The sequence below is a fragment of the Drosophila willistoni genome, unplaced genomic scaffold, assembly GCF_018902025.1.
Source record: "Drosophila willistoni isolate 14030-0811.24 unplaced genomic scaffold, UCI_dwil_1.1 Seg711, whole genome shotgun sequence".
Taxonomy (NCBI): Eukaryota; Metazoa; Arthropoda; class Insecta; order Diptera; family Drosophilidae; genus Drosophila; species Drosophila willistoni.
Window position 1 is genome coordinate 61,478 of NW_025814620.1, and position 72,089 is coordinate 133,566.

General features: G+C 39.8%; 3 protein-coding genes and 1 long non-coding RNA gene across 8 annotated transcripts; 1 reads left to right on the top strand and 3 right to left on the bottom strand.

Moving 5' to 3' along the window:
- Window positions 1–6,329: 6,329 nt before the first annotated feature.
- On the bottom strand, window positions 6,330–55,172 carry LOC124461886. Its single transcript, XM_047013314.1, has 6 exons — window positions 55,103–55,172; window positions 54,904–54,926; window positions 7,521–7,563; window positions 6,702–6,769; window positions 6,616–6,643; window positions 6,330–6,546 (listed from the first exon to the last, which is right to left on the bottom strand). Exons 1-6 carry the CDS (start codon window positions 55,170–55,172, stop codon window positions 6,404–6,406), a joined length of 375 nt encoding a protein of 124 aa, XP_046869270.1. The 3' UTR covers window positions 6,330–6,403.
- Window positions 25,391–27,224, bottom strand: LOC111519032. Of its 5 annotated transcripts, none has more exons than XR_006955288.1 (7): window positions 27,094–27,224; window positions 26,837–26,972; window positions 26,679–26,751; window positions 26,342–26,616; window positions 26,088–26,271; window positions 25,719–26,009; window positions 25,391–25,654 (listed from the first exon to the last, which is right to left on the bottom strand). It is a non-coding gene; the product is annotated as an uncharacterized LOC111519032 (long non-coding RNA). The 5 variants fall into 5 exon arrangements; XR_006955290.1 differs by having other exon boundaries at window positions 25,719–25,988; window positions 26,342–26,608; window positions 27,094–27,222; XR_006955287.1 differs by having other exon boundaries at window positions 25,719–25,988; window positions 27,094–27,220.
- Window positions 32,088–32,479, top strand: LOC124461882 (RING-box protein 1A-like). The gene has a single exon (XM_047013312.1). It carries the CDS (start codon window positions 32,103–32,105, stop codon window positions 32,439–32,441), a length of 339 nt encoding a protein of 112 aa, XP_046869268.1. The 5' UTR covers window positions 32,088–32,102; the 3' UTR covers window positions 32,442–32,479.
- Window positions 55,169–56,170, bottom strand: LOC124461887 (suppressor of Mek1-like). The gene has a single exon (XM_047013315.1). It carries the CDS (start codon window positions 56,168–56,170, stop codon window positions 55,169–55,171), a length of 1,002 nt encoding a protein of 333 aa, XP_046869271.1.
- Window positions 56,171–72,089: the final 15,919 nt, after the last annotated feature.

The following is a 72,089-nucleotide window of genomic DNA, read 5'->3' on the forward strand; positions in this document are numbered from 1 at the left end:
GAGAACCATTAGTAGCCCAACCAGATGCAGAGCCAATAACACAGCGATCGATTCCAGAGCAATGGGAATTAGTGCAACGGCTTAAGCATACATTCTGGACACAATGGTCTCAAGAGTACCTACAAGAACTGCAGGGTACATCCAAGTGGAAAAAACCATATAACAATGTCAAAGAAGGCATGATGGTAATTCTAAAGGAGGATAATGTGCCAATTTTGCAGTGGCCAATTGGACGAATTGTTAAACTATATCCAGGCCTGGATGGATACGTCCGCGTGGTAGACGTTAAAACAGCCAGAGGCACCTACAAGCGGGCTATCCATAAATTGGCCCCCTTGCTTAGAGAGACGGCGACAAAACGTAAAATCGAGGCAGATGACACAGAATCGAATTCCCAAAAAGACCCTGGTATCGAGGACAACGCAGAACCAAAAACAAAAAGACGCTTATCGATCGGTCTGCCACCGTTGGCAATGACGATCTGCCTAATGCTGTTATTATTGCCTATAGCATTTGCTCAAAGAACTAATATAACTCGATTCAACCCCAAACCAGGCATATACTATGAAAGTATTGGCACAGGAAGGATGGCAACGTCTGACTGGACTATTGTGGCATTCTACGATCTCGAACCATATTGGGCCGACCTGAAGACATTTTCAGACGGAGTAGTAAAGGTTGGAGAAATATGCGTGTTAATGAAGGTTCCAGAGGCATGCACCGCAATGCAGAGGCACTTCGAGCATGTCAACTCAGAGCTACGGACAGGAAATGATCTCCTTCACATAGAACGCCAACGACGATCGCCCTTAGATATAATTGGGAACATTGCGAACGGCTTATTTGGTGTGCTGGACTCAAAGTATGCAACAGAGATGTCAGGCACCATACGAAAGGTTAAATCAAATGAAGATTACTTATTGAACTTGCTGCAAAATCAGACATCTGTAATTGATTCAACGATAAATATCATTAAGCGAGATGAAGCCACAATTGAAAATCAGATGAAACTAATGGAACAACAAATGAACGACATGACCAAGGTCCAGGACAATGCAGTAAAGGCATTGCAATGGTATATCACGCTAACTACTCAGATGACAGTTATTGCAGGGAATTTGCAACGAATTCAAACCGAAATTTCCCGAGTATTTACAGATGCCCATCATAGCAAAATAAGCCCGTTACTACTATCACCAGGCCAGCTTCGGGAACATCTGAACCAACTGAAGAGACATCTTCCGTTTGGTTTGGATTTGCCAGTTCCAGATAACGACGTCTTGCAATTATATGGCTTAATGAAGGCACAAGGCACAATCGCAAACAATCATGTGATATTTAAGGTCACATTTCCATTAGTGGCAACGCAGGCAGTGCAACTGTATAACCTGGTACCCATTCCAGCAATTGGAACTCATGGGATTGTAATCATGAACATTAAAATTCCCATCATTGCTGTCAACAAGGAACAGAATCAATACATTGGGCTCTCAAGAGCCGATTTGGAACAATGCCATCAGCTCAACAACGAGCAATATATTTGTTTTGATAAACAAACGACGTTTTCGGCTAATAGCAACTGTGAGTTCCAGCTATTCAAAAACACAAAATCATCAACTTGCCAAATACAACACACAAACAGATCATTCGTGTGGTACGACATGTATCACAAAAATCAGTGGATTTTTGCCACCACTAGACCAATTGAACTCGCAGTGACCTGTGACGATAATATACAAGATGTCACTATTAAGAAGACTGGATTGTTAACTCTAGACCCGACGTGTACAGCTAGGAGTTCTGCTATACGAATAACAGGTCACCGTATAACTACGACAGACACAATGAAATTGTCATATGTCCGATTTGGCAACTTCAGCATTGGCCCAACAAAAGTAGCGCCAACAACAACACAATTCACAAAGATGCAGCTAAGCTACGACGAACTAAGCAACATTCAAGGAAAACTGGAAACTAAGCAAAACTGGAAATTGCCAGAAGACCCCAGCCAGCCGGCTCACCATGTTATAGTCTCCTACGTAGCGCTAACAATACCATCGGTTCTTGTGATGGTATATGGAATAAAAAGATGCTCACAACCCCCAAGACACAATGGTCCAGAGCAGACAACCGTGAGGATCGTCAATCCCATACCGACTCCTGCTGCAGTAAGCCCAGCCCCCAGCAATTTTGCGGTCAACGTTGGATAACGTTGAACAGGTGTTCAACGGCCGGGAGTATGTTGGTGTTTAGATTATATAAAATAAGCTAACATTAAGCCAATTATAATATAGAACGAATGGAAATGTATGTCAATATTAAGTATGTAACCCGATTATAGATATCGATGGCTCATCAGTCATAAGTAGATCTGATATGGTCAGCAGTAAACAATAAAGACCTAGTTAATCAATAAAAACGTACTTTGCTGACCTAACACTATGCACTGGTGAGCTCGCTATTTTGTACTATAAAAGAAATGCATTATTCTTAGTAAGATCAGATACCAATTGTAGCTACATCGGGTGTGCATCGCTGTGTCTTTGGCCCCCATCTCTACCTTTGTAATCTCACTCCGAGGTCCACCCAATTTATGTGTTGGTTGCGACAACCTTTAGTCACTGGTTTATGTGCTAGTGCCTAGATATATATATAAATAAATAAACATTTAATAACTTCAAGAAACACTAACGTCTTTCATTGAACAGTGCCCTTGACCATCGCATAACTTCTCTCCGGTGAGAACTAACCAAATGCAATCATTGCCCAGCAAAATATCGATTGAAGCGTTAGTTCTGAAGTCAGGGTCTGCCATTTGGTATCCATTAAATACCGATAGTGATGAACCATCAATGTTTTCACGAGCCAATGATGAGGTGATCTTTGCTAAAATGTGAGCTTTAATATCGATGGAATGACTCGACACACGAGACATCATCTGGAGAGAGCAGAAACCTCTGGTTATTCCTGCCTTGACGTCTGAGATGCCCGATGTGGCAACTCGAAATGGCGAACGTGCAAGCCCCAACGTCTGTACGCACCGTTCCGAAATGAATGACAAGTCTGAGGCGCTATCCAATAAAATACGGCACGTCAGCAAGGCTCCTTGAGAATTTCGGACGTGTACCAATGCAGTAGGTAGAGTGCTTCTTCGTTGGCCATTTGGCTTAGGCTAGGTCTGGCAACATTCATCATTGCTATCGCTGATGCCGCTGGTGACTCCTCAGAAGCCTGGCCTGAGTTGCCTTGGTGCTGCTCTGCGCTATTATGCTGTGTAGAATGGCCTTCAGAATGCAGCATAGAATGATGGCGGCGCTTGCAATACTTGCAAGAAGACTTCGAGCCACAAGCGCTTACTCCATGTCCAGTTCTCAAACAATTAAAACACATATGTTTCTCCTTCGCAAAGGTGTAACGTTGCTTGATACTCAAGCTCTGGAATTGAGGACAAGCCGACAGTATGTGCTCAGTACTATGCAATTTAATACAATTACCTGTAATGGCAAGCATGGTGCGTGCTTGCCTTTTTCCTTTTTCATCCCTCGGTTTGCTCACTACATGATCGACAACTTGACTGAGCTCAAGGCGATCGCATCGTGAGTCCAAAAACTTGAGCAACTCTTCAATGGTAGGATTTTCGATATCCTAGCTTTTGTCGATCCATTCACGTCGGGTAGCCTCATCAACCTTGTTGATGAGCAAGTATATGAGCCAACAGTCACGGCCCGTTTGTCCAGAAGCGTCTAAAGCCCGAATAACATCACTGGCTCCGCAAGTCAGAGCGCGTAGCGATGATGAGTTTTGCCCAACAGCTTTTGGCAATGCGGTGAATGTGTCCATCAGTAAATACACCAAGTAACGGGGCTTTTCATATCGATCACTCAATGATTTCCATGCAGTGTCGTAATTTGCACCACTACGGGCAAATGCTGGATGAGTATCGCTGCTTCTCCTATGACGCATGACTTCATGTGATGAAACTTTTGGATATTCGTCAAAGTTGTCTTTCCGTCAATGGTACTCTCAAACAGGTCTTTAAAGGCATGCCACTCCTTGTAATCTCCACCGAAGGGCTTGATGTTGATTTCCGGTAACTCACAATCTCTTGGTGCCGGTGTTGCAACCGACTGTGAGCCTGACGAAGACGAAGTTTGCTGTGGCGAGAGCAATCTCTCAACCAATAGTTGCTGCTGCTCCATTTGCCGTTGCTGGTGTTCCATTTGACTCTGCATCTGGAGTTCCATTTGACGCTGTACCTGGAGTTGTAGTTGTTGCTGTTGATTTTGCAATTGTTGCAGAATTCCTTGGAAGACCGAACCATCGTTGCCAGCCGCGACGATTTCTTCCAACTTCCAGACGTAGCCAAGGTAGCTCGTAAAGCCTTAAGGCGGGCATTTGCTCTTTCATATTTCTCCTCGTATATCTCGAAGTTTTCGGTAGGGTCCACATAACCCTCTGTGTCAATTGTGAAGACGTCGGCATCCTGTGCAGGATTCTCTGCATATCCATATATGCGGGTAATGGTTGTCTTCAATCTTCCTCTGGCCTTTATGAATATTTTCATTTCCTCCATGATGAAATGCCAAGAAATTTCCACTGCTTGTGTGGACCAAAAATTTCAAGACGCGTGTTTTTCCCAGAGATGTGTTCCTCACGATCTCGTCGATTATATCGATAACAGATACCGATAGGCGAGTGGCGCCACCGTTTATCCGGCTCGAAGGACCAAATTATGATGAACAATAAACCACTGTGTTTAATATCTCATAAGAACTTACTTTATTTTTACTTCAATGTTACTGAACTGTGTCTGCCACTGCCAGAACACGTCTTGATCGTTCGTTTGTTTGCTTATTACTAAATTTTCAATTCTTACGTAACTACGTAGGTCATATAGGGTTATAAAGAGTGACAGAGACAGAGCATACCAGACTGGCGCCAGTATATTCTAGAAAACTTAAGAGAAAAAAAAAAAAATGTATGCCTTTTTTGAATCTGTGTTTTTTTGTACAACTAGTGAAACCTACACGAACTGAATCCTATTGAAAAAGAAAAATATGAAATTTAAAAATAAAGTAAAAGGGTGTTTGCCTTTAAAAATTTACAACAAAATGTATTAATATATCAATTTGAAAAGTTCTTTTGGTAAGCAATATATATATTTGTTCACTTTCATCCATTTTGCATGAATTATGTAAACTTTCCTTTAGATAAATTGACTATATTTTCTCTGTACTTAAAAACTAAAAAACAACAAAAACAAAAATCCTCTCTTATTTGCCATTTTGCGCTTTAGTGCCTACTTATGCAAGTTCGCTTTAGCGCAAAGTGGAAAAGTTGAGAGGAAAATTAATTCATAATTTTTGTGCATTTTCCCTGTAATCAGCAAAGTTTTCAGTATAAAATGAGCTGAATATAAATAATCGATAAGGTTAATAATTTCATAAGTAGAGATAAGACTGCTTGCAAAAAGCATCAGAAAATTTAACAAAAGGAATCACTTTCAGAACAAAACAGTAATTGTATGGAGTAATCACAAAAGTTGGTTATATATATCGAATTTAAGTCATTTTTATATAATTTACAATAAAAGTGAATGTATGGAAGTAATTTAACTCAGCTTCTTTCTTTAGTCCCTAAAATAATGAAATTTTTGAAAAAGCTTTTTTAAGTGATTAAACAAAATTGTGAGGGTTTTACTTAGATTCATTCAACACTCTGTAAATAAGAGCTGTCAGCATATTTCTCTTTTTATTTATCAGTTGTGGCAGACAGAATCGCAATCCGTTGCCATTTTCAATAGAGGGAAATTGTGGCAGGTTGTTTACTACTGCCACGAAATTGATACGATATCAACATGGTAGCCAATTGGAAGGTATACTGTCTCTCTCATCACCTACTTCAACTTGATTCCTTTATTCGATGGATGTGCTCTACTGGAGGAAATACAAAACCGTTGTAAGCTTCTCAATATCAAATACATATTGTAGTTGTGGAAAGGGGCGGAGGGATTGCTCTGTGTGTGTGCCACAATGCGATACAATTTAGATTTAGATGCTTTGCCTGATTTATTCGTATTGAACGTGTGGGCGTGTTGCCGACGTCTAAGTCGTGATTGTCAACGTGTCTGAATATGAGTCCTAATGCTGTCTGCCAAAAGGTGCTTCAAAATTCGATAATCTCTTTGGCAGCAGCAGCGTCTTTAAGTTGTCGTTGCCTTTAATAAGCATTAGTTTCCATCAAATAAACTTAAATTGTATATACATATATGCAGTTAAACCAAATGATATACAAAGGAAAAAGTTTCACTCACTTTTGCAATTGTCAAGTGGACCATCATCTAAATTTCCAATATAAAAATCAATTAGAAGCTGTGGTGCATATTTTTTCATATCAGGTTGGGTCACAACTTCCTCGATTTCGCCAAATTGAACATGAAATACCAATTGTCGATTACGTGGAAAACCACATATAATCCTATCCGCCTTAAGGTTGCGAGTAAATCCATTTTATCGACTATTGGACCAAATACGTCAAAATTCTTTTCTACAAAACATATTTATATTGGATTATTTTGTGTACAACAAATTTATTTTAAGATTAAGAAACATTTACCCCAAGCACTGCGAGCCGTTGAAGAAATCTGAAAAAACAATTTAAAGAATTTGAAGTCTTTTAATTGGACCATTTTAGTTACATACATTTTTTTCTTGTGGTGTCAAGTTTGGAGTTGATTCAGACGTTTGTGGTGGTTGGGGAACTAAATCTGCTAAAATAAATAAAGGAATAAATACATTTATTTAAGGGGTTACGCCACCCCTGAGGTCCAAAAAACAGGTGAAAAAATGAATTATTGCTGTGCGGCCAGTATACAATTTAGTTTTAAAAATTTTTTTTAAAACAAAATGGCAGAGATATGGGCCGTCAAGTGCCACCATGATTTCTAAATCCTTGCAGGTTGGGTGTCAAATTTCTCGGCTAAACATCACCCGAAAAATCCAAAAAAAAATCTTGTTATTCAGGAAGGCTATGGCTATCCGCCCACGTAGGATTTTTTTTTTTTAATTTTTTTTGGCAAAATGGCGACTGTTTGAACAGAAAACGCTTTTTTCGGAGAACATTTTTGGCTAAAAAAATTCATAACTTCCAAACAGGACCTTAAATCAAAATCTTACGTGGGCGGATACCCAACACTTTAAAGAATATGTGGTAAAAATTTAAGCCAAATCGGTCCAGTAGATTCGGAGATATTTGACACCCCGGTTCAAAAAAAGTAGTTTCGAGAAAAACGCATAAGAAAAAATGTACCGCGTCGGGGCCGACTCGGCCGCGCTCACTTCTAAACGCTGTAACTTCGGAACTAATTCGAATACCGATATGATGTAAAGTGTAAAAGATTCTTAAAACTATAGAGAATTTTTAGAGCCAAAAAAAATGGTTATTTTTTTTCAAAAAAATGTTTTGTTTTTTTTCAGGCGTGGCGTAACCCCTTAAGACACCTCAAGGTAAGTTTTACTTACCGGCAGCTTTTCCATTCTGAAGTGTCCCAGTTGGACGTCTTTGCTGTAAGAAGTTAATGTATGAATTTTAAATGTGGCTAAATACTTACATACATATTTCAGATTACCTTGGGTTGTGAGCTGTAATAAAAAAAAAAAGAAGAAATCGCAAAACATGTGTTAAATTGCTGAGCGACGCCACGCTGTCGGCCACGCCAGACAAATACATTCACATACATACATACATATGTATACATACATAATATGTATTCACTTAAATGTTAAAAAAGTTTATTAAATAAAGGACATACCACCTGTTTTATTCATTTCAATTAGGAAATATATACAAATTAGTTATTAGATACTGTAAATTTATAAAAACAAAAATTAAACTTGTAAAAAAAAAAAACTTATTTAATTCCTTAAACATGTGCAAAGTGCAAGTCTGAAGTGTAAGTGCTGCCCATCAGTGGCAGCTTATGAGAAATTATGGGCAACGCTGAAAATTTGCGGTACGGCAACCCCCGGTAAATAAAGAAGCGTCATTAGCGCTATTAGAGCGGAGAAGAAGATTATAAAATTGTTCTAATAGTTTGCTTAAATATCAGATTTTGGGTTTAGGTCACATATATACATTTATTTGTTTTTTCTTTAATATTAAGCGATAATTCGGGTATATCAACTTTAATGAGCTGAAACGATCCAACATAAAAACCAGAGGGCCGGGGCTAACTTCGACCGCGTCAAAGTTTGTATACCCTTGCAACTTTTATGGTAACTCTTTCCTTACCTATAGCCATCAAAATGGAAAAACGCTCAAGCTAAAAAGGTTAATGTTTGCGAAAGAACGGCCTACAATCTTAGCATAGGAAAAAACTAAGATATTGATCAAAGTCACTGTTTTCCACCGATCGTTCGTATGGGAGCTATATGATATAGTAACCCGATATTTATCAAATTCAGCACAGTCATTAACAGATATATTAAACTAACAAATGTTTAATTTGAAAACAATCGCGTCAAAAGTAACGAAGTTATTGACAAAAGTCACTGTTTTCGAAAGATCGTTCCTATGGGAGCTATATGATATAGTCACCCGATCTCGATCAAATTTGGCACAGTCGTTTATATGTGTAATTAACTCAACAATATTAATTTATGACATAGCTCAGAAAATAACGAAGTTATTAAGAAAAGTCACTGTTCGTGACTTTGCCATTTGTATGGGAGCTATATGATATAGTGATCCGATCCGGCTAAATCCGAGATATACAATGCCTGCAGTATATACAAGCCTACATGCAAAATTTCAGCTCTGTAGCTCTTACGGTCTAGGAGGAGTTTGCGTTGATCCAGACGGACGGACAGACGGACAGACGGACGGACGGACGGACGGACGGACTGACATGGCTATTTGAACTCGTCTCGTCGTGCTGATCAAGAATATATATACTTTATATGGTCAGAAATGCTTCCTTCTATGCGTTGCACACTTCTGACCAAAATTAATATACCCTTTTTGCAAGGGTATAATAATACGATTCTTGAGGTTATTCTTCAAGTCTCCAAGTAAATAGTGAAAGGTGAGTGGAAATGGCCAACTACTAAAAAGGTAAGCACATACATAATTACATATATTCAAAATGAAAATTATAGAAGGAATTTTTTAAGGTTGGGGAAAAAAGTGTTTGGAAAATGACAATAGTACCAATATGACTAAAAACATTTGAAAAGTTACTAACTATATTTCAAGAAGCAAATATCTGAATTACAGCCAATTCGATCAAAGCATTTGAAAAATGAGAGAAAGGAGACATTTTTACTCCCTTTAAACAAATTATAAAAACCAAAAAAATAAAAAACCAAAATAACATATTTCATTTTAGTAGTTGGCTGTCATAATTTTGTCGTCTCAGCTTCTTACGCTGATCAGGAATATATAATTAAATATCCAATTTTCCCAATAAGGAAAAAAAAGATATTTTTTGGAGTTAAAAGCAACGTACTTTATTATTTGAATGAAAACTTAGAACTGATTACAAAAATGTCTTATGGTTATATTTATAAGCTAAATTTGGGAGCCCTTTGGTGGCGTGATTGATATTTCGATGATTTGATTGGTCCGATTTTAATTGCTGAGTTAGCGTTCTCACGCTTTTGGTTGTTAGGGGGACAATTATTATTTCAAGTGTTCAATTGTTTATGTTAATTTTATGGATTAGCGTTCATACGCTTTGGTTTTGAGGGGGACAATTGTTTATAAAAACGGATGTTTACTTTAACGTTATGAATTTTAGGGGGCGAAATATTTATATGTTATTGGGTATTGGAGTCGGATATATGACTCCCCCATCCTAAAGAAAATAGCCTGTCCTCAGGCGGATACATTGGGATATAGCGAGGGGTTTTTCTCAGCTGTAAATATTGGAGTATCAATTTTGTTTATAATTTGGGACTCGATTTTTTCAACAATTGGGGTTTCGATTATGTCTGTGGGACCACGATTGTTATTTGATCGAAAATGCTTAATTATTAATTTTTGTGGCATTGCCTTAAACTTATAGATTAAGTATGTAATCAAACTTATTATAGTAAGTATAAAAGTGGTTAATGTAATAGTTTGAAATGATTTGATTTAAAATGCCTATTATATATTCGTTAGTTTCTATTTGTTTTGTGTTTTTATTGAACAAAGTGTTGTTATTAAAATAGTATTTATCGTATGAATTTTCAGTCAAAATATTTTTATTCTCGTCTGGATAAGGAAGTATCTCAAAGATAGGGGTTTTTATTATTTCTTGGGGAATGTTTGAAATGATAAATATCTCGTTTGAACTTGGTTTAAGCCAGGTGGAAGTTTTTGTATTCAATAGTAATTAATTAATTGTCGTATTTGCTTTTATTAACTTTCTTTTTCTTCTTGAATTTTGATTTGTAGTGTGTAACTTTTTGTCCTCTATTTCTTTCTTCAAAATGTTTCTCGTCTAACTGATTTATTTCTCCTGTCTTTTTGAATGGGTTTGTCGTTTTTGTCTTTACTAATGGTGCTTGTTTAAATCTAGTGTCGATTTCGAAGTCGTGTCTATCTTCATTTAAATAGTTTATTTGATGTATTTTTTTTGTTTGGGTATTATAGTCGGGGGATCCTGCATAGATAAAAATGTCCGCTGGTGTTCGGTTAGTTGTTTTATGTCTCGTCTTATGGTTGTATACGTAGAGAATTTTTTCAAATTTAAGTAATTTATCTTCGATGTCATTTTCACTATTTATAATTCTGAGTTTTTCATTTACTGTTTTATGGAATCTTTCTACATCTGAGAGCCGTTTTTACTTGATGTGATTTCTAACTTTACATTTTCTTCTTGTAGCCAATTTTTTAGTGCTATACACAGAAATGCTGAATCTTTGCCTGATTTTATTTCTATTGGTTTGCCCATTTCAGTGAATACTTTCATAATTGCTCTCTTGGCTTCTAACCAATCTCTAGACTTTACTTCTACAAGTGTTGCAAATTTTGAGTAAATGTCAATGCATGAAAGGAATTGTAAATTGTCGATCATGTAAAAGTCCATGACGTATTTTTCTCTGATATTAAAAAGTTCTGGTGTTATTTCAAAAGTTAGTTTTGTATTTCTATTTTCTGTCTTTGCGATATTGCATACTGAGCATTCATTAATAATGTTTTGAATTAGGTTTTGAAAATCGGGAAAATAATATTTTTCTTTAAACAAATTAATCGTTTTTTCAATTCCTGGATGTAATAATTCTTTATGTTGTTTTAGGATTATTTCTTTAAATTGTGCAAACGTTTGAAGGTCCTCTAACTTAATGCTAGATTTCGAGGTTTTTGTATTTGCGTTTGGTTGTATTATTTCGATAAAAGCTTGTTGAAATATGGGAAAATCTTGTTCATTATGAAAATATAGTACAGTGTTCTTACTGCAAAGATATCTTATGATTATATCCCTTGCGTAAGCATTGGTCATTTCTTTGTATGTTATTTTTATGTTTGTTTTGTAAAAGTAAGTTGTTGTTTCTGCTTTGTCTTCTGAACCTCTAATGAATTCTATTTGTCTGTTGTAATAATTAATGGGTCTTTCTACTATTGGAATGTAGTTTTCATTATCCTCGTGAGCACTATGTATTGTAGCTGCTGTGCTTTCTGTTGATCCTAAAAAGTTTTCATCTATTTTAACTCTGGAAAGGGCATCTGCTACATGATTTTCTTTGCCAGGTAAATATTTAATTTTGTAATCAAACTCATTTAGTCTTACTTTCCATCTTTGAAGTTTCATATTTGGTTCTTTTATATTGTTGAGCCATACTAAAGGCTTATGGTCGCTTAGAATCTCGAACTTTCTACCGAAAAGGTATGGCCTAAAATATTTGGTTGCCCATACAATAGATAGTAATTCCTTTTCTATGGCTGAATAATTAAGTTCGTGTTCGTTAAGTGTTCTACTACCATAAGAAATAGGTCTATGGTCCTGTGAGAGGAACGCACCTAAAGCTATGTTGCTAGCATCTGTGGTTAGGAAAAATGGTTTTTTGAAATCGGGATATGCAAGTATAGGATCATTCATAAGGAGATATTTTAATTTTTCGAAGGATGAAATATAATTTGGGTCGTTTATATTTATTTTAGCTCCTTTCTTTAATCCTAGAGTTAAAGGTTTTGCAATATGTGCAAAGTTGGGTATAAATTTCCTGAAGAATCCGCATAATCCTAAGAATGATTTAATTTCTTTTGGAGTTTTGGGTATCGGAAATTTTTGAATTGCTTTGACTTTATCTGGGTTAGGTTTTATACCTTCTGTTGTTATTATATGACCAAGGAATGCTGTTTCCTTTTCCATAAATTCGCATTTGTCGAGTTGGAGTTTAAGATTAGCTTCTCTTAGTTTGTTAAATACCTTTCTGAGTGATAGTATGTGTTCCTCCAATGAAGTGGAGTACACAATGATGTCATCCAGATAAACAAGGCAATCCTTATAAATAAGGTCTTCCAAAAGATTATTCATGCATCTTTGGAATGTTGCCGGGGCATTTTTAAGACCAAATGGCATACGTGTGTATTCGTAATGGCCATGTTTAGTTGAGAAAGCTGTTTTTGCAATAGATTCAGGATCCATTTGAATTTGATGAAATCCCTTAGCTAAATCAATGGTGGTAAAGTATTGGCATTTTCCCAGTTTGTCGAGAATTTCGTCCATGACTGGAATTGGAAATTTGTTATCTATTGTGACTTCATTTAGATTTCGATAGTCAATGACTAATCTGAATTTTTGTTTCTTGGAAGCATCTCCTTTTTTTGGAACGATCCAAATGGGTGAACAGTAGGGGGAATTCGATTTTCGAATGATACCCTGTTCAATCATTTCATTTATTTGTTTGTTGACTTCCATATCAAATGTTTGGGGATATTTGTATGGTCGTTTATAGATTGGGTCCTCATGTTTTGTATGAATAGAGTGCTTTATTGTACTCGTGAAAGTCAAATTTTCACTTTCGCGGTACTGAATGTCACTGAATTCGTACAGACCTTTTTTAGTTTTTGAGTTTCCTCGTTGTTTAAATGGTCGAGTCTATACTCATTGCTTTCTATTATTTCGTTTTCAATCGCAAATTTGTTTCCGGGTCCCTTTCTGTGGGTGGGTCCAAAACTTCTATGTTTTGTTCTTCTTCTATTTCTTCAACATCTCTAAATAAAATGTATAGTTTCCTAATTTTGCGTATTCTTCTTCATAATTTATTTGTGCTTTGCAGGCTTTTAGGAAAGTTCTGCCTATCAACATGTCGTATTTATTTGAAAATTTATGGATATAAAATTTTTGTTCTGTCGGACAAAGTTTGCTGGGTGCAAGGAAAATAATTTCTTTTAGTTCTACTGCTCCTTCAATCATGTGAATTTTGGAATCTCCTAAATAGGTTTTGAAATTAAAAAAGTTTTCGGACATTATATTAATTGAAGAGCCTGAGTCGACTACACATCTCAAAGGTTTATTGTTCATCATTATTCTGATGAAGGACTTGTCTCTATCTCTTCTTCCGATTGATCCGAGGCATTCTGATGAAAATTTTCGGATGTGTCCATTTTGCTAATTCCACTATTACTTTTCTTTGCCTTTTTGTAGGCTGGTTTGCTACATTATTCTTTGAATAGTTGTTTTGCTGTTGACTATTCATTGGATTTTGAGCCCTGTCAATATTTAATTTTTGTTGAAATTCTTGGAATAGTTTTTGGTTTTGTATTGTATCTGATTGTTTTGTTTGAGACGGAGTTGTACTATTGGGTACAAAAGTTTTTCCACCTTTTTGATTCTGATTTTGGCTTTGATTTGATTTTCTTTTTTTTTTTTTTTGATATTAAGTTACTTCTGAACAGAAGATTTCTTTGGCCTCCCTGTGTATAACAGGTTAACGCCACAGCGTATTCGTGATGATGAGTTTCGTATTTTGGTTTTTGTTATAAATAAATTAGCTATTTAATTTAATTTATTTATGTGTGGATTAGATTGTTAGAGTTCTATGTTGGCAGCCTTAGTAAATTGTGTTATCGATTTGTAGTTGGCGATAGGCTCTTGCGCGAGTAATTGATATATATCGTTATACTTTGTTAGTGTTGGGAAGTTCATTCGGGTGTTTGTGTATTTTGAACAATTTAAAATAATATGTGAGATATTTTCTGTAATGTTACAGGTGTCGCATAAGTTGTTGTCAACGACTTTCATTTTAAATAGAGTGTTTTTATCAGCTAAATCGTTTTCTTTTATGTTTGAGTGACTAGGTATGTGGTGTATTTCGACTGAGATGATATTATAACTATTTTCTATATTTTTAAGGATTCTTTGAGCAATGCAATTATTGTTCTTTGGGTTTCTAATTGTTTGGATTGCTCCAAGACTGTCTGTTAGGAACGCTACTTTGAAGAGGTGATTCGAATCAGCAAACTCCACTGCTTTTTCCAAAGCTGTGAGTTCCGCAGTCAATGATGACAGTTTTTTATTGCTGTAATAGCTTTTTGTGATGTTGGAGCCCAAGTGAAAAAAAGCACTTCCAGTAAAATCTTCAGAAACTGAACCATCTGTGTAAATCAGGTCAAAATTTTTTGAATTTAAGTTCTTAATTTTTTCTTTATACAGGGAGAGTATCATTGTTTCATTTGCATGTCTTATGTTTTTAAAGGCACCTTTGGAAAAATTGGCATCTATGAAGATTTTTCGTGTGCGTATAGGAGTTGGCTCTATGGGTGTAATGTTGTCCAGGACATCTTTAAATTCAGCATACACTTTGGCATAACTTGTTTTATTAGCATGAAAGACACTGAACAGAAGCGACGCTGCTGGCAGGCCATAAGCGAAGACCCTGATCAGTTCTTTTGCTGTGTTAAATTTGATTCTATACTCTGGTGGAAGTTCGGCCGCTAGGTGGTATATTATATAAGTTGGAGTTGATCTAATAAGCCCCAATGCCTTCCTTGAATGTAAGTTAGCATGAGTATTTATGATGCCCATTACTGTCTTAGTTGTATTTGCAAATGAAGAGCTTGCATATTCATACCTGTTCTTGTAAAGGCCTTATAGAAAAGAATTGCATTTTTGGGATGGGTGCCAAAACGACAGCCATTAATCATATGAAGAAACATATTTGTTTTGTTTGACTTAGCAATTGTTTCCTTTATGTGTTGGGTCATGGAATTATTGGTGCTAATCAGTCTTCCTAAGTAGTTAATTTTATCTACGTCCCTTATAGCTACGTTATTGCATATTATTTGTAGGGGTTTACGTCTTAAATTAAAATGTAAAGCAGCAGATTTGTTCGGGTTGAATGACAGGTTGATTTTATTACACATTTTACTAAATTCTGTAACTTGTCTTTCTAATATGTTTTTAGCGTCTGAAAAGTTTTTATGGTAACATACCAGGAAAAAGTCATCAGCATATTGAAATAGTATGCTGTTAATTTGGTTGCTTATCTTGTGCAGCTCAGCTGTGTATAAATTGAAAAGTATTGGACTAAGGCAGCTACCCTGACTTACTCCTTTTCTTATTTTTATTTCTGTTCTTCCCATAGTCAAAACTCTTTCTTTAAGGTAGTTGTAAATGAATTGTATGTGTCTGTGATCGAAACCTAAATCTATTAGCTTGTTGCCTAGAATGGGAATATTAACAGAGTCGAAGGCTTTGCTTAGATCTAATACAGATGCACAAACGTGCATGCCCCTAGCTTTAAGATTTGCTATATTGTTTAAAACGTCATTGATGCAGTTCGATGTGGAGTGGTGTTTACGGAAGCCGTAAGATCTCGGGGGCAATATATTGTTGTTGTTTATATGGTTTTCCATCCTTGTTTTTACCAAACCTTCTAAGCATTTGAAAACTACGCTTAGTAGGCAAATAGGTCTATTGTTTGTTATTATAGCTGAGTCTAGATTCTTTTTAGGGACAGGTACTACTTTTATTTTTCTCCAACTAGCTGGTATGTCACCGTTGTCTAGAGTCTCATTTAGCAGGGATACCAAAATTTGAATTTCTGAGGGTTGTAAGGCTAGAAGCATTCTATATGAGATATTGTCTGGACCTTTTGCTGAGTCCGGGTTGCGGGAATTTAAAAAGTCAAGTAAATCGTTGTCAGTAAAGTTTGAGTTGCTAGCGGGTAGTAGCCAGGTGTTAGGTGGTTTCATTCTAATGCAGTCTGAAGTGTCAGGTACCGTCGCCATTTGTTTAAGAAATTTTTCATGATCCTCATCAGTTTTTTCGTTTTTTGTCGGTTTAAGTTTTTTATATTGTTTAAGGGCTGTAATTTTTTGGCACATTTCTTTTGCTGAATTAGTTTTTGAAATTTCGTCCATTAGCTTGTCTATATTGTTTTTTCTAACTTTATGTAGTTGTAGTTGTTCAATGTTCTATTGCTTTTTAAATAAATTAAAGCGTCCGTGTGAAGTTTTGTTTTATAATATTTCTGTCTGCACGCGTTTCTAAGTCTAAAAAGTCTGTCACAATGTTCATCCAATATTTTTTTGGTTTGTATCTATTTTTTGGGTCTATTGAAATTGTATTCTGTCTAGTTATATTTTGTGAAGTTGATGTCAGGTTGTCCAGTGAAGAAATGTGAATTTTTGAGAAGGCTTGAAGTATTTTCTTGTGATTTATCCTTTTTTGATTCTGTACTTCGTTTGTTTCGTCTAGTTCTAGTATAACTGGTAAATGGTTGCTGTTTGATATTTTTGCGTTTGTCACTGTCCACTTTGGGTTGAGGTTGTAGTTGTTAATTAATGTGATGTCTAAGGTAAAAAAGTACGATGCGTTGTGTGAATATGTGGGGTTGCCATTGTTAAGACAATAAAAGTTGTTGTTTATTAGTAATTGTTCTAGGATGTTTCCTCTGTTGTTTCGAATCGTGTTTCCCCATATTTGTGATTTGGCGTTAAGATCTCCTCCTATGATTGTTGAACCATTAGTCTGGTTTGCCCTCGTTAGAATTTCTTTGCATCCTTTCTCAAAAAGATCATCACTTAAACTTTGCGCTGCATAGACGCTAAATAAATTGATGTTATGTTTCAGGTTCATAGTGGACACTGAAATCACTTCTACTTCACTAATGCAATTTAATTGTGTGAATTTTATATATTTTTTTAGGTATATGCCTACTCCGCCATATCCATCTGCTCTGGGGTGGCAAATAAAGTTGTAATTCGCTAAACTACAATTAGCATTATTTGTGACCCAGATTTCAGATATAATTGCTATATCAATGTCGTTGTTTATTAAAAATATTTCTAGTAGATGTTTATTATTGTTATGCGTTAGGCTCTGTATATTGTACTGTAGAATCTTCATATGTCTATTATAATAAGATGTTGAGTGTAAGGTACTAAGTAAGGATTAAGATTTGAATTTAATTAAGTTGGTTTATTTTTATAATATCTATTTTTGTGTTAGTTTGTGCGATTCTATCTCTTAGTGTCTCTAAAAATTTATAGTGGACTGAATTTAGTTGAATGTTTGGATTAGTTATAAATGAGGATATGTCTATAGCCAGCTGTGATAAGCCCTTTTGGTCTAACTGTTTGCAGTGTTGCGCAAAGTGATTAAATCTGAAGCATCTGTAGCATTGATTAAAAGGTACAAAAGGACTTACTGGAACTTTTTCTTATTTCTGTTATACTATTCTCGTATAACCCTTCTCTTTGAGCTACTTGCTTCAATTTGCTGACTGTGGTTATATCGTATCTAGCTAACGTCATAAATAATCTATCGGGTAATTTTTTGTTTATTACGTCTTTTATAGTGTTATTTAACGCATTTGTATAAAGAGCGGTGTTATTTGCATCGTTTTCTAGACTTAATTTGTTTGTTATAATATAGGACTTATCTTCTAATTCTGTTACAAACTTACGAAGATTTCCTGCATAGTTGGTGTTGTAGAGGCGTCGAAGAAGTTCCTCACAGGGGGTCTGCGTTTTTAATTCATTGATGAGGAGTGTCCTTAGTTCCGGCCAGGTGTTGGCTTGTCCAATTTGTGAGAGCCGTTGTGCTTCTCCAGTGAGCTGCATCTCGATTGCACTGAACAATATGTTATGTTGCCTTATATCATGGGTTGGATATAGGTGCATAATAAAATCTATCCTCCTTATGAATGACGTCAGATTCTCTGGAGCTCCATCATAATTTGCCACCTGTCTTAACGAAGACAGTGCTTGATTGAGGTGGGCTTCGGTGAGTTCTACAGCCATTTTATTTCTTCTTTTTTTTGTTTTAGTGGTGTTTTATTTTTTTTGATTTTCTGGGTTTTAGTGATGTTTTGTTTTGTTTTTTTTTCAGGGTTTTAGTGATGTGTTGTTTTGTTGATCTTCTGGGTTTTTTGTGGTGTTTTGTTTTGTTAATTTTCTGGGTTTTGGTTATGTTTTATTTTGGATTTTGGTTTTTGTTCGCACACAAGTTGGCGTTTTTGTTCCTCAATTGGATTTAATGGTTGTAACACACAGTTAATATTTTGCGCAAAGTTGGCGTAAATATTTTTTTTTTTTTTGGTTGCAACACACAGTTGATATTTCCGCGCACAGTTGGCAGAAAATATTTTTCACTGTTGTAGACTTTTGAGCACTACCCGTAAGTTCTTGATGTCGGATCGGAATTTTATAGTGATTATTCACTAATTCTATGTAACGCACGGATAACAATTCTACGCGTCGCACGGATAGAATAACAGTTCACTACAATGATTATTCACCAATTCTATGTAACACACGGATAACAATTCTATATGTAACACGGATAGAATAACTTTTTTCCAATCCTACCTACTGCGCCAATTAAATATTTTCCCAATAAGGAAAAAAAAGATATTTTTTGTGAGTTAAAAGCAACGTACTTTATTATTTGAATGAAAACTTAGAACTGATTACAAAAATGTCTTATGGTTATATTTATAAGCTAAATTTGGGAGCCCTTTGGTGGCGTGATTGATATTTCGATGATTTGATTGGTCCGATTGCCATTGTTAAGACAATAAAAGTTGTTGTTTATTAGTAATTGTTCTAGGATGTTTCCTCTGTTGTTTTGAATCGTGTTTCCCCATATTTGTGATTTGGCGTTAAGATCTCCTCCTATGATTGTTAAACCATTAGTCTGGTTTGCCCTCGTTAGAATTTCTTTGCATCCTTTCTCAAAAAGATCATCACTTAAACTTTGCGCTGCATAGACGCTAAATAAATTGATGTTATGTTTCAGGTTCATAGTGGACACTGAAATCACTTCTACTTCACTAATGCAATTTAATTGTGTGAATTTTATATATTTTTTTAGGTATATGCCTACTCCGCCATATCCATCTGCTCTGGGGTGGCAAATAAAGTTGTAATTCGCTAAACTACAATTAGCATTATTTGTGACCCAGATTTCAGATATAATTGCTATATCAATGTCGTTGTTTATTAAAAATATTTCTAGTCCGATTTTAATTGCTGAGTTAGCGTTCTCACGCTTTTGGTTGTTAGGGGGACAATTATTATTTCAAGTGTTCAATTGTTTATGTTAATTTTATGGATTAGCGTTCATACGCTTTGGTTTTGAGGGGGACAATTGTTTATAAAAACGGATGTTTACTTTAACGTTATGAATTTTAGGGGGCGAAATATTTATATGTTATTGGGTATTGGAGTCGGATATATGACTATATATAATATACAAAACATCTGAGCAATTTTATAATATTCTTTACGAAAGTGAAACTCAACAAATAAATAAATGGCTGATAAAGCAAACTCATTCATTAGTTTGTATATAAATCAGTAATACTCAGAATATATGCCAATTAATTATATTTTCTATTAAATACATGTGTATCCCTTCAGTACCGTCGCCGGGGAATCGCTGGGACATGTCGCTTGTCCCCGGGGACAAACTGACGACACTCCCATTAAAAATGCGGCGACATTTAACATTGCATGTCCTAGCTTTCAAGACCGGAACGACAACCTAGCGACAGTTGTCGCTCCAGTCGCCAAGACAAATGTCCAAATGTCTTGCCGAACGCCGGGACAAACAAGCATTGTGTCGCCGCTTTGTCGCTTTTGTCCCTCTAGTTCCGGCGACCAGAGGGACAATGGTTCACACAAGACCATTGTCCCTCTAGTCGGCGGTACTGTGAAATTTTTCGCTCTTGTCGCCGGCGACTGGAGGGACAATATCGCTAGTTTGTCAGAGGGACCAGAGGGACATTTTTCAAAGTTTGTCTAGAGACGAGAACGACAATATCGCTAGATTATCCTAGGGACGAAAGCGACATTATCGCTAGATTGTCCTAGGGACTAGAAGGACAATATCCCATTTTGTCCTATGGACTAGAAGGACAATTCAAAATACATAAAAAAATATAAAATAATTGAATTTATTTTATTTTACTTATTTTTTATTAAGCTTATTTAACAGCTGCTGCTTCAATTTTCAATTTTTTGTTTTGTTGTCCATATTTTAAGCTCAGGCCATTGCATTCTGAAGCCCACCTTCTGGAGGCTGCCCCGGGAAAGTGTTTAAAACTGCTTCTGGAATAGAAAAATTTAAGATATTAGAAATGAAATGAATTATAATATCAAAACTAACGTTTTTCAGTAATTAATGTACTTACCGAGAAGAATGTTCAAAGCCTTAAGATAGGTTTCAAGGCTCAACTTTTTGTGTTTCTTATCCAGGTTGTGGCTCTTCACAAGAGGGAGTAGTCTCCAGCTACTTGAGAGGTATAAATATAAAAAAGAATTAAAATTTTGTGCTTTTCATACAACAGCTGTGTACTTAATAGATTTTATGAATTTCCGACGTAATGCTGTTCTTGAAGTCAATTATTTCTAAACCAGTTGCTAATGTATTTTTTTTGTGAGAAAAAAAATTAAATTATTACAAAATAAAAAAAAAATTTTTCTTTTGGCACAGCCCGGGGTCGAAATCGCATTTAATTTTGTTGGCAAAATACATTGTTTTCCTTTCACTTTCTGTACTCATATTTTCTTACTCTTTTGATTAGCATTCGATTATAAATAATGCTATTAATTTAATTTAATACTTTGCCAACAAAATTACTATTCACTATTTGTGTATATTATAGATAATATTTAAATAGCACTTACCTTTATTTATATCAAAAATCAATTAGAAATAACTAATACTTTTTCACTGCCGTCGCACATAGGTAGATTTTGCAAAATTAGGCGGCCAAAATGGAAAAAATAATTAAATATTATTGTTTCCTATTAAAATACATTAATTTCCTATTAAAATACATTAATTTTTTTTAACTTAATACTAAAATAGCAAGGTTTTCTATTGAATATGGGTTAACTTTAAATGAAACATTACAAAAGTTGGCTTTATCTATTAGATTATATTATTATTTTTAAATTCAGAGTTACATAATATTATTTAAAAAAAAACGAATATGTTTATTCTGCTTCCGAGTCCAAATCGTGATGCTCAGCACTATCATTTGGCTCAGCAGGAATGAGCATATTTATGGTTTCCCTTGAAAATGGTTCATGTGATTTTTTTTTGTTGATTTCATACAGCTTATGAATGGGTCGGAAGTTAATAACAACCTTTGATAGATGTCGCGATTGCATTCTTCCCTTGTAAACTTTCTTGCAAAGTTGAGACGGTATGATCGGAAATGTTTGTTGCGCGCTTCTGCTGCTTCTTCGGATAGTTGTCCAATTGGCAACAATGCATTTTCAATTATGCTAGCTCCATGTAATAGAATTTTTTGCAAGGGAGCAAAAGAACTTAAAAATATATTTGCATCAGAGTCGACATCATCAACAAATTTTTGTTTAAACCTATGTTGTTGTGAGCCATCACATCCCCATTTGCAAATAATATTTAAGGACTCTCTTTCGGTTTTGTTAAGAGTAATTAACAAATCTTCCAAATAAATCGATAAACGGGTTACTGTATGATCCATTAAACTTTGAAGGTCCGTTTCCGCGCTAGTAGCTGTAATTTTCATAGCCATTTTAGGTGGATAGCATTCTTGTTTAGCTTTCAATAATAGATCATAACAGGGATAATAGCCTTTGTTTGTTGTTCTTATTATTTCGTATTGTCGCCTTGTCAGATCACCCTCAACAAACATTTTGAGAGCTTCATAGGGCGTAAGTGGAGGAATGGTTTCATTACTCTTGGAGTATGACTTTCTATACTTGCCAGCCCGTGTTGGTGAGTTCGTTATATCCTTAAGGATTTTAGAGGCATTTTTTTCCCATCATTTTGCAAAACCACTTGTGCAGCATGGACTATCACCTCAGGATTTACCAAACTTCGTATTACCTCAGTCTTTCTTCTCTTGCTTCGATCACTCGATTCAGAAAACTGTTTACAAGGACGTCCTTGGCGATTTGACGAATCAATTGGTATTTCAAATGTCCCTTCTAACCACAAATAATTTTTTTGCTCCAGACCATCTTTGTTTGACTTGTGATTTGAAATGTGAAAATTTATGTTTCAAAGATTTTTTGATAGTTTCAGAAACTTTGGAAGACTCGAGGAGGTAACTTTTCAAAAAATCTAGTTTTTCTTCCATGGTTCGTATATTTTGGCCTTGCATCAGGTCAAATAAATACCTTCTCGTCACTTCTCTCACACCAGAGGCACTAGATAAACCCACGCAATTAGAAGACGGACCTATACCAAAATCGAAATGTCGAAATAAAAGTTATAAAAAAAATATTATACAAAACAAAAAATAATAAACAAACACAAATGACGAAAACGAATGCAAAAAACTAGCAGCAGCTACCATTTTCATTTTTATTACCTTAAAACATTGACAAACACAGTGATACCACTCACAATGAGGGGAGCCGGGGGTAACACAACTAAAACATTAATTAAACATGAAAAAGACGTTCACAAAATACTACAAAAAGGTTAGGTTATTCAAAATACACAAAAATTTAATTGGTCAATTTAATCTTCAAATAAGAATAAATTAAAGTAAATACCTTCAACTTCAAAATTCATTATAAATAATATTTTTCTGGAGTACTCTGTCACACGTTCTATCCCTTTGAAAAGCGTTTTTGTTGTGGCGAAAAGCAAGCAAAGCGTAGTCCGGCTTCAAACATGAACACGTGTTCATGTTTTCAATGGAATTTTTCGCAAGTCCCGTTAGATTTCCAGAAAAATCCGGTTTGCCATCAAGGTTGTTATACAATTTGTGTACATTTTGGCAAAATATTGTGTGATGGATATTTGGATTTTTAGGCTATGGCCACAACCACTGTGCACCGGGTCTAGAATTTTTTTTTTTTATCGGCGCGCAAAAACTTTGAATAAGTATATTTCGTGAATAGGTGGCTATAGGTGGCCAACTATAACTTGATATAATTATTGAAACTGTGTATAAATTATTAAATGATGAAATATTACAGGGACGGACAGGAAAAGTAGTTATAAGCCGGTTTGAAATTTTTATTTTTAGAAAAATCTGTCTCAAAAAATGTGGTCTTTTATAACAATGCTAATGTATGCAAAACATTCTTAAAATTGGTGAGTACTACATAACACATAAAGATACATATCTGGACTATTGATATCCATCACAATTACTTTAATAGTAACTTTGCAAAAATGAATATTGACTTTGGAAAAATGTATCACTGAAAACGGCGAGAATTAAATATGAACACTGTGAATGATAATCGAAGTTTGACTACCTGTAATTCGGCGCGGGCGCTATTTTGAAAGGTGGGAATGATGAGGTTAGTTTCTCGGAAGTATCTCCTAACAATGTGCATCAATAGTTTGTTCTTAAAATGATTTTTTTTTTTTACTTTTTTTACTTTACTTTTACCTAATTTTGCAAAATCTACCTATGTGCGTCGTTAAAGCCGGATTCTACTGTATTTCTTTCGTTTTATTGATTTCATTCCATATTTTAAATAATTCCCCTTTTTTTATACAATTAAAATGAAGAAAAAGTAAAGAGTGAAAAAATTAAATGTGATTTCGAATGATTCTATTTACATTTACTTATTCTCAATATTGCGAAATATGTGGCATCTTTTGGGGGCCATGTAGGAAGTCGTAAAGATTTCTATTGCGTGCATATAGGGATGTATGCCGAAAAGATGCTACAAAATATACAAAAATATTTTGTTCATAGCACACTTTTATTACTCTTATTTTTATCTTCGATTTAAGGATATCAGTATATTTTTTCTTCCACTATAACCAACCACACAACATAGCACACAATTGTAATTTAAAACTTTGCGATAACAAGTGATGCACATCCAACACACACACACAAACACTCATACATTCACTCACACCCATTTGCTTTTACCTTCCACCTACTTAAAATAAGAAATAATGTTGACTGCTGATTTAGTAACCGCAAAATAGCTGTTACCCTGAACTTTACTTCTAATAAATTGTTTCATATCTGCCGCAAAAAAAAAAAAGATGTTGGCTAATATACTCCGACCAGAAAAAGCAGCGGCAGAGAAAGATAGATAACTCATACGCCGTCGCTTGGTCTCAAAATTTCTGTTTCTGTTGTTTCTGCTTCTCTTTCTGATTTCCCTTTTTACATATGCATATATATTTTCCCCTTTGCTTATCAGAACTTGACTAAAAAATAGGAGAAAACCCGAAAAAAAAAGAATTTGAGAAATTGCCAAAGACATTACGATTGCAACACATTAGCCCGAGGAAAAAAAAAAGGGAGACCCTTCCTTTCTTCTTTCACCTAACTACCTACAACATAAGTCATCAGTAACCGCATATGTAATATGGAATGCATTTGTGTAGAATTTATGAGTCCAGAACCAGAAATTTAAATTTACATAATGTCAATTACAGTAAGAGAAATGGAAGAGAATTTTTCCTTTCGGTGGATTCCCAAAATCAGCAGGAAAGCTTCTTGTTAGATCAAAATCGGTATTAACGTTACTTGAAGGAGCTAGATTAAGCCTATATAAATATAATATGTAAAATGTATTAACAACGATTAAATTCCTTTTTAAATTATAAATTTAACAGGCAAACAGAAAAAATTAAAAACTTAGGATTTATTTCTCTCCAAGAAATAATTGAAATGTGAAATTAAATAAGAAATGTTTAACATTTATTACAAAGTGTTATATATTGCTATTTTTCCTCTTTGTTACTTATTTATCCTTAATAATAAAGCAAATGTTTTATTACTTATCCATTGTAATACACAATAGCAAACAATTTTGATGATTAGCTAAATGCTTTTAAGTTAAAGAATTTAGTAAGTTACTGCAATAATTTGTATTTATTAAAGACAAACAAAATATTGAATTTTAAATAAAATTATAAACGCAGCACATTTGAATTTAACTATTTTTATATATCATTGAAATCTTGCTTAATTTGGAAACTTTTGTTATAATATCATCTATGTGCCGATGCCGGATTCCTCGCACAGCTTCAACGACATCACATCAGAAAACTTTTGATTTTTGGTCATGTCTTTCAGTTTAAGATAAGGAAATTAAGATTTGGGCACTCCCAATAAAGCACTATGTCATTTAACCAAAATCACTGATGGTGACGAAGATGACGACAATGATGAGAACAAGGATAATTGTTTTGGTTATGATTAAGGATTAAGTTGGGCAGTTTCAATCACTTTTGCTGTATGAAATTTATATAAAATTCAGATTTACTTATGGGTAAAAACTAAAGTTATAAGACTTACCAGTTAAAAAGAAAGAATATGTAAGGATATTACGGAAAAATTAGGCATATTTAAGCTCGTATTGCAAAGAATTCTTATCGATGAAGCCTACGCGTTCTGGAACAATTTAAAAGAGACGGAAACGATTCCGATGGATCCAGACATTTGATTCAAGTCATTAAATAGTCTTTTTTGATAGAATTTATGAATATTAAGGAAAAACCATATGGATATTATGCCCATCTATCAGGCCATATCAAACGTTTGTGAACGGATAAGAACTGGTGATACCTGTAAGCAGATTCACTTTTGCTGTATGAAATTTGTATAAAATTCAGATTTACTTATGGGTAAAAGCTAAAGATCTTAGGCAAAGAGTTATGGACTTACCAGTTGTAAAGAAGATGCGTTTTGCAACGAAATAACTTCTGGAAACAATCATCTCGAAAGCTGCCAATGACAACAATAACGAAGATCGAAGCTATTATAACGACGTTATATATAGATCTTGGAATATTTTTATCGCAAAAACCGCGACACTTCAGAGCAATTGACTTCTGTTGAATATGTTTTGCTGTAAGAAATTTAAGCAAAATTTAGATTTATTAACGTGTAATTAATAAAAACTAAAAATCTGGAAGAACCTTTTGCAGATGTAGATGAATCGGCCGAGTTCCCATTCTATGTAGTGCCCAATGTTTTGGATTGCAGCACAGTCGTTACGAGTTGAAAAAAGTTTTTCTCAATAGATTGTAAGGATACTAAGGAAAAATATTAAAGCTCGGCTAGAAATGAAGCATTGTCGATTAATCCTGGTCATCGTGGTAAAAATTGGGAGTCGTATCCGTTGGATCCAGTTATCCTGTCAATAATAGACTTCACCATTTGACAGATTTTGGGCATTGGACTAACTAATTTTCTTGATGGAATTCATATATTAAGGAAGATTCAAAGCCAAAATTCGGGATAAATTTAACTTACCCCATAGCTACCTCGCATTGACGCAAATTTAAGGACAAGCTCTGGTGATACCAATTTACAGATTTAATATTTGCTGAAACAGTTTTATAGATACATTTATATTTTACACATACTTAAATATGTGCATATGTAGGTAATGGATTACCTAATAGACTTACCCCGTTAGGAAAAATTTTTTCGTTCTTGAAAGAAAAAGAAGAAAAAGGAAAAATCAAGATGTTCTAGAAATTCGATTTGCTAGGTACCCTTATTACTAAAACGGAAAGGAAAAATCAGAGCAGAAATTCTCTTCTCCTTTTGGGTGCAAGTTAGGAATTATTATATTAGTTGTTGTAAAAAATTTATACACAATTCCCTATACTTACATAAATAATAAAATATTAAAGGTTTAGCAAGAAAATGCTAATAGACTTACCCGTTAAAAAAAAAAATAATTTAGTTTTTGTTTTGACACTTTTTAGGAATAATGAGAAAAATTTAATGATTTACTGATTTACTTTGGGTCTAGGCACAACCAAAGCTGAATACAGAATGAAAAACTTAAATAATTTCTTAGGTACATGGAAAAATCAGCTTACAAAATATTTGCATGGCCTACGATGATTTCCAAAAAAATAAGAGTGATGTGCATTTAACAATACCATGAGATAAAGTAGTGATGTCTTGTTTCTAATTTTTTATCGATATTTTCAATCGATAGTTTGTCCACCGGCTGAACCCAACCCAAATTACTAGTGATGGAAAAATAATGATATTTGTCTACTCGATATTTCCATCTTTTGTTGATATATCGATATTTATATCGAAATTTGTAAGCTTACAAAACCGAAAATATATCATTTCTAAAACCAGGAATAAAAATTTCATATTTAACTAACAGTTAAGAGAACTTTTAAACTTATACTCCTAAATTACATAAAGAACATTCGAAAAGAGTAAAAACTTTCACTCGTTGCAGAGGACGGACGTGTTTTTTTTGCGCTTATCAACTTTTATTTTTTCTCGCGACTAAATACTTTTACATAACTCTTAAATTATCGGTTTAATTAATAATAATTACAACATCCGAATTTTATTTTCATTTCGCGAATTCTTGCTGTCGTTTTTGTTTAAATTTAAATAAAATCAAAACTTACAACAATACTTGCATTAGCGGTGTTGTTGTTTTGTTTATCTCTTTTGCTTTTGTGTCTTTACCGTTTTAACTAACTCTCGCGCTCTTGCGTACAAATTGTTGTTGCATGTGTTCAATTTGACGCGCTCTCCCGCTCTTTCCTATTCTTGATTGATTTGCGCTCTCGTCTTTTGCCTACCCGCGACTCTGTGATACGTGTTTTTGTTTTTGTGTTTTCATTTCTTTTTATTCTTTAGTTGTGAAGGCTTACTCTGCACATTAACCCTTGTGTCAGAACTGGTCAGTATATTCTTATACACAGATTTTTTACCTTTAGAATTTTTATTTTTTTGTATTTCCTTTTGTAATTAAATTAAACTTTTGATAAAATGGTTGTCTGCTCAAAAAATAATTGCATAGTTGCCACTAATGCGGTTGACTCCCATGATTATATTCTTTGTTGGTTGTGTGACAATGCGGCTCACGTTAAGTGTGCAGGTTACACAGGCAGAATCAAGGAGTCTATTGCTAAAGGTGGTGGCTTAAAATATGGATGTGATGCTTGCCGGGAGGTCGAGAATGAGATGCGCTCTTTCATGAGGCGGACTAGAGATAGTTTTGACACTTTAAGGGCAGGTTTTAATAAACTCCAAGCGGAGTTTACTGCGGTGGAGACTCAGTTCAGAAGTTTATCGCTTATGAATGAGTCTCCGAAACGTAAAAGGACCAGTCCTTGGGTGTTTCTGTATCTGTAGATCCGCCAGCGTCTCTTATCGTCCCGACCGGTCTCATGCACCGTCCACTCCTAATGTACAGCAATTGATATCGTTTAAGAGCCCGGGTGTGAATGCTATTAGTAATGAATTACAGGTATCACCTGGGAATGATCTCTTAAAAACGATGCATATTGTAGTGTCCGATGTGTCTGGGCAATTACACATTCCAATGGAAATTGCCGATAGTTCTAAAAGTATCGAGGGCCCCGTAAACAAGTTGACTGCTGCAGTGGGTGACTTGTCCAACGTTACTGCTGCGGCTGACGCTTCGGGACCGCGGCCTCTCGTTGGCATACCACCAAAGAAACATATATTTGTTTCTAGGCTAGACCCTGTTGTCACATCTGATGATGTAATAGCCTATATTCGGAAGAAAGTTAACGTCTCGAATATTGCGGTGGAGAAGTTTAAATTTTCTTATTCTCGGACATTTCGTCCTTTAAAATTAGTGTTTCTGCCAATATCTTCGACACTATATGTCGAGAAGATTTTGGCCGAAACATATAATAGTTAAGAATATACTGTAAAAAAGAAAAATCGGCAACCGATTCGCTTGCCTACAACAACAACTAATACTATTCCTGCCTCATCAGCATCTGCTGGTGTGTCAAAAAACTAGCTTCGTCCTTAACCTGGGTACCAGAACGTTAGAGGACTGAAATCTAAACTTCCTAATCTCTATGTAGATAGTCTTTCTTTTGAGCATAACATTCTAGCTTTCACAGAGACGTGGCTAAAACCTGATATTGCTGATGCATCGGTTTTTTCAACAAACTTTTCTATTTTCAGACGTGACCGGATTTCTCGCATAGGTGGTGGCGTTCTGATAGCTGTTGATGCTGCTTTATCATCTGAAATGATTCAATTTTCTAGTACCCAGGAGATTGAGTTTGTCGGTGTTAAAGTAAATTTTAAATCTTTTAATGCTTTCATTACTTGTTCCTATATTCCACCATTGTCAGACATGGTGGTATATTTAAATCATTTAGAGGCAATTCTGTTTGTCTCCTCTTTAGTTTCGAGTCAAGACATGCTCATAGTTGTAGGTGATTTTAATTTACCCGCTTTAGCAGGTAAGTTTCAAAAAACAGGTCGTTCATCAGATTATGCTCTGTATACAGTCGCTCGTTCAAAATTCATGATGCTTAATACACAATGCTATAAGAATTATCTTCAGCGGTGTAAGCTTCAGTTTTCTTCTGACCCTAAACAATTTTATAATTTTGTTAATTCTAAACGTAAGACCTCTGTGCACCCATCTTTTTTGTCTTTTCAAAATAAAAAAGCGAGCACTGATCAGGCAATTGCCGATATGTTTGCGAGTTTTTTCAAAACAACTTATTCCTCAACGGAATATCGAGCAAGTCCGTATCCTTATCATTTAAAAAAGGCTAATTGCATTTTCAATCCAGTGATTGATGAAAGTTCTATTCTTAGCGAACTTAAATTAGTTAAACCTGTTTATTCTCCGGGGCCAGACGGTATTCCTGGATGTGTACTCAGGTTCTGTGCAAACGCATTATGTAAACCCATTTTAAAATTGTTTCTATTGTCTGTAGAATCTTCCTCTTTTCCATCTATTTGGAAGGAGTCGTATATTATTCCTCTGCATAAAAATGGCAAAAAGTCCGAAGCCTCTAACTATAGAGGTATCTCAAAATTGTCCGCTATTCCGAAAGCTTTTGAGAAAATTATAACTTCTCAATTGCAACATATTTGCAGCTCTATTATTTCGCCATCCCAACATGGGTTTGTGAAACGTAGATCTACAACCACTAACCTTTTAGAATTTACATCAATAATTATCAAGGGGTTCAAAAATGGTAAACAAACTGATGTCATATACACTGACTTCAGCAAAGCCTTTGATTCCGTTAATCATACCCTATTGCTTTCTAAGCTGAGCGACACCCCTTTTCCTTTCTTGGGTTCGAGAATATTTAACAAATAGAAAAAAGAAGGTACTTTTTAAGTGTTCTTTTTCCGTTTCCATTTCTGTGACTTCTGGTGTACCTCAAGGTAGTCATCTTGGCCCTCTGCTCTTCACACTATTTATTAACGATCTTCCATCAGTCATTGTTCATTCGCGTGTGCTTATGTATGCTGACGATGTCAAGCTTTGTCTTACTTATAAAGATACAGATTCATTTAGTCGGCTACAAGCTGATCTTAAAAACTTTCAATCCTGGTGCCAGTTTAATCTACTAAATCTTAACACTACCAAATGTAAGGTAATGACTTTTTTCGTAACTCTCCTCAACCGGTCACTTATTTTCTAAACAACAGCCCTTTAGAACGTCTAAATAATATGAATGATTTGGGCGTACTTATGGACCATAAGTTAAATTTTAACACCCATATTTCCACCACGGTCGCAAAGGCCATGAGTGTCCTGGGTTTCATTAAAAGATGGTCACAAGAATTTGATGACCCCTATACAACTAAAGTTCTTTTTACTTCGCTTGTCCGTCCTATTTTAGAGTATGGATCTTGCATTTGGTCACCTCAATATGAGTCGCACCAGATTAGACTAGAATCCGTTCAAAAGCAGTTCTTGCTATTTGCTCTTCGTGGCTTAAGCTGGGATCGCAATGTCAATTTGCCTTCGTATTCTAGTAGACTTCTCTTGATTAACCTTCCGTCCCTAACTAACCGTAGAATTATGCTTGGTGTCATTTTTATGCACAAGCTCCTAATTGGTGACATCGACTCGCCTGAGTTATTAGCTCAGGTGAATCTGTCTATTAACTAAATGGGATAGGATAGATGTTTTAATTTTTCCATGTAGACGGAGTAGACATCCTTTAATACCTTTATCCCTTAGTCGTTGTTCTTCTAACTATGCTATGCATGAACCTTTTAGGGTCCTCTGCTCTGATTACAATCTTCTATTCCCTGTAATCGGCTCAGAGTTTTCTATTAATATGCTTAAAACATCTATCCTATCCCATTTAGTTAATAGATAGCTTTAGTATTATGTGTTTGTCTGTCTTTTCTATTGTGTATTTTGTCCACGCGATTCGTGCCGTGCGTTATACGGCTGCACCCCTCGGTCGGTCGGGTGGGAGGTGGGCAGTTATCTGCTTGGGCTCGCGCGTAACAGGCTTTGTCCTGGTGTCGTAGGGGCCACTTGAACGTACTGCGCATAGTATCGTCAACGTCCGCTAAAAAAAAAAGTGAGTGCACACAAGCAAAGGTACGTATTTCCCTCAATCTGAGGTCCCATATGCCTAGTGATGGCAATACATCGAGCAGCAATCTGAGGTCCGATAGGTCTAGTGATGGCAATATATCGAGCAGCAATCTGAGGGCCGATAGGTCTAGTGATGGCAATATATCGAACAGCAATCTGAGGGCCGATAGGTGATGGCAATATATCGAGCATTTGTGTTTTTATCATATTTTTTAATTAATCGATAAATTGATATTAGATTGATATTATTCCTAGCAGTGGGTTATATATTTTATTGCTGCGCCACCTTTTGCCGAGAAAGGAGTTTAATCCGCAATTAAATTAATTCGATTTAATATACAATGGAAGTTGATGAAGAAGAAGAAGTCGAGGCTCCCGAGGCACCCTCCAGCAGCAATACAGGCGAGAAGAAACGTTTCGAGGTCAAGAAGTGGAATGCTGTAGCACTTTGGGCTTGGGACATCGTTGTCGACAATTATGCCATTTGCCGCAATCATATCATGGATCTGTGTATTGAAGGCCAGGCGAATCAGGGATCGATAACCACCGAAGAGTGCACCGCGGCGTGGGGCGTTTGCAGTTATGCCTTCCATTTCCATTGCATTTCACGTTGGCTGAAGACCCGTCAAGTTTGCCCCTTGGATAATAGTGAATGGGAGTTTCAGAAATTTGGCCACTAGAGGAACAATGGCAGCACTCGCACACACACACACCGACACACACTCACACACACTAGCATTTATATGTACAAACATGCATTCATATAAACGATGAGCAGAACTGAGATGACTTCTACTGGACAATCTTGATAGGAGCATCAGAAACCAAGTGATTCTTTTGTCATAATTAATAAATATAAAAACAGAAAAATATAACAACAAATTGTGCAACTTTTTTAGTCGGAATTGTGGCAACTTGGGAAACCTTTTCGATTCCACAGCTAACATGCTTTTTTTCCAATAGCAAAGTTAGAAATTTTTTTAGTTCAAACTGCAAAAAGAAAGCCGTAAAGAAGAAAAAACTCAATTATCTATGTTTATGTAGGGGGGTCGAACTTTCTTCTGGTTTGGGGCAGCTAGATGAATTTTCCCTTTTTCCTCTTTTCTCCCAGTAAAGTGTTGACACGCAGAGAAATTTCACTTCACTTGTATGTATATTCGGTATATAATTCAACTAAAACTAGCTTACTTAAGAGCAGGGCACCAAGCCCCGCTTGGAGCGAAGTGTGGGGAGTTCTTTTGTGGGGAGAGCGATGGGCATCATCGGGAGAGCGGCGCGAGGTGAAAGCTTCCGCCTCCTTTAACCCTTGTGTTGCCCGGTTGGCATAAACATGCTCCCCCCCTTGCAGGAGTGCAAGACCCAGGCAGTCTAATGGCACGCTCCGGACAGGGTCCAGCCAAAGACTGTGCGCATCGCAATTGGCCGCCCGCCAACCCTGGGTAGACTCCCCTGCAACATGACCTCCGTGATCACATCCTCGCTCAGGACCAAAGACACTGACGACGGTCGGTAGAACGTATCATCCGCCAGGACGATGCCCTCGAACTTTTTGGCGATCTGCGGGTCCACCGGTCCACCGCTTGGAGTGCGGCAGCACAAGCCATCGACCACCTTCAGGATCGCCTCCAATCGCCATCCTTCACTGATTGGGGACCGGATCACTGCTGCCACCGCTTTCTCTGCCCCTATATTGACGGTTGTCAACTTAAAGGCCGTGGCCAGTGACGTCGCCATCGACGATACCGCAGAACAAGGGTCCACCTTCACGTCGAAGGTTTTTCCCCCCGTCTCAAGACGCACCATCGCCGTGGGCATCAGATGCGGATTGCGGTGCTGCAGCAGTGTGGTCAACGTCAGTTTTGGATCGGAGGCTGGCGTTGGTGCGACCCTTCGTCTGGAGGACTCGGGGGTGACTCGGTGTACGACGGAGCTGGGAGTGCGTCGACGTGGCTGTTCATGGAAGTGGAGCAGCGCGTGGTGATCCTCCTCACATATTCGGCACTTATCACCGCTTAAGCAGCTTCCTCCGGAATGTTGGTGGGCCAGGCAATTGGCGCAGTACTTATTCGCAAGCACTGCCCTCATCCTCTTCTCCACGTTCAGCCGCAGGCAGCGACGGCATCGCTTCAGAGGATGGATTCCGCGACAGACTCGGCAACGGAAGGACTCAGTTCCCGCGAAAATCTGCGCTCCTCTTTCGATGCTGTACTGAACGCGGTCTCGGAACCATGGAAACGGGATCTAGGTTGACGAATATCAGGAAGCTGCCGGGACAAATAATGAAGAAAGCGGATTAATGTAGGACGATAAAATACACATATTACTACTGGCAGCTCGGCCTTCTTAATTGGGAGGAAGGACCAAGTGCTGGACGCTACTGTAGTTTTACGTAATGGGTTTGAATTCTTTCTTCTGGAGGAAGAAAGATCAACTTTGCGACGGGACGCTTCACAATACGCGAGCGGTAAGCAGTTCGACGACGCGGACATTGCGTCACTGCCAGGGTGTGTTTGGTGGATTCGCCCGAGACGCCATTCATTAAATGGAAGATTGTCGTCTTTGAGTACCACCAGATCGCCCACTTCAAGATTTTTAGAAGGGAATCGCCACTTATTGCGCTTATGTAGCTCCTTCAGATACTCGTCTTTCCATCGGGTGCAGAAATGCTAACTCACGGCCTTCAGACGCTGCCACCGGTTAATGATAGACGGTACCTGATCCTTGATTTCAGGTTCCGTCACGGATAGCAATGAACCGCGCACTAGGAAATGGCCTGGGGTCAAAGCTAAAGAGTCGGTGGGGTCTTCAGACATAGGAGAAATCGGCCGCGAGTTCAAACACGCCTCTACCTTAGCCAGCAGCGTAGAGAACTCTTCAAAAGTATACCTTTGGTTGGAGGTGGCCTTGTAGAACAGAGTTTTAAAACTCTTAACTCCAGCCTCCCACAACCCTCCCATGTGTGGTGCCCCGGGAGGGATGAAATGCCAGGACAGATTCTGATGGCTGTAGTGGGATAATATTTTCTGCTGGGTAGAACTTAGGAAATCTTTTTCAAGCACTCTGGATGCACCTACGAAGTTTTTTCCGTTGTCGGACTGAACTGGCTGGGGACACCCTCGCCTCGATACAATGCGTGAAAAGCACCAACAGCCGGGACAATGGACTTACTACTGGCAACAGAATGGGGTTACGCTCATCGTAACTAAGGGCCGCTGCTTGTTGCACGCGCTCACATGCTCGGATCACACCTGATGCGACAATGAAAGGATTCAAATTGAGAATGGTGCTAGACGTGGGCAGAGATTTCTTCTGCTGTAGACACCGATGTTCCGTCGGAAAGTAATCACGCTGAGTGACTCGGATCAACGCCTGGAGTACTTGATTGATCTCGCTAGAGGTCACCTCCCCTCACTACCCGCTTCTCCAAGGTAGTTTCTAGTGGGAGTGGTGTCGCTCGCAGCCAGGACTCTTGTGGTTCCCGTAGCCATGGTGGGCCGTGCCACCACAAATCCTTGTGTACCAGTTCCTGCGCACTCAGGCCGCGGCTAGGGAGATCTGCTGGATTGTCCTCTGAACGAACGTGATTCCATAGGGCGTCATTTGTTGCCGTCACAATTTTTGCTACCCGATTTGCGACAAACAGGACAAACAGTGCAGGGTGGCTTATTTAACCACGACAGTACGACGGTGGAATCTGACCAATAAAAAGCCTCCGCATTATCAACTGGAAGTTGCGGAAGAACTGCAGCTGCCAGTTCAGCTAAAAGTGTGGCTCCGCATAATTCAAGGCGGGGCAATGAAACCGTTTTAACCGGGGCTACTCTAGATTTCGCTGCAAGAAGGCAGCATGATATGCCTTGGTCATTGCTAACGCGCACGTAAATTGCGGCACCATAAGCCCGCTGTGACGCATCGCAAAAACAATGGAATTGGATGTCGGAATTTGGGTCATGAAGAACCCATCGTTGAATTCGGATCTGGTCAAGGAAGGAGTAGCTCTTTGTAAAATCCTGCCAACTGTGATGGACTTCACTGGGCAATTGATCATCCCACCCTAGCTCTTGTAGCCAAAGCTCTTGCATAAACACCTTGGCTTGAATCACAAAGGGAGCCAGCCAGCCAGCGGGATCGAATAACTTGGCGATCTGCCCGAGGACTTCTCGCTTAGTATAAGCTGACTTGACATCTTGGGGTGAGATGACAAAATAAAACTCATCCGTAGTCGCTTTCCATCGGATTCCCAGTGTTTTCGCTGTGCTAGCCTCTTCGATATCGAGGAAATCAGCATTCAGTAAATGACTCTTTGGAATGCAACTGAGCACGCTCTTCACATTCGATGTCCACTTGCGCAAAGGAAAGCCAGCTGAACCAAGAGCGTCTTGAAGTTCATTGACCATTGCGATTGCCGTTGCTTCATTATGAGCCCCTGCCAGGACATCATCGACATACATATAGGACTTGATAATATCGCTAGCCAAAGGAAATTTGGATTGTACATCACTTGCGAGTTGCTGAAGTACTCGGATGGCTAAGAACGGAGCACAGTTAATGCCAAACGTGACGGTATTCAGCTCGTAATCACCAAGTTGCCCCTCTTTATTTCGGAACAGGATCCTCTGAAATGGCGTATGGATTGGATCGACCATAATTTGGCGGTACATTTTTGTGATGTCGGCATTGAAAACTACTCGGAAAAAACGCCACTTGAGAATCTGAGTAGTGAGATCGGACTGAAGTACCGGACCAGGGTAAAGTATGTCGTTGAGACTTACTCAGTTGGTGGACTTGCTAGAGGCGTTAAACACTACCCGTACCTTTGTTGTGGTGCTGTCGGGCTTGAAAACCGCATGGTGTGGCAAATAAAAATTGTTATTAGTGCCGTCAAATGGAACCTGACGCATGTGGCCCAAGTCCAAATATTCTTGGATGACGGCGTCATACTCAGTTTTTGCCGGAATATTTTTAAGGAGCCGGCTTTCGTTTTTTAGGAACTGAGCCAATGCCCCTGGTCTGGAATGACCAAGGTTGATGTTGGTTGGATCTTGAAACGGAAGTGAGACCGTATATCTCCCCGAAACATCTCTTCTTGTGGTCTTCTGGAAATTGACCTCGCAAACAGAGTCAGAGTCTTCTACCGGTTTGCCCGGTAGATCCTCCACCTCCAAAAACCTTGTGAGAAGAGTTTCAAGTCCCTCCTCTCTGCTAACAGCGACCCTCGTGGTGAACGCGGCACATTAAAACTAACGGGGACCCCTTGCAACGGGCCTGAAATGACCCAACCGAATCTCGTCTCTTGAGCCATTAAAGATCCGCACACTTCGGTCTGGATGCCGGAAAGAGTCACCGCTGGTATGACATCAATGCCAAGAAGTAGATCGATCTTTGCCTTTAATCTGAAGGAGGGGTCGGCTAGAGGAATATTGGGCATTCCTTCCAGTGTGGCTTGGGCTATCGTACATGACGGCAAATCATCAGCAACTTGGGACAAGGCAAAAGCTTCTATCTCTATCTGGACTGGAGGTCCATGCGATGACCGAATGCTTATGTGACAGACCTTCAAGGTTCTATTGACCTTTCCGTTAATGCCTGTCACTTCGGCCCTGACAGTTTGGAATGGTAACTTCATGAGTCGGAACATTCTTTCGGATATGAAATTGGCTTCCGAAGCCGGGTCTAATAGGGCCCGTGAAGCATAAGTAGTGCCCTTGTGCCAAAAGTCCACGATGGCTGTACCTAGCAACTTATCTCGTGAGGACCTTGCCTCAGAGGTAAAGTAAGTCCGGACAATATTGTGCGAACTGGGCTGGGACCGGCGTTGGATTATTCTCCGGTCGGGCGTCCTTGTGCAAGAGCGTATTGTGACGCCCCTTGCACGTGAAGCAATTGTGCTGACTCGGACAATCTTTTACTTGATGTCCTCTTGCGAAACAGTTCAGACAAAGGGACTTTTTCTTTATGTATGCCACCCTCTCTGGCACCGTCATCTGAAGGAAGCGGGGACATCGACGCACCGGGTGATTCTCCTTCATACAGAGATCACAGGATTTTGGTTTGGTGGTTACCTTAGCTTCAAATGTATTAGCCTTTCGGGTGGCTGGAAGCGGATTTCGTGGAGGTTTCGGTGTGGGAACCGAAATAGCCATTGCAGTTGTATTTTCCACTGCTTCGAGCGTACGGAACCGCTCAGTGAGGAAATCGTCCATCATTTGCCACTCTGGAATGGCAGTCTTGTCTCTCGAGATTGTTCCCATAATGAAAGTATTCTTTGGCAATTTGACGGAACAGAAAAATACGAACATGCCTCCCCAAGTGGTTACTGGCAGGCCACAGTGCTCAAAAGCGCGAATGGATGCCTGCAGAGCATTCTGATGATCCTGTAATGCTTTTCCGGACTCATGGGAAATTTGAGGCAGGTCAAGAAGTGCTCGGAATTGGCTGTTCACGATAAGTCGCTTATTTTCGAAACGCTGTTTGAGTGCATTCCATGGCGTTTCAAAACCATCATTTGTAAGCGGGAATTTTGCTACAATGAGGTTGGCTTCACCCCTCGTTTTCGCTAGGAGATGGTACAGCTTTTCAACGGGGGAAATTCGCGAATCGCTTATGTAGATGGCTGTAAACAAGTCACGGAACGTGGGCATTTTAAGTAATCTCCCGTAAAGACTTCTGTGTCAATGGGTGGCAATCGACAGCCTCGTTCTGCTGGTGCAGAGGTAGGCGCATGACGGTTCGGAGGAGTAGGAGCAGACCCTTCATGGATAAGCTCGTTTAATCGAGCCGTGCATCGCTCGTAAACTTGATAGCATTTGTCATATTTAGCTTGGATGGCTAAATCTTCAGAGTTATCGTCTTTACCATCTGTGAGTGCCTCGCATTTCTCATATTCCTGCTCGACCTTCTCCCACAACGCTTGAACTCGATCACGACGGACTTGGAGCGTAAATACGCTGACCTCGGACAGTGAAGTGACGTGGGTGTCGACTTCAAACTGAATTAGTTTATCGCAAATGGAAACAAACTTCTTCAAAGCCATGGTGGAAGCAGCTAAAACCCTTTTGGTTTCGGACCGAGTGACTCTTAGGGCGGTTACCAAAATCTGTGGAAGTGGTACCAACGATTTGACCTCTTTTTGGCTTGCTCGTCGTGGCTCTGACGTGGCTTGCTGAAAGGTCGTGCTCGATGGTGCGGACGTGAGAGTTAATGGACTAGAGAGGGTCTGAAATGCTCGGGAAGGAGGAGTAGTAGGGCTGGTACTCCTCTGGCGCTGACCTGGAGCAGCAATTGAGGATTTGCTCGGGGCTGCAGTGTTCTCAGCTGCTTTCTCGTCCTTTGACGGGCTCATAACACCAGCGAGCGGCGGTTATAAAGTGGTGAGCTGGTTTGGCACGGCTTGAAAATTAGCCAAAAAGACCAACTGGAACTTTTGGGAAAAACTGGAACGCTAACAAACCACTTAGAGAACGGCTTTGAAACGCCTTGAAATAGATTGAAAATCCAGAAAACGAGCTGGTACGTTTGGAATGACTTGGAACACTGCCAAAAAAACCTTAGGAGCGGCTTGGTACACCTTGGAATTCAAATATAACTACAAAGATGCGACTTGGTACGCGTGGAAACACTTTGGAATTGGAATCTAACTCCAAAGATACGCCTTGGAACGCGTGGGAATACACTGGATTTGAAATATAACTCCAAAGATGCGACTTGGAACGGGTGGAAACACTTTGGAATTGAAATAGAACCAAAGATACGACTTGAACACTTTGGAATTGAAATAGAACCAAAGATACGACTTGAAACGCGTGAAAACACTTTGGAATTGGAATCTAACTCCAAAGATACGACTTGGAACGCATGGGAATACTTTGGAATTGAAATAGAACCAAAGATACGACTTGAAACGCTTTGGAATCAGAATAAACAAAAGCGCGTAACACAAATTTTTAATAATTAAATATTATTCGATTTTTCCTCAACGTGACCCTTCAACATATATACCCCACAAAGTGCCTGCCAACCTAGGGTATATAGCACAGCTACTTTTGGTCGTTTGCTTTGTGCCGGTCTTTGGCACATGAGCTTGCAGCTGTGCTGGTAACTGCAGTTAAGCGGTACTTATGTATGCACGTATGTATGTATGTATATAGGCTGCAAGGGGGTACCGGGATTTTGTTCGCGGTGATGGAAAATATATTTGTGTGCGAAAAAATTAGAAATTTTTGTGGAATATATGTATGGATATGTATATGAGTATCAATATGTAAAATTTTATGTATGGAAAAATATGTATATGTATATGGATATGAATATATATATGTAAAATTTTATGTATGGAAAATATGTATATATATGTGTGTGTATGGATATGTAAAATGTTGGAGTATATGTATATATATGTATTTAAAATTTTTTTCTTTTTATATATTCTTTTGCTGTGTCTAACCGATATGCCCCAACTTTATAGGGTGTCGCGGGACACCAGAAATGTCTAACAAGGGGAACTTCAGGTATGCGAATCACCGATTTGGATGAATTTTGGATATGTTGTAGAATTCCCCGTCATTTGAAGCTGTGTGAAATATTTCGGCGCACTATTCTATATTTTCCTAATAAATCGGCTTTAAAGTTATAGCTTTGGTGACTTATAAGTAAAACGCCGAGTGGTCTACAAGCAGCTCGATGGTGTAAGGGGTAGAGGTCCTGCCTTAAATCGACGGAACTCTGGTTCAACCCCCGCCCGAAGCTAGTTAGTTTTGGGTTTTCATTTTTTTTTTTTGCTTTTTCAATAATTATTTTTGTTTAATAGCGAAATAGGTCTTTTGATGATTTTTGATTGGATTCATTTTTTATGCCTTTACAAAAACATATATATAATATAGACGCAAAATAGACTAATTAACTTCTGCCTTCACATTTTTTGTTGTGATATAAATCATAAAAACATGATACCCGTATGTATATTTTCTCAAGACTATGAATATGTTTAAATAATGCTTTTGTGCAAAAACATACCAACTTTAAACCAATTTTAAGTAAACAAACGAAATAAAAATTTTGGAAAACCACTTTCTAATCTGAAGCGAACCATGCATACTTGAGCATTCCCTTCAATATCAGAGATGACAAGTGGAATTGCCCCGGGGATTTTACTTTAGTACAGTCTTCTTTTGATGAAATTTCTCGATTTTCTTCTATAAGCGTTAAGGAGTTTTGCATTCTCTTTATCATATTTTAAACTTACCTAAAAAATACAGTACATAATGGCGTGCGTATAGCTGGTATTAGCTTAAGAGTACAAGTTAATAATAATAATTTGCATCTACAATAATTTCAATATACATAAAAAATGTTTCCAATTACAAATCATCAAAAGACCTATTTCGCTATTACACAAAAATAATTATTGAAAAAGCAAAAAAAAAAAAATGAAAACCCAAAACTACCTAGCTTCGGGCGGGGGTTGAACCAGAGTTCCGTCGATTTAAGGCAGGACCTCTACCCCTTACACCATCGAGCTGCTTGTAGACCACTTGGCGTTTTACTTATAAGTCACCAAAGCTATAACTTTAAAGCCGATTTATTAGGAAAATATAGAATAGTGCGCCGAAATATTTCACACAGCTTCAAATGACGGGGTATTCTACAACATATCCAAAATTCATCCAAATCGGTGATTCGCATACCTGAAGTTCCCCTTGTAAGTGTGGCTTTTATACGTGAGAGGGTGGTTCACTTTCGTTTTTTTTTTTTTTTTTATATCTTTATTATTTGTATTGAAAATTTTCTTCTCTTCTATACGACTTAAAAACGCGTGGAAACACTTTGGAATTGGAATCTAACTCCAAAGATACGACTTGGAACGCGTGGGAATACTTTGGAATTGAAATAGAACCAAAGATACGACTTGAAACGCGTGGAAACACTTTGGAATTGGAATCTAACTCCAAAGATACGACTTGGAACGCGTGGGAATACTTTGGAATTGAAATAGAACCAAAGATACGACTTGAAACGCGTGGAAACACTTTGGAATTGGAATCTAACTCCAAAGATACGACTTGGAACGCGTGGGAATACTTTGGAATTGAAATAGAACCAAAGATACGACTTGAAACGCTTTGGAATCAGAATAAACAAAAGCGCGGAACACAAATTTTTAATAATTAAATATTATTCGATTTTTCCTCAACGTGACCCTTCAACATATATACCCCACAAAGTGCCTGCCAACCTAGGGTATATAGCACAGCTACTTTTGGTCGTTTGCTTTGTGCCGGTCTTTGGCACATGAGCTTGCAGCTGTGCTGGTATACTGCAGTTAAGCGGTACTTATGTATGCACGTATGTATGTATGTGTATAGGCTGCAAGGGGGTACCGGGATTTTGTTCGCGTTGATGGAAAAATATATTTGTGTGCGAAAAAATTAGAAATTTTTGTGGAATATATGTATGGATATGTATATGAGTATCAATATGTAAAATTTTATGTATGGAAAAATATGTATATGTATATGGATATGAATATATATATGTAAAATTTTATGTATGGAAAATATGTATATATATGTGTGTGTATGGATATGTAAAATGTTGGAGTATATGTATTTAAAATTTTTTTTTTTTAAATATTCTTTTGCTGTGTCTAACCGATATGCCCCAACTTTATAGGGTGTCGCGGGACACCAGAAATGTCTAAGTGTGGCTTTTATACGTGAGAGGGTGGTTCACTTTCGTTTTTTTTTTTTTTTTTTAAATCTTTATTAGTTGTATTGAAAATTTTCTTCTCTTCGTTGAAACCACCTTTCACTGCGCGCACACTTTTCCCAGGAGTGGACTGTATTTGCACAAAACCTTTATTTTTGGATTTAATGTAGCACTGGATAAATTTGTAATTTTTTGTCACATTTACACACTCTGCATGCATATATATATTTTATATGTAGGAGATCACTTTTAATTTCGTAGGTTTGATTCACTGCATACATACATACATATGTGTTAAAAATTTTTTTTGAAATTGCGAAAAAATATATATTGGAAATAGGCAAATAAAATATGGCGCCTTATATACTTGGCCTATATATGCCAAAGTGCGAGGAAAAAAAAACTTGAAGTGGGCGAACCAATATGGCGCCTTATGTACTGGACACTTATATATGTATGAAAATTTGGGGACCAAAATTTTCTCTCCTTTGAGGAGGAAAAATTTGCGCGAAAGTAATTTTACTTGGATTAGGAGAATCAAGGGCAACAATTATATGTATGTGAGTATGGGTACGGATGCTGGAGACATGTACATGTACTCATATACCTATAATTTGGAAAAAATTACTTAGCTTGAAATATGGATGAAATTCCACCGATGCTAATGCTTCGAGAGGATCTTAGCTTACTTAAGAGCAAGCCCCGCTTGGAGCGAAGTGTGGGGAGTTCTTTTGTGGGGAGAGCGATGGGCATCATCGGGAGAGCGGCGCGAGGTGAAAGCTTCCGCCTCCTTTAACCCTTGTGTTGCCCGGTTGGGCATAAACAATTTAGTTTAAATTTGACATTTAAAATTGTATTTATTGAATCATTTAAAAATTTGCTGGGAATATTTAATATTGTAAGATTCCAATTATTTAAAGTCTGTTAAATACTCATGCATATATCGATTGTTAGTAATAAGTATCGATTGTTAGTAATAAGTATCGATTGTTAGAAATAAGTATCGATTGTTAGTAATAAGTATCGATTGTTAGCGATAAGTCCTCGATAGGTGGAGAGACGGCGTCTGTCTTCTCTTCCGGCGATGCAACGAGCAAGTTGCATCTGCGCAAAACCCAAAGATTGAATCCGACCAATACAAACTAATCTTTATCATTTTTACTTAATAAATAGGTGTTTACAACTCAGAAGTGGGATGACCACCCGAAAGGATACATATTTCGGGACACGGCACGCCACACGTTCCAAATCTAGGACGGCCGCCTCCACGCCCACCGCTGTTAGTGCACCCAGTGCGGTGACTACCGCTGCAGTACCGAGAACCGCTGTGCCGACTGCTGACACACGCGCCCCTGCCGGGCCCGCCGCTGCTGGGCCAACTGCCGACATACGAGCCCCTGCTGGGCTAACTGATGCCACATTCGCCCCTGCCGGGCCCGCCGCTGGTGGGCCAACTGCTGCCATACTCGCCAATGCTGGGCCAACTGCTGACATGCTCGCCCCTGCCGGGCCCGCCGACGCTGGGCCAACTGCCGCCATACGAGCCCCTGCTGGGCTAACTGATGCCACATTCGTCCCTGCCGGGCCCGCCGCCGCTGGGCCAACTGCTGCCATACTCGCCCATGTTGGGCCAACTGCTGACATGCTTGCCCCTGCTGGGCCAACTGCTGCCATACTCGCTCCTGCTGTGCCAACTGCTGACATATTCGCCCCCGCTGGGCCAACTGCTGACATATTCGCCCCTGCCGGGCCAACTGCTGCCATACTCGCCCATGCTGGGCCAACTGCCGACATGCTTACCCCTGCTGGGCCAACTGCTGCCATACTCGCTCCTGCTGTGCCAACTGCCGCCATCCTCGCCCCTGCCGGCCCCGCTGCGGCTATATTCGCCCCTGCTGTAACCGCTGCCGCCGCACCCGCCCCTGCTGTACCCTCCGCTGCGGTGTCCGCCGCTTACAGGCCACCTCTGCAGACTGCCGCCTCTGCACCCGCTGCCACTGCTGTACCCGCTGCCACTGCTGTACCCGCCGCCGCTGCCACTGCTGCACCCGCTGCCACTGCTGGACCCGCCGCCACTGCCACTGCTGTACCCGCTGCCACTGCTGTACCCGCTGCCACTGCTGTACCCGCTGCCACTGCTGTACCCGCCGCCGCTGCCACTGCTGCACCCGCTGCCACTGCTGGACCCGCCGCCACTGCCACTGCTGTACCCGCCGCCGCTGCCGTCGCATCCATTACGGTACCTGCCGCACACCGGCCACTTCCGCCTCCCCCAGCCTGGATGAGCAACTGGTGACGCTACAGAAACAACATGAGTTGCTACAGCTACAGCATCAAATCCGCAAACTGCAGCAGGGGATTGACGAATCCCAAGCACCGAGGCAGCAAGTCTGTGACGTGAGTGTTATTGAGAGCATGGTGGCTCGATTTTCAGCGGATACCGCATACGATGTGAAGAAATGGCTGAACGATCTGGAAGACGCATTTGAAATTCTGCAGTTGAACGACCGCCTACGGTTGGTCGCATGCCGTCGTATGCTGGAAGGTACGGCGCACGGTATCGGTGCACAGCTACGAAGAATTGAAGGCAATCCTCTTGCGAGAATTTGGACGCTCGTGTAGCATCGAGGAAGTGTACCACGCTCTGCGTGGCCGGCGCATCAAGGCAGGCGAGGGATGTTTAAGATTCGCAATCGAGATGCAGGAGATTGCCATGAATGCTCCGATTCCGGAGAACGAGCTGGTCGACCTGATCATTGATGGACTGCGGGACAACTCTACTCGAGTCGGCATGCTGTACTCAGCTCGGACAATGGCTGAACTGAAGCCCCTACTGGAACGCTACGAGCGCCTCCGTATGCTGGCCGCTGCCTCCAGACAAAGCAATAGTGTGAAGGCGCAGCCAACAACAACTGCCGTGGCGCCTGGAAATAAATCGTCAGGCACCGTCACGAGTGAGACCAGATGCTTCAACTGCTCAGGATGGGGGCATTACAAGAGTCAATGCCCGAAACCAATGAGACCTCCGAATTCATGTTTCAAGTGTGGCATAGTGGGCCACAGCTACAAAAACTGCCCGTCTCGAATTGGGAATGCCACCAATATCACTGCCGCCGCCGCTGATGAAGCGGGAGATCGACTAGACCATTTACAACTGGTGAGTGTTGTTACCGTGTGATAGGAATGAAATTGTGCCTGCCGAATTGTTGTCTGATTCTCCCCTTCCGAAAACTTCTGCTGTACCTTCGGAAACATTGAACGATGCACCTATGGCGATAAATTCCATTGAGCTCCCTGCTGTCAGTGAATTAGACTTTGATATAGAGTGTGATAGGAATGAGATTGTGCCTGCCGAATTGTTGTCTGATTCTCCCCTTCCGAAAACTTCTGCTGTACCTTCGGAAACATTGAACGATGCACTTATGGCGATAAATTCCATTGAGCTCCCTGCTGTCAGTGAATTAGACTTTGATATAGAGCCCGCGTTACGGGAAGAGCAAACCGCAGCCCTTAAGTCTATTATTTCCACTTCGTATGTACAAGTTGATCCAGATTTAATCAAGCCCATGAACTATGAGATGAAAATAGAATTGACTAGCCAAACTCCGATTTTCTGCCGCCCCCGCCGTCTGTCGCACCACGAACGCATCGAGGTGCGTGAGATTTGTGACGATCTCTTGAAAGCTGGCATTATTCGCCACAGTAGTTCCCCTTACGCTGCCGCGATTGTCCCTGTACGCAAAAAGGACAACACCCTAAGAAAGTGTGTAGATTACCGCCCGTTGAACAAAATTACAGTTCGAGATCATTTTCCGATTCCTCTGTTAGATGATTGCATTGAACATCTGGTGGCAAATCATTCTTCACTATCTTGGACTTGAAGAACGGTTTCCACCATGTGAAAATGCACCCAGACTCAATCAAATATACTGCCTTTGTAACCCCTGATGGCCAGTTTGAATATGTACGCATGCCCTTCGGACTTTGTAATGGCCCTTCCGTGTTTGCTAGATTTGTTTATTTTGTCCTTAAGGAACGCGTCGCATGACTTTGAAACCCACCTTGAGATTCTGAAGGAAATATTGTATGTGTTAAGAGTGAACGGGCTATGCCTGAAGCTGACGAAATGCCGTTTTGCGTATAGGGAACTAGAGTACTTGGGCTACTTAGCCAATTCCGCCGGTATCACGCCTAAACCAGCCCATATTCAGGCGATACGGGATTTGCCCATTCCAAGGGATAGCAAGGAATTAGAGCGTTGCCTAGGCCTATTCTCATACTTCCGCCGATTTGTATCAGGTTTCGCTAAGATTGCGTGTCCGCTGTCCCGATTGTTAAGAAAAGATACCCCTTATGTCTTCTCCGATGAATGCCTTGAAGCCTTCCGAACACTGAAGTTGAAATTGATCGAATCCCCCGTGTTATCTATTTACAACCCGAAGTCTGAAACAGAGTTACACTGCGATGCTAGTTCAATTGGTTTCGGAGCAGTGCTCCTCCAGAAACAAACAGACGGTAAATTACACCCAGTGTCCTACTTCTCTAAGATGGCCTCCGCCGCTGAATCGAAACTACACAGTTATGAGCTAGAGACGTTAGCTATAGTGTATTCCTTAAAACGTTTTGAGACGTACCTTAAGTTCATCCCGTTCAAAATCGTGACCGATTGTAATTCCCTTGCGCTGACACTGAGAAATGGTGGACATTCCGCCAAGATTGCTCGCTGGGCCCTGCTGTTGGAAAACTATAACTACACGATTGTACACCGCTCGGGGTTGGGTATGCCCCATGCTGATGCTCTAAGTAGAATAGAAACTGCCGCATACGTTGACGATATAAACCTTGACTTCCAACTGCAGTTAACCCAGAACCGGGACCCTGAGATTGTCAAACTCCGAGATGAGTTAGAGAAATATGAGATAGCGAATTTCGAACTGCGAGATGGAGTAGTGTACCGCCTGTCCTCGACGAGTATACCCCAACTTTATGTCCCTTCCGAAATGGTAAATCATGTCATACGAGTAGTGCACGAGAAGCTTGGCCATATGGCCACGGAGAAATGTTGTGCACAGATCAAGAAGCATTACTGGTTCCCGTGTATGAAGTCTTACGTTAACAATTACATTAAAAATTGCCTCAAGTGTATCTACTACTCCGCGTCCGCTTCGGACCACCGTGTCACGCTACATAGTATTCCGAAAGTGCCCCTTCCGTTTGATACCGTCCATATTGACCATTTGGCCCCCTTCCGTCCATACGTTCTAAGAAAAAGTATCTTCTGGTTGTCATTGACGCTTTCACCAAATTTGTGAAGCTGTACCCTGCCGCCACGACTAATTCACGTGAAGTATGCCAGACATTAGAATCTCAGTATTTCGCAAATTACAGTAGACCCCGCCGAATCATCAGTGATCGAGGTACCTGCTTTACTTCCTCCGAGTTTGAAGAATTTCTGAAGGCCAATAATATAATTCATGTGCTGAATGCCACTGCCTCACACCGGGCCAACGGCCAAGTCGAGCGGGTTAACCGTGTGTTGGGCCCCATGTTGGGTAAACTGACGGAACCTGTGGACCACGCAGATTGGGTCCAACAACTGCCGAACATAGAGTTTGCATTGAATAACTCCGTCCACTCCACAACCAAATTTGCCGCTTCCGTACTTCTATTCGGTGTTGAACAACGAGGTGTGGTAGTAGATGAACTAACCGAACGGTGGGGTGAGAGCGGAGGAGGTCGATGCCTCAGAGGTAGACGTCCGGAGATTAGCCTTCCGTAACATTGTTAAGTCCCAAGAATATAATTCGGAATATTATTCGAAGCATCACCTCCCTGCCGTTAGTTTTGAGGAGGGGGATTTCGTAGTTATTAAGAATGTGGATACTTCGGCAGGCACGAACAAAAAGCTTATCAGGCGGTATCGTGGTCCGTATGTGGTTCATAAAAAACTTCCGAACGACCGATATGTTATCCGGGATGTAGAGGGCTCCCAAATCACCCAACTACCATATGATGGTGTCCTAGAAGCCTCCAAATTAAAGCTATGGGTTGCCCCTGATCAAGATTGCACTTCTGATAGCCAAACAAAGGCGACACCAGCCACTTAAGATTCTTATTTACCCCCTCCGTTGTTACCAATTGGAATCGAGGTCGATTCCTCGTCAGGACGGCCGAGTTGTAAGATTCCAATTATTTAAAGTCTGTTAAATACTCATGCATATATCGATTGTTAGTAATAAGTATCGATTGTTAGTAATAAGTATCGATTGTTAGAAATAAGTATCGATTGTTAGTAATAAGTATCGATTGTTAGCGATAAGTCCTCGATAGGTGGAGAGACGGCGTCTCTCTTCTCTTCCGGCGATGCAACGAGCAAGTTGCATCTGCGCAAAACCCAAAGATTGAATCCGACCAATACAAACTAATCTTTATCATTTTTACTTAATAAATAGGTGTTTACAATATATAACTATTTATGTATCTATGTGTGTACCTATAGATGAAGGGTTAATTTTCGTGTGTGTGTGTGTGTGTGTCTGTTTGTGTTGGTATCATGCTTGGTAATAAATTACATATTATATTTGTATTTAATTTACTTTTTATTCTCTTTTTGTGTTTTTTTTTTTAAGATTTTGTAGTAATGCTGGAGGGAAGTAGGGAGAGGGGGGTGCGCGCTCAAATAACTAATGGAACAATTTCTTTTTTTTTTTAACATTTTTGTATATATGTATAGCTAAGTTAATTGTAGATGAAGTTCTTAATTTTTTTAATTTTCGCCAAGAAACATAAATGAAACAGAAAATATTTTTGTTTCGGTATTAAATACCGTTTCGATTGGGTATATATGTGTATCTCTGTGTGTGTTTTTCGTTGTTTGTATGTATGTATGTATGTGTGTGTGTGTGTGCAACGAATAAGAACTTAAAAATTAGTTAGGCGGATCCTTAGTATATATATTTATTATTTATATATTTATTAAATTTATTTACAGATTTTACACAAAAAAACCTAAACTGGCTTTTCTTTGGTTCGTTAATAACTTTAACGCTCAAGTGAAAAGAGAGAAAGAGAGAGAGAGAGAGAGATAGTGGGGAACAGAGAAAGAGATAGAGCAGGGTTGATTTTGCAGAGAGAGAATTAAGAAATATTTGATAACAATTAAAGTTGTAGTTGATTTTCATTGCGATTATAAATTATATTTGAATCATATCGTATCTACATGCTAAATCTAACACATACTAAATTAGTATGTGGCTAGAAGTATAAGTAGTTTATCTAGTTTTCTCTAAATATTCCTTTTTATACCATACACCCATAGGGTGAAATGGTATATTAAAGTCGCCAAAATGTATGTAACAGGCAGAAGGAAGCATCTCCGACCCCACAAAGTACATATATTCTTGATCAGGATCAACAACCGAGTCGATCTAGCCATGTCCGTCTGTCCGTCCGTCTGTCCGTCCGTCCGTCTGTCCGTATGAACACCTAGATCTCGGAGACTGTAAGAGCTAGAGCCACCAAATTTGGTATGTAGACTCGTGTAGTATGTAGAGTGATCAAGTTTATTTCAAATTTTTGCCACGCCCCTTTCCGCCCCCGCAATTTAAAAAAAGCGTTTATCTCAAAAACTTTTCCAGCTAGAGACACCATATTTGGTATGTATATTCGCTTAGTAAATGCACACATTTTGTTTGTATGGAAACTTTGCCACGACCTTTTCCGCCCCCGTAATTTGAAAAACTTGATTATCTCCCGTATTTTTTTACCTTATGCAACCAAATTTGGCACACTTAAATTTAATACTCATATCTAGCAAAATACCAAATTTGATCAAAAGAAATCGGACAGAAAACAGTCGAGTTATGCATATAAACGTTTTTTCATAAGGCCGGAGTTGGCCGTTGGCTGGTGGCCAATGTGGCCAGGGATGAGTTGCAGCCAATCCAAGTCCAGAATATTTTCATTGGTTTCGCTGTAGATGATTAAAAAGTATAGCGCGAAGAGAAGTGGCAGAAAGATGAGGAGAGATAAGGTGAGAAAGGTTGTTAAAAGATTGGCAAAGAACACGAAGAGGTTCGTGAAGAGAGTAGTTAGTCAGACATCTACTAAGGTGAATAGGAAAAAAGTTTCTGGTCGACGTGAGGGAACACAAAAATACAGCGTATCTAGTAAATTGGTAGAAATGACTTCGCCGTTGACTAGTTTATGGAGAAAGAGAATGCCAAAAACAAGCCTACGGTTATAAAGTGAAGGAAGATTAATAAGAAGAAGTCTGTCAGAATAAGAAGGTAGGCGAAGACCCGGGTCCCAATTTAGACCGCGTAGCGCAAACTTAAGGAATAGCTTCTGTACCGATTCAATACTACGCTGGTGAACATCATATTGCGGGTTCCACACTGGCGAGCAATATTCTAGAGTAGGGCGAACTAACGAAGTGTATAAAACCTTTGTTACATAGGGATCATCAAATTCTTTGGCCCAACGTTTAATGAAGCCGAGAAGGCTGCTTGCTCTGTTGACAATTGAAGAAATATGAACATTAAATGAAAGTTTAGGGTCAAACATAACGCCTAAGTCTTTGAATGATGGAACACAATCTAACAGAACAGACTTAATAGAGTAATGAGCTAGGAGCGGAGACAAACGACTGAAAGTCATAAAAGAACACTTAGAGGCATTAAGGTGTAATTTATTAACGTGGCACCAATCACAGAACGCATCGAGATCTGATTGCAAGTACTGTTGGAAAGAAGGATCATTATAGGAATAACAAATCTTGACGTCATCCGCAAACATGAGCACGCGTGAATGCGCCAAGGCCAAAGGCAAATCATTTATAAACAATGTAAATAATAGTGGGCCCAGATGACTGCCTTGGGGTACACCTGACGTAACTCGAACAGTTTTAGATATCGAGGAACGAAAAGACACCTTTTGGGTTCTGCCAATAAGATACGACTTTAACCAACCCAATAATTTTGGTGAAAAACCCATGATGTTAAGTTTCGCGAGAAGCAAAGAATGATCAACCGTATCAAAAGCCTTACTGAAGTCAGTATAAATAACATCAGTTTGACACTTTTTACGGAAGCCATGGTGTACAAGGGTAGTCAATTCTAAAAGGTTGGTAAGCGACGAACGACCTTTCATGAAACCATGCTGACAAGGAGAAATAGTGGATCTGGATAGATGTTGAAGAGAAGACGTAATAATTTTCTCAAACAGTTTAGGTATTGCCGAAAGTTTGGCAATGCCACGGTAGTTGGAAACATCCGATTTGCTACCCTTTTTAAAAAGCGGAATAATAAATGACTCCTTCCAAATATCAGGAAATCTACAAGTCTCACTCGATATAAAGAATAACCGAGCTAAAGGCTTAGATAGAGAAATAGAACACATTTTAAGGATGCAACTAGGTATATCATCAGGCCCGGGAACGAAGGAAGACTTCATAGATGACAAGCTAGAGAGAATACAGTCTTCAGTAATACTGGGAAAAAACATACAATTTAAATGTGGGATTGAAAAGAGATAGGGGTGGGATCCGAAACAGTAGTAGAATATGTCGAATGAAAAAATTTAGCAAACAGATCTGCAATATCTAAATCATTATTAGCAGACTGGTCGTTAAGTCTGAAGGTGGAAGGTAGGACATTAGAGCGTCTTTTGGAATTGACAAAGTTGTAAAATCTTTTGGGGTTATTATAAAATTCAGCCTTACAGCGAACGAGATAATTGTTGTAGCATTGAGTATTTAAGAGACAAAATTGAGATTTGGCTATACAATAATTTGCATAGTCAAGTCGCGAACCAGTTTTTTTAAATCTTTTAAAATATCTCGATTTAATGTTACGAAGATTAGAGAGCCTACGTGTGAACCAGACTGGCGAGCTGGAGACGGTAGAGACATTCACATAAGGAACGCATTTATCAATTAGAGAATTAAGAGCAGAATAGAAAAACTTCACCGCACAATCTATATCGCAGCACTCAAATAGAAACGACCAATCAAAAGAGAAAATAAGGCTGTTAAGAAGATTGAAATTTGTTTTACGAAAACATCTACGACGAGAATTTGAGATGTTTTTAAATAAATTAGTAACGGAATTGTAAGAAATAGTAACTTCAATGGTAGGATGATAAGGATCTTCAGGTTTCACTAGTGGCTGTGTTTGCGATACAGCACTAACAGTGGGATCAGAGACAAAAACAAGATCAAGGATTCTTTTAGAACAGTTAAGGAAAGAATTCAACTGATATAGTGGACATTCAAGTAGGCTATCAAGAAAAACATGTTGAGATGAAGGAATTAAGAAAGATAGATTATCATCAACAAGCCAAGAAATATTAGGCAAGTTAAAATCACCTAAAACTATAAGAACATCACGATCTTTAAGACGACCAAAAATAGTTCGTAAAGCATCAGCATGGTGCACGTAGATCATGATATCAGAAGCTGGAGGAATATAAGAACAAGAGATATATAGGCTAAAGTTAGAACATGTAACTTCGACGCAAATAAACTCAATACCTAAGGGGAGATCAATCGGCACCACACTTGAAGACAGATTCGAGTTTACAGCAATGAGTACTCCACCGCCACGACGACCAACACGATCAAGCCTATAAGAAATAAAATTATTAGAAAGAATTTCATTATCTAGAACAGAGGAGTTAAGCCAAGTTTCAGAGAAAGCTAATATGTCAGCTTAAAAGGTTTGGCTATCACAGAAAAGGTTCGACAGCTTGGTAAGAAGTCCTCTTACATTTTGATAATGAATGCAAAGACTAGACGTTATTAGTTTTTTGAAGCAGAAGATAAAGTAGGAAGGTGGACAGGCAACGGACGAGAGCGCTTATTGGGCGCAAACTCGTGTACAACTAGGCCCTCTGGCCAAAAATTAGGGTCAACCATAGCTGAGAAGTACTCATTTGGTACTGTAATTTTAAAAGAGGAGATTTCGCGAGGCCTAGAAAACTTAAACTTTTGAATTAAAACCTTAGCAGGGCAAATATTACCACAGACGACTCAGAAGTATCTGGAGCAAGCCTAGAAATAAATAATTGTTTGCGATGAGGCATTACAGTTAGTGGAGGCGGAGGAGCATTGGGATCCGCAAGTGATTGAGAGCCGGCATGATCCTGTGATTGATCAGAGTTCCCGTGAGGGATAGATTGAGGTACACCAGGGCTTGTAATGGGTACTTCAATCTGAAAAGAAGAGCATAAAGAGGGACAAGAAGATGGTGTAGGCGAAAGTAAAATCGGAGAGGAAGTAATAGAGAGAGCTGGCGACTGCTTACGAGGCAACTCAAGGGTACATTTCTTGTGCAATTTCTCAGAAGGTGGAACAAATTTTAATTGCGACAATAATTGAACGCTAGAGTCACACTCGTTTGACAGCTGTTTGGCCAGTTTGTTTAAAGAAAGAAACCTTAAACGAAGATCCCTATACATACGGCTAAAATCAAGCTGCTGGCTGGCACAAGATGGGCAAGTCCAGCGCATTAAGCCAAGCTCAGGCTTAGACACAGACAAACCAGAAAATTTGTCGTAGTCGCGGCCATTGAGGCCAGTACATTTTAAGCGAATAAGATTATCGCAGAGTCAACAAGATATTGCTCTATACTGATCATCAAAACGATCAGAATGTTTGCAATTAGGTAGACAACAAGCCATTAAAAAGCCGAAAGAAAGGCAAAAAAAATTATATATATATAAGAATATATAGAAAAATTAAATTCACAGCACAAAGATAATTATTGATAAATAATCAATAATTACAAATAAAACAAAGAGATAGCTAGAGTGCACAGCACAACAGAGAGTGCAAGAACAGTTATAAGCCGAGCTTTGAGAGGCGGCCTTACAAAAGTGATTACGCGGGAGAGAAGCTAAGCACAAGCACAAAGCAGAGAGAACAACAAAGCCACTAGCACTGATGGTATAATGGGGGCGATGAGGGGAGCAACTGCAGAAGCAATGACGAAAGAGAAAAAAAAAAAAAAAAATATGTAAATGCACCAAACACTAATCACGAAAAAGAAAAAACTGTTTAAACTGATTAATTTGGCGAATTATGGAAATAAAACACAAGGGAGTCAAGCGAACAACACCAGCGGAAGTGTAAACAAATTAAGCACAATTAAAAATTGAGAAAAAACAATAAATATTAATAAAAACTCAGGAGCTATGCAAAAACACGACCGTCACGTCAGAGAGCAGAAAGCTAGAGTGCCCATTTGGGCACACTGACTGCTGTCATAGAGTGACATCTTGAGACGTTTGCATTTAGCACGGCGATTCTTGAACCAGAAGTGCACATTCTTGCTCTCCAGGCCGGGGAATTTTTGCCTAAAAAGATGCCAAACAAAAACGAAAGAACACGAAATATGTTAGCAAAGGGTCTTACTGGATTGGGTTCTCGTTGATGCTCACCTGTAGGGCATGGTGTTCAAGTCCTCAGTGTATTTGAGTATCAAATTGTGCGACGGATGCGTGTTCATGGCAAACCATTGCTCCAATTTGGGCACTTCGGTGACCGGATTGATGAAAGTGCGATTCCTTTTGCGTCGCTCCTCATTCCAGATGCTCGAGAGATTGAGCCCGGCCCCGGTAAGAGCATTCGGTTGCATACCAGCCGCAGCTGCTGCAGTTGCCGCCGCCGCAACTGCCGCCTGGCCAAATGCTGGCATGTAATGGCTCATGTACATGAAGGATTGCGAGAACATCGAATTGGGTACCATGGAAAGGGCAATTGTTGATCCTTGTGCGAGGCGGCCACCAAATTGCCATCCATGGCCGGCGAGGGGGAACGAAATTCATCCAAATGACTGGCATCGTTCTCATTGTCATTGTCCTCCAAGTCATCGTCATCCATATCCAGATCATCTTCCTCCTCTTTGGGTGTGCTGCGGCATTTCGGGGTGGTCAACTTATTCTCATTGTTGTTGTGATTGAGAGCCGAATCATCGGGTAATTGCTCATGATCCTGCTCGTTATGTCCACCTTCCGTATGCTCCTTGGAAATGTCATCCTTGTGCTCTTCATTGGATTTCTCCTGCTGCTGTTGCTGTTGGCGTTCGTCCCTATGCACATTGCCATTGATCACATCGCTAATTTCACTCTTAGCTCTTGTGGGTGCTGTGGCCTCATCGTCATCGTGCTCCTCATCGCCATCCATGAGCGGGGAATTCCGATTCGTCTCGTGGGTGGTCAGGGAGAGCGGCAATTGTGGAGTATTTGACCGACTTACAGGCGCCTCCTCATCCATATCATTGGAATGCTGGGACATGGTATCAATATCTTCTGATTTCAAGCTCATGGGACTCTTGAGATAATCATGCGACTTGCCCGACAGATTGCCCATGCTCATGCTGGGCTGGCTACCAGCACTCGAGCTGGAGTTCTGCCCTAATTGGGCTCCATGATGCTGACTCAGATAACCGTTCATGGCCGCGTGTCCCAGGGCACTCATTGTGGTGGTCACATTGCCCCTCATCTCGGCCCGTTTCTGGGCTGCGCGAGCATTCTTAAACCAGTAGACCACATTATTGACATCCAAAGGCTTGCGACCTCGACGCGACTCCAAGGCATTCAATTGCACCACATAATTCTGAATATGCTGGCGTGAAAGATGGGGATTCTCTTGGAACCATTTCTGAAATTTGGGCAACTCCATTTCCGGATCGAAACTGGTTCGCATGCGAGTCTTCTAATTGGCATACTCAGGAAGAGCATGTGATCCTCCATGATGATGATGATGATGTATCGAAGGATGCATGGCCGGATGCATAGATGGATGTACAAGCATGCCAGAATGATGACCGGGACCAGCAGCCACACGCCCAGCCCCACCCTGTCCAACACTGGGATGATAGGCAGCGGCCACTGCCTCATTGGCCAGCAACAAACTCTCTCGGCTGCCAATGGAACCGGCATGAGCTGCTGCTGCGGCAGCCGCAGCCATTGCTGCAGTGCCCACTCCCACAAGAAAATCGACCAATTCATTGGGTCCTGCCCCCACCGGCACAGCAGACGGCGCTGTCATGAAGGGCAACATTTTGGGGGTCATGGCTGTGGCCTGGGGAGAGAGTTGATTTGACCACCATTGATCGAATTTGCGACGCAAATCATCCGATATATCCCCACCGGGCATGGCATATGTATTCTGATGCGAACTGCGACAAATCTGTGAGAGCGTTACCTACAAAGATACAAAGGAAAAGACACATGGAAAAGCATTACAAGAGGGTCAAAAAGGGGGATAAGTTGGTAATGTATTATAGAGTTAATAGTGACATTTTGGAGACTTTCTTTTTCTATTGTTAGAGAAGGTTAATTCAGTTTATAACAAGAGCCCTAGAGATTTAACTCCTTGAACTTCTAAAACGATTTCTGATTTACTCAATTCTGCCAAGACAAAACTTAAGCTGAGGCTTAATAATAGTTGAGACTTTCGAAAATTCTTTTAGTTTATTTTATCTTTCATTTGGTTGTTTTGCAACAATGTTATAAGCCCTGTTGGACTGAAAAGACCTTCAGTTCAATGGTGACACAGACTAAGCGGTCGTCATAAAAATCACGCCAGGAATAAAGTCGAGTCGGTTAAGAGCCCTCAAGTGCTGGGGTTTACTTAGCCATAAATGGATAGGTAACCGATAGATAGATATCATATGGCAACAGCTAGATAGATATTGCATATATATATATATATTATATAACAGACAGAAAACCCCTTTCACCACCGCCCCTCCCCCCTTCCCATCATCCAAAACCAACTGATATTAACTAACGCTTTGCTACTTGTCTACTCCGTGCTGTCCGCACTGTCCGCGCTTCTTCTATATAGAGAGATAGATAGATAGGTAGATAGTCTCCCTCTCATAGGCAACGATATAGCAGCTTATGAATTTAACAAATAGTGAAACAGACTACAGAAATAGAATTTGTGTTCGTGGTATATACAGATACAGATAGATATTTCCAATTCACTCGGGGCCCCAATATTACGGCTACCGATGAATTAAATGCTCAAAAAAAGATATGGCTTTCTGCTCTATTCTACACTAGTCCACCAATACTCTCTCTCTGTCACTCTCCTCCGCCTGCTCCTGCAAGCTTTACTCTGCTCGTCACCCAAATACGTGAGCTTCTGCTCATGGACATAGAATAGATAATGTCTCTATGAGTTGGCTGGTCGGTTGGTTGGTATTTGCTATCAGCGCCCCAAATCACTTAAGCTGCTCGAAACACACTCACACACACACACACACACACACACAGAAAGGGTGAGGTGTGGGATGGGGTGGTATGGGACAGACACCTAATTGTAAATAAAATGGGTTGACGCGTTGTCTTATGCCGACTTTGGGGTTCGGGGGTATTACTAAATTGATATTCCTATCGCGTATTTGTTATTAGAGAGAGACAAAGAGCCAGAGAGGGAGTGAGAGGGAGGAAGAGACTGCTTTGCTAATATTAATCAGGGCCAATAAAACTCTAGTCACAATATCAATTGAAGGGTATTTCGGGCCGTGATTTCTGTTTGATGATGATAGTGAGGGTGATTTATGATCCAAATGCAATGATATCAATCGTAAGCAAAAGCACGAGGAGAAGCCGCTGACTAGCCTGGGTTCCCCTCACCACCATCACACACACACACATAGTCCAATGTGGGTCATGTGAGTGCAGTAACGAAAGGAACGCCACACGATCATGATGGGCTAAGTCGTAATAAACCAATGGTAGGTAGGTTAAATCTTTTGTAGTGCCCAGTTTCTGCCGTTAGTTTTATTTTTAAATTTTAAGGCGTTAGTTTGTATTTCAGTAAGTGGTGGGTAATTGTGTCGATAAAAATGATCAGCTGAGCTTAGAAGTTCGATAGCTTTACTAGTGCAACCCTAGCAAAGTAGCATCATGCGCGATCACATGCATTGGTCATACTCTTTTCTGACGAACTTCCGCCCTGGCTAGACGCATAAACCACGCTGCTCCTCCAGAAAAAAAATATAAAATTTAAATCTTAAATTTTCTGGGCCATCAAGCCAAATTATTAATTAATTACTAATCTGGAGCATCTAGGACAGCAATTAATATAAAGTTTTTTGAATCTTATTATCGTAAGTTAAATTTTTGTGGATATTTGAATCTTTGGAAGTTTCTAATAAGTTCTTTTGAAAACTTAGCCATAATTAAATTGAATGCTGAAAGCCTAAGCAAGGAATTTTATATTTGAATTCCGAGAATTTGCCAGGGATAATTTTTGAGACACCGTGGGCTCAAAAGCTGCACACCGTGAAGGGCACCGAGACAATTCGACAAACACGACCAGCTTGGAATAGCCGCCCGAATCGGATACGGGCAGAGAAAGTTTCTTCGTTGCGGATTGAGAGTCTCTTAGACCGAATTTGTTGCATAGGAATGCCAGACGCTTGATTTAACCTAACATTTTATTCCTAAGCATCATCCAGCGGACGACGAAGGCCTTCGACGGACCGGACGGATGGGTAAGTCCTAAGTTCTTGAAAAAAATCATGTTCGATCTGGTAATTCCCTGTTTGTATGCAAAAAGAATACGAGTTCAGTGTCAAGTAATCAGCAAATAAGAAAAACTCTCTCAAGTACAGTAAAGCTAAGAAGAAAAGATCAAAGAAAAAGAAAATTCCCAATCAGTGTTGAGAAATTAAATCGATATTAAGAATCGCCTTTGACTGTGTGAGCGAGCCTACAGTTAATTATAATTAATCTCGTAATTTAAGTGAAAACTTCCAAATTCCAATTAACCTTTTCATTTTTGAATATCTATAAGTTTATATATATCCACCTTACAATTAAGATTTCACAAAACAAGACATATTATCCCTAATTTGGCTTTTGGATGCCTGAAATGATCCAATTATTTAATTTGATTACCGTAGATTATAAGAATCATCATTTTAGTTTAGTTCACTGGATTATGTTTCCGACTTATTGAAGTATTTTGGAATTCCGTAACCCTCGTGAATAAATATCCTTTTGTAATGTTTGAGTAAAACTTATGTGATCTTCCTTGTAGCGAAATGTGAGCGGTGAGCTGAATTATTTTGGGATTTTCCAGAATCTTGCGAAAGGAAAATCATTGGTTGGGAGGGTTAGACGCGAAGCTATAATAACATCCTCATAGCTTCCCTATTCGTGCGATACTAATATACCCTTTTTCTCTATCCTTCTAGTTCATCTCTTTTGGTTAAATAATTGTGTAATATTCGTGCTCTAGGGACTTTGTTTTATTTTATGTACTACGGGTGTATTGAGTAAAGCTGGTCCAAAGAACCCCCCAAAGACTGTTTGCTAGCCGACAGCCAGAAGTCCCACCCGGACCAAACTTCTCGATACACTAAGCCCGTAGAAGTGTTGGCTTTGGCCTAATTTGTGGCACTCTTGCCCATCATAACATCTGATGATAAGGGACTGCGAGAGAGACCACCAATATAGGCTGAACCTGACCTCTTCTTGGATCAAAGAAGATTCTTTGACTAAGAGGGGATGTACATGATCTGGATTCATTCCGGGTTGTGTACATTACATAATTATGGCGCCCAACTAGGGGGCTTGTGAGACTTGTATACAGTTTCTCGGTTCAACCGTGTTTCTTTATAGGATTCAGGCTGAACTGAAGGGTTCAAGAATTTCAGGTTCCTTTTTCCTTCTCCTACTTCTTATTCTATCTCTTAATAAAATCCCCAGCCTTTTTATCTATCCTTTGCTATCAAAAATTTTTATTTTCCTTTCATTTCGCTTTCTTTTTGTATTCACGGATAGTTGGTTGAGTGACTTATTCATTAGGAATGCAGATATTTGGAGAATCCGAGTTCTGACCAGTGATAAGGCGCTTAAGCATTAATCGGTGAATATACTTAGAAACATATACAAACTCTACAAAATAGTAACAGACGTATATTATAGGCTGTGTTTTTTCTTGGAATTCGTCAATTTTGATTGTTTCGATTTTACGACCAGAAAGCACAATAGGCTTGTGATGTCGGCGTTAGCATTGTAGTTTATTGATTCCATTCATTTCTTGTAATTACAATAGAATAAATGCTTCAGCGGATGTCAATGAATTGACTGCTTGTTCATCTGGAACTGCAGAGATTTGGCTAGGCCCGAATTCTGACCGATGATACAAGGGAGTTCAGTTTATGATGTTGGTTGAAATTAGTCTTTTCGTTTTGGATTTGCACCTATAATTTTGCTCACCCTCACTTTCAAAACAAGGAAGATAATCGTTATATGATAAAATATATTAAAACCAATTAAATACATAATTAAATAAAATAAAGTATCTAAAGTAATTTTTGTGGAAAAGTAAAGTAATTTTTTTGTCAAAATGCCAGTAATTCGGAGTAATGAAGAATTGAGTGTGCTACCAGAAGCAGAATGTACAATTTGCTTGAAAGCCTTATTAGAAACAGAAGAGCTTAGGATTACTAAATGTAATCATGTTTTTCATCAGGAGTGTATAGAAAATTATATACAAGAACATCAGGAATGTAATTTTTGTAAGAAACTATGCCACCAGAAATATTTAGTCCAATTTATAATGTCAGATCAAGCAGAGGGTCCCATAGTTAATAAAAACAAGAAAACCCATAATACTAGAGCTCAATCACAATCAAGCAATGTAGCATCTCCGGCTAGTCAGTCAAAATCAGGAGGTAGAGGTAGAAAACCTAAATCTTCAACGGCACGTAAACCGGAGAACTCGAATCAACAGCGTTCAGCTCGGTCACAGCAACAATCAATTTCAAATCGAGCAGCTGAGATAAATGTTAATTCAATTTTTGAAAGAATGGAATATTTAATTGATCAGAGATTGGGAAATTTGAATTTAAATAATTCAGTTGGACGATCTAACAACCACGATGATCGCGTTCCAACCCCAAGATCAGATTCAGTATCACACCATTATATTAATCCTGGAAAAGCCGCCCAATTAGTACAAAGTTGGGGTATTAAATTTGATGCGTCTCCTAAAGGTCCTACAGTATCAGAGTTTCTATACAGAATAAAAGCATTAACTGTAGACAACTTTCAGAGTGATTTTACACCGGTATGCAGAAATTTACACCTACTGTTAACCGGAAGAGCCAAGGAATGGTATTGGCGTTATCGAAAAGAACATGACGAAGTTTTTGGGAAGAATTTTGTATGGATTTAAAACAAGAACACGACGATTTTAAGGATGATGATTTGATTCTTGAAGAAATACGTAACCGAAAACAAAGAAGTGGTGAAGCATTTGATCTTTACTATGAAGACGTAATGACTTTGATATCGAGATTGGTAATACCTTTGGAGGAAAAACGACTCGTACATCAGCTACAAAGAAACCTGATTTCAGAAGTACGAGAAGCTTTATTATACGTTCCAATTGAATCGGTATCTAAGCTTCGCCAGTTGGTGCACCGCCGAGAGCAATTTATACGTGAAGAATCAGGAAAACGCATTACGAAGTATACAAATGTTAGGAAGAATATCGCTTTACTCGAAGAGACAGACGAAAATCCCGAGGAAGAAGATATTCAACCGGAGGTAAATGCAATTCAAGTCAAGGAAAAGAAATACATATGTTGGAATTGTGACATCGAAGGACACAGATGGGACATGTGCTTAAAAGAGCGCCGCATTTTCTGCTACGGATGTGGAAAGAAAAATGTCTACAAACCACAATGTGATGTATGCCTATCCCGTTCGAAAAACTCCAATCAGGGCCCATCATTCCGTCGCAGTCAAGTGGACCCTCAGTAGATGTCAAGAATGACACAGCGACAAACAACATAACACCAGATTTGACAAATAAAAATCAGCCGTATCCCAGACTACCATACCATCAACGGCTGCAAAACTATTTAGCGATTCGAGATAAAATAATTGCACAGGAGGTTGCAACTTGCCGGTTCATCAGAAGTCGCTCAACCGAACGTCTGCGTCGCTTTTGGAAGAAAGTAAAAGATGTCCAAAAACGAATAATAGCGTCTATGATTAACGAAGCCGCAGATGGCCGTTTCTACGCTCCAGTAAAGTTTCTCGAATTTTCTGAGCTTGGTCTATTGGATACTGGAGCCAATATCAGTTGTATCGGATCAGATTTAGCAGCAAAAGACTGGACGAAATATCCCGGATTTTCAACTATTGTTTCAAGTGTGGCAACAGCAGATGGGAAAAGACATCCAGTTACCGGAATAATAAGAACAGAGGTGCAATACGAAAGCAAGCGAAAACCTCTTTATCTTTTTATTATCCCGTCATTAGCGAAACGAGTTATTTTAGGAATCGATTTCTGGAAATCTTTTGAGTTATGTCCAGAATTTTCATACCGTTGTAAGACTAGCATATTAGATAAAAACATTCACTCGATTGATGACGAAAAGAAATGTCTATTAACCCCAGAGCAAGAAAAAAGATTAAACGATGTTATTCAATTGTTTCCGGATTTTAAACAACAGGGATTAGGTCGAACTCCACTATTTTTCATGACATAGAGATCAAAGAAGCAACTCAATCAAACAACGCTTCTATCCCGTGTCGCCAGCGGTTGAAAAGTTGATGTATAAAGAAATCGACCGAATGTTGGAAATGGGAGTGATCGAGAGAGCCAATAGTTCTCCTATGCGTCTGGTTATAAAACCCGGAAAAGTGCGATTATGTTTGGATGCAAGAAAAATAAATGAAGTCACCAAAAAGGACGCATATCCGCTGCAAAGCATAGATGGAATTTTCGCGCGACTGCCCAAAGCAAACTTTATAACAAAAATTGACTTAATAGATGCCTACTGGCAAATTGCTCTTTCAGAAAAATCCAAACCCATAACAGCTTTCACGATACCCGGCCGCCCCTTGTACCAGTTCACTGTAATGCCATTCGGATTATGCAACGCTTCGCAAACCATGGCACGATTAATAGACGATCTAATTCCAGCAGATCTGAAATACTGTGTGTTCGGATACCTAGACGATCTCTGTGTGGTGTCAGAAGACTTTGATACTCATTTAGAAATTCTAATTCGTATGTCTCAGCAATTTAGAAAGGCAAATCTAACTTTAAATATAGAAAAAACAAAGTTTTGTGTTACAGAAGTGCCATATCTGGGCTATATTATAGGAAGAGGAGGAATTTCAACAGACCCTGCTAAAATAGAAGCAATAAAGACTTGGCCAATTCCGAAAACGATAAAGCAAACCAGAGGTTTCTTGGGTGTTGTTGGTTGGTATCGTAGATTCATTGATAATTTTTCTGATATTACATTTCCGATAACCCAATTGCTAACTAAGAAAAAGAAATTTTTATGGACACAGGAAGCTCAAATTGCCTTCGAAAAACTTAAGGAAAAGCTTACCTCTGCACCGATCTTGATTAATCCAGACTTCAACAAGAAATTCTTCGTGCATTGTGATGCAAGCAACTATGGCATCGGAGCAATGTTGGTACAATTGGACGAAGAAGGAGCTGAGAAGCCTATAGCATTTATGTCGAAGAAGTTAACAACAGCTCAACGAAACTATAGCGTAACAGAACGCGAGTGCTTGGCTGCTTTGGAAGCAATTGAAAAATTCCGCTGCTATCTGGAACTACAGGAATTCGAAGTCATAACCGACCACGCCAGTTTGGTTTGGTTGATGCGACAGTCAGATTTGAAAGGAAGACTCGCGAGATGGGCCATGAAGCTGCAAGGTTATAAGTTTGAAGTAAGTCACCGACGAGGTCAAGATAATGTAGTACCCGATGCCTTGTCCAGAATGTTTTCAGAGGATTTGTGTGCTTTGGAAGAACTTCGCCCCTTAGTCGATTTGAACTCTCCTAGTTGGATGGATTGATGGTGGTACAGGTGCGTGATTATATACGAAACTGTGAGACGTGCAAGTCAACGAAAGCACCTAACCAAATCTTAAAGCCACCAATGGGTAAGCCCGCAGTATCAGAGAGACCTTTTCAGCGATTATATATTGATCTTTTGGGACCATATCCGAGAAGTAAACGTGGTCATATTGGACTCCTGATAGTGGTTGATCATTTATCGAAGTATCATTGGCTTCAACCCCTTAAAGTATTTAAGAGTAATGTGATTCAAGAGTACCTACAGGATAATATATTCTTTAGATACGGAGTTCCCGAGATATTGGTTAGCGACAACGGATCGCAATTCAAGGCAAGCGAATTTAACGCATGGTTAACGACGTTGGGTATAAAACATATATATACAGCAGTTTATTCCCCACAGTCGAATGCCTCTGAGAGGGTAAACAGATCCATAATTGCAGCAATACGCGCCTATCTCAAAGAGGACCAGCGCGAATGGGATCTACACATACCTGCTATAAGTTGTGCACTAAGGAATTCGTATCATCAGAGTATAGGATGCTCTCCTTTCCATGCTTTGTTTGGCTTCGACATGGCCACACATGGTTCCCAATATACTCTTCTCGAAAAGATTAACATGCTAAATGAGTCGAAACGTGTTGCGAAAAGACGATCAGCTAGCATTACGGCGTAATTTACTCAAGAAGAATATAGCACAGGCAGCGGAGCAGAATGCAAAGGTATATAATCTGAGAACCAAGGAGGTTAATTTCAAGGTAGGACAAGAAGTCTTTAAACGTAATTTTGCACAGAGTAACTTCCAAAAATGCGTTAGTGCTAAGTTAAACTTGTTGTGGCTAAAGTCTCGAGTTCGAGAGAAATTAGGAAACTGTTATTATGTGTTAGAGGATTTAAATGGTAAACTGCTAGGAACCTATCATGCTAAGGACATTAGGCAGTAACTGTCTTTTTTCAGGTTAATACTCCGAAGCAAGCTCTAGTATTATCCTGTGGTTGTAGTGCCCAGTTTCTGCCGTTAGTTTTATTTTTAAATTTTAAGGCGTTAGTTTGTATTTCAGTAAGTGGTGGGTAATTGTGTCGATAAAAATGATCAGCTGAGCTTAGAAGTTCGATAGCTTTACTAGTGCAACCCTAGCAAAGTAGCATCATGCGCGATCACATGCATTGGTCATACTCTTTTCTGACGAACTTCCGCCCTGGCTAGACGCATAAACCACGCTGCTCCTCCAGAAAAAAAATATAAAATTTAAATCTTAAATTTTCTGGGCCATCAAGCCAAATTATTAATTAATTACTAATCTGGAGCATCTAGGACAGCAATTAATATAAAGTTTTGTGAATCTTATTATCGTAAGTTAAATTTTTGTGCATATTTGAATCTTTGGAAGTTTCTAATAAGTTCTTTTGAAAACTTAGCCATAATTAAATTGAATGCTGAAAGCCTAAGCAAGGAATTTTACATTTGAATTCCGAGAATTTGCCAGGGATAATTTTTGAGACACTGTGGGCTCAAAAGCTGCACACCGTGAATAGCCGCCCGAATCGGATACGGGCAGAGAAGTTTCTTCGTTGCGGATTGAGAGTCCCTTAGACCGAATTTGTTGCATAGGAATGCCAGACGCTTGATTTAACCTAACATTTTATTCCTAAGCATCATCCAGCGGACGACGAAGGCCTTCGACGGACCGGACGGATGGGTAAGTCCTAAGTTCTTGAAAAAAATCATGTTCGATCTGGTATTTCCCTGTTTGTATGCAAAAACAATACGAGTTCAGTGTCAAGTAATCAGCAAATAAGAAAAACTCTCTCAAGTACAGTAAAGCTAAGAAGAAAAGATCAAAGAAAAAGAAAATTGCCAATCAGTGTTGAGAAATTAAATCGATATTAAGGATCGCCTTTGACTGTGTGAGCGAGCCTACAGTTAATTATAATCAATCTCATAATTTAAGTGGAAACTTCCAAATTCCAATTGACATTTTCATTTTTGAATATCTATAAGTTTATATATATCCACCTTACAATTAAGATTTCACAAAACAAAACATATTATCCCTAATTTGGCTTTTGGATGCCTGAAATGATCCAATTATTTAATTTGATTACCGTAGATTATAAGAATCATCATTTTAGTTTAGTTCACTGGATTATGTTTCCGACTTATTGAAGTATTTTGGAATTCCGTAACCCTCGTGAATAAATATCCTTTTGTAATGTTTGAGTAAAACTTATGTGATCTTCCTTGTAGCGAAATGTGAGCGGTGAGCTGAATTATTTTGGGATTTTCCAGAATCTTGCGAAAGGAAAATCATTGGTTGGGAGGGTTAGACGCGAAGCTATAATAACATCCTCATAGCTTCCCTATTCGTGCGATACTAATATACCCTTTTTCTCTATCCTTCTAGTTCATCTCTTTTGGTTAAATAATTGTGTAATATTCGTGCTCTAGGGACTTTGTTTTATTTTATGTACTACGGGTGTATTGAGTAAAGCTGGTCCAAAGAACCCCCCCAAAGACTGTTTGCTAGCCGACAGCCAGAAGTCCCACCCGGACCAAACTTCTCGATACACTAAGCCCGTAGAAGTGTTGGCTTTGGCCTAATTTGTGGTACTCTTGCCCATCATAACATCTGATGATAAGGGACTGCGAGAGAGACCACCAATATAGGCTGAACCTGACCTCTTCTTGGATCAAAGAAGATTCTTTGACTAAGAGGGGATGTACATGATCTGGATTCATTCCGGGTTGTGTACATTACACTTTAATTTGCCAAAAATAACTTTTGCATTTGCTGCAATCTTCATTAAAATTGAAATTTAATGAAATATGCCTTAAGATTATCTGTAGGAGATAGAAGCCTCCCATTCAAGTGATAGAGACTTACTCTATCTTATGTTGGGTGGTTAAAAAGAGTCCAAACAGAGAGACCACTTGAAAAGCATTGAATGAATATAAGTGAAATAATGATTTTGGTATTAGGTAAATACTGTGTCTAAGACAAAAGTTAACTAGCTGTAAGCCTATCAGACTTTAGATATAGATATGTATACAGTAGAATCCGGTTATAACGATTCCGCTTATAACGTCCGACCGGTTATAGCGACAAAGTTCGATGAGTTTCGTCCCAATACAAACCTTTATGAAAGGGCCTCAGGTTAGTACATATATGTATACAGTAGAATCCGGTTATAACGATTCCGCTTATAACGTCCGACCGGTTATAGCGACAAAGTTCGATGAGTTTCGTCCCAATACAAACCTTTATGAAAGGGCCTCAGGTTAGTACGTCTTCCGAATATAACGTCGGTCCCTTAAGCGTCGTTTTAGCCGGATTCTACTGTAGTACTCTTCCTATATCCCAACTACTTCCATAATTAAAAAGAAGTAAGTATTATCAAAAATACTTATCCCAAATTAGCTTACTAAAACAGAACACATGACTAAATGAGTGTCAAACTAGCAGCCAAATAACTTGTGAATAAGGTCCTTAATATCCTTTTACAGTTTCAACAATTCTTATTAAACTGACATGATTTTTGCTAGCTTTTGAATTACAAGCACAGTTGAATTTGAGAATAAATCCTTGAGCCTAAATCTCATTTCCTTTGGAATAGTTTCATAAGCCTTTCAAGCTGATTTCAATAAAGTGAAATGAACAGACAACGAGATATAAATACATAGAAAGTGAACCAAATAAATGAACTCGAACTCGAAACTCACTCGCAGGCTTAACAAGGCAACAAATTTTTGCTTTGTAGTCATTATCAAAACATTTACCAAATGATTTTCATATGCAAAGATGCAAATAGAGAGAGGAGAAATAAGGGCGAGGTGAAGAAAGAAATACAACTTCATGTGTGTGTTTTTTTTTTTTTTTTTTTTTTTTTAATTCATTTATTACATAAATAACAACAAAATATATATATATTACAAATTTAAAGCTGCAAATACGTATAGGGGGGGTTTCTGCGGGACGTCCCATGGGGAATTGCTTCGCAAAAACCTATAACCCTTTACGTATGGCCATTTCTTTCACGCTCTGCCTTTCTTAGGCTGATTCCCACGAAGCCTGTAAAGCTGCTCACTGCTTCCCACGCCGCCGCGTCTGCCAGCATTGTGGGCACCAGGTTCTCGGTAGTCAGCACAGTGCCGACCGTTTCCTCCAGGAGCCGCCGTTGACTAGTGAATCGCCTGCATGCGAAGAGGGCGTGTTCCGCGTCCTCTACCATTCCTTCACCACATGTCAGGCAGTACGGCTCAGCCTCGGTCCGAATCTGGGAAGATCTGAAACCATGTCCTGTGATGAACTGTGTCAGATGGAAAGTCGCCTGTCCATGCTTCCGTTCAATCCATGGCCTGATCGTGGGGATAAGGGTGTGGGTCCACCTACCCTTGCTAGATGAATCCCATCGCTCTTGCCAGATGGCTAAGCTTTGCATCCTTGCGTCGTCGCTAGCTGTCCGCTTTGGTGTACCGTTCCTCTTTGCGTCCGCGATGTTCCTGGCCTCGTCCGCAAGTAAGTTGATGGGGATCATGCCTGCAACCACCAGCGCAGCATCCTCAGAGACCGTCCTAAAACCGCTGCAGACCCTTAGCGCGCAGAGACGGTAGGTAGCGGTAATGCCCCTACTGTACGCCGTAGTGTGTATGGCGTTGGCCCAGATTTGTGCCGCATACAAAATGACCGATTTCAGCACACTCATCAGGAGTAGTCTCCGCTCCTGTTTCGGTCCTCTCGTGTTCAGCATTAGCCTCGATAACGCCTGTCCTGTGCTCGCTGCTTTCCGTTGAACGTTCTCCAAATGCTCTCTGAAGCATAGACGGGTGTCTAGCCACACGCCCAGGTACCGGATGGCTCGCTTTGAAGTGATTGTGGAACCTTCTACTTGCACTGAGGCATGCTCAACTGTTTTCCTACTGCTGATCAGAACCGCCTCCGTTTTTTCGGCTGCCAGGGCTAGGCCAACCGACTGAAGCCACCGCGTGATGCTGGCTATAGCTTGCGAGGCCACTGATTCTGCCTTCTCCAGCTCCTTGGCAACAACAACAATAGCCACGTCGTCAGCATATCCGATGGCTTCGCAACCTGGCGGGAGTGGGAGACGCAGCACTCCGTCGTACATCAGGTTCCAAAGAAGCGGACCCAGAACCGAGCCTTGTGGTACTCCAGCAGACACATAACGACTCATAGGGCCGTCGGAGGTGCCGTATCTCAGGATCCTCTGCCTAAAAAAGCTCCGAATGATGGCAAGGAGGTACGGGGGACGCCGAGATCATGAATGGTACTGAGTATGCAGCTCCAATCCGCAGTGTTGAAGGCGTTCTTTACGTCAAGCGTGACAACAAGGCAGTACTGTTTGGAGCCTCCTTTCCATCTTGTTCCTTCGATGGCGCTGCTGGCAATGCCAACCACCTTGCTGACTGCGTCAATGGTGGATCTTGCCTTGCGAAAACCGAATTGGTTGGCTGAGAGACCGCCGCACTCGCTGACGTAAGCGTTCAGTCTCGTTCCGATGAGACCTTCAAACACCTTGCCTATAGAGTCCACCAGGCAAATCGGTCTATAGGAGGGCGAAGTATCTGTAGGCTTCCCCGGCTTTGGGAGAAGGGCCAACTTCTGGATCTTCCATTGCTCGGGGAAGACTCCCTCGGTGAGGCAGCGGTTGAAGACGGCTGCGAAGACTTCTGGTCGTAGAGTCAGGGCCAGTTTAACGGCGCGGTTTGGGATCCGATCTGGACCGGGTGCTTTGCCGAGTTGGAGCGACTTGGCCGCCACCAGGACTTCATCCGACGAGATCGCATCAATGGTGTGTGAAGCTGGAACTGGGTGCTGAGCTATGCTTGGGGAAACCGGGCGATTGGGGAATAGGCCGTCGATAATTTGAGAGACTTCTTCAGCGTCAGATGGGATGAGCTGACGGTTTGCATGTATCCGCTTGACCACTATTTTGTATGCTCTTCCCCATGGGTCGTGTTCTGCGGAGTCACACAGCTGCAAATAAACTTCCCTTTTCGCGGAAAGGATGGCCTTCTTGAGGGACCTTCTAGCCGAGCTGTAATGGGCGTGGTGGTGTGTCCAGTCCGAGTCCATGCGCTTCCTTGCTCGTTGGTATTTCCTTCTTGCAGCCATACAGGATCTCCTCAAAACTGCAATTTCTCCGTTCCACCAGAATACTGGTTTGTGGTGGCTTCTGAATGGTCTGGATTGGGCCATACTTGCCGTGCTGGCAGCAGCCAACATACTGCAGGCTTCGTTCGCCATTTCTTGTGCCGTGGTTGCTGTGAGACTTTGCCGGGTCAGCATTGAAGAGAACGCCTGGGGGTCCAGCGTGTCTTCTTTGAAGGGCATGTCGATAGGGAGGGGGTGCGCTGCGTGCTGTCGTCTGTCCGTTTCACGGCCTATAGTAACACAGATCGCCTCATGGTCGCTCGCCGTGTAACAATTATCCAGTTTCCAGGCTGATGTCCTCGCAAGGCCACTGCTTACGTACGTAAGATCTATCACTGATCCCCTTCCAGCCCGATTGAACGTGTTTTGGGTGGCATGGTTCAATATGGTTCACATGGTTCGACGTCTAGGGAGGCAAAAGCGTCGAGCAAAGCGCGGCCTCGCGCGTTTGTGGAGGAGCTTCCCCATTCTGTGCCCATGCGTTGAAGTCTCCCGCGATTATGGTGGGGCTGTGTGTCCTTACGTCGGTCGTCAGTTCATCTAGCGCCTTGCAGAAGTCCGTAAGGCACAGACTGGGCGGCAAGTAGCAACTGTACAGCCATATCCCTTTGACCTGTGCCCTGATGAAGTGCTCGCCAGCTAGCCTGGAAAGGAGCTGCGAGGGCGGGTTGCCACATGCCCAGATGGCGGCCTTGCCCGACGTGCTATACGCCCAATTGGGTGAGGTTTTCCTGCGGAATGGTTCGCTGATTACTGCCGCGTCAGATTTGGTCTCTCGCACCCGCTGCTTAAGTAGTTCGTGGGCGGCCTCGCAGTGGTTTAAGTTTAGCTGGGTAAAGCTAAACATTTCGTCTTGGTCGAGACGACTTCATGGGCCCAGCCTGCGTTATTGAGGGGCACCGCTGGCTGCCTGCTACGTGTTTTCGCTCGGTGATCCCTCTTGACTCGCATATACAGCAGTTGAAACCATTTCTGCATTCCTTCGCTTTGTGGTCCTTGCCGCCGCATCTTATGCACCAGTTTGTCCTGTCGACGGACACACTTCATGTGTGTGTGTGTGTCGGTGTGTGTGTATGTATGTCTTTATGCCTCACTTGCCGCAAATTAGCGGTTTGAGTTTCGAGAGTTTTGGCAAAAAGTTTTTAGCTACTTTTCAAGACGACAACGGATAATATCCTAGACTCGTCCTCCACTCTTTTCTCTCTCTGATTTTCTCACTCCCCTCTTACTTCCTCTCTCTATCTATGTGTGGGTGTGCGCTTTGTCTCGTAAACCGCTTATAAATCATTATAGAATTTTGCCATTTCATCATGTGTCTTAGGTACTAGTTAAAAATCTTTCACCCTTCCCCATCAAAGTGAAAGTTCAAAGTGAATGTCTAATTAGTTGCCAAAAACTTACCTCATCCAGGGACATCCTGTAGAGCGGAGTACAGCATGTGATTGCAGCACAAGCAATTTAAGCAATTTATCCTTGATCTCACCCAGTGGCGAGGTCTTGGCTCGAATGTATTATAAATACATCAAAGGATGACAATACGCAAAGTGATCACCGAGGTAAGCTCACCCAGTATATCACTAACTGGTATAGCC

Coding starts and splice junctions, on each gene's coding strand:
- LOC124461887 (XM_047013315.1), bottom strand. CDS start 56,170: ATGCGAACCAGTTTCGATCCGGAAATGGAGTTGCCCAAATTTCAGAAA.
- LOC124461886 (XM_047013314.1), bottom strand. CDS start 55,172: ATGAGCCATTACATGCCAGCATTTGGCCAGGCGGCAGTTGCGGCGGCG. Junction 6,770..7,520: donor TCAGAATGGAAAAGCTGCCG/GTAAGTAAAACT, acceptor TATTTATTTTAG/CAGATTTAGTTCCCCAACCA. Junction 6,644..6,701: donor TGACACCACAAGAAAAAAAT/GTATGTAACTAA, acceptor TTGTTTTTTCAG/ATTTCTTCAACGGCTCGCAG.
- LOC124461882 (XM_047013312.1), top strand. CDS start 32,103: ATGGAAGTTGATGAAGAAGAAGAAGTCGAGGCTCCCGAGGCACCCTCC.